Source organism: Puntigrus tetrazona, chromosome 1 (genome assembly GCF_018831695.1).
Source record: "Puntigrus tetrazona isolate hp1 chromosome 1, ASM1883169v1, whole genome shotgun sequence".
Lineage (NCBI taxonomy): Eukaryota > Metazoa > Chordata > Actinopteri > Cypriniformes > Cyprinidae > Puntigrus > Puntigrus tetrazona.
The window spans coordinates 19,764,778-19,835,242 of record NC_056699.1 but is presented as its reverse complement, the minus strand read 5'-3'; the positions used below and the strand labels follow the sequence as shown (position 1 = coordinate 19,835,242).

Sequence of the window (70,465 nt, the reverse complement as noted above, 5' to 3'; positions counted from 1 at the left end):
GATAAGAATACAGAAACAAACAGAAATAGAATTGTTAAACTAGGGCTAAATGACAACTTTCGACATTAAAACTTTTTGCCAAGACAACACTGGGGTGCAGGACATCTTTTAATGACCTCGCTTCTCCAGCCAATGGCTGCACTTGGTAGAACAAAGTTCTAAATATGTCTCTTTTTTTAATTACATGAGAGATGTGTGTACTTTTGTGGTTTTTGCATTTGTGTGTGGTCCTGCTGTTCATCGTGTTACAGTGTCCCCACGAAGATAGTAAATATCACTCTTTTTTCTTTATTTATTTTAATGTATTTTTTTATTTAGAAGTAGAGTAAGTGGAGTATCCCCTTCAAAAAATAAAATAAATAAAAAAATTGCGTTCTGAACCGAATAGGCACTTTAGCACTGTTTTAACCTAAATACATTAATTCATAAATTACATACATAAAACTAAACGCCATGAGATTAATCAGGTTGAATTATATTTTAAAGTAAGTGCAGGTCATCACTTCTTACAATGATAAATATTTATACAATGCTTACTCTTCTACTATAGTTTTTTTTTTTTTTCAGAATGTACATTATAATACACATTACAGTACTATGTTGTGAATAAAGAGTCATACATTTATAAGTTGAGTGTGCAAAACTTCATGGTCTGAATTCAATAAAAGAAAATTTTGACCTAGCATGAATTTAACAGAAATTATACAGTGTATGCCATTATTCCAGAAATTATAGGCAGTTTGGTATGGCATTCAGCCACTGACTAACCAGCACAAAGCTGAGCACGTCTTTCTGAGGGTGTCAGTGGTCAGCCTTTTTCACCTGCTCTAGTGACAGTTATCCTCCATCAGCTTGTTAACCCTTTGTGAGTAGCATTCATTTTCCATGTCCGAGGGACTGCTGTGACCAGAAAGTGTGTATAGGTTCCGTCCCAAAATCCTGTTGCAAATTCCAAAAAGGGCCTTCTTATACTGTTGCCGTAAGAGGGAGTAGACGAAAGGGTCAGACGCAGCTTTGCTGTACACCAAGCACTTGCTCACGATCCCCCAATAACGGTCGATTTTTACTGAAGGAGCCAGTTCGGTCAGTCTAGGACAAAAGAATCATCTATATTAATAAAAAACACATTTAATATGCCACTTTATTGATTGTACGTTGTAAACAAAATACAATACATTTGTGTTTTCTAGCAACTAGGAGAGCAGTCGATTTAATAAAGAGGTATATAATAGAGCCTTCTTGCTGCAAAGTGCACGAAGAGTACGGATGCAAAAGCCTCTAAGTACATCTGATGTTTTTCTTTAGAATTAGCATTTCTTTCTGGCTACTCTGTATAGGTTTCTGTGTAAGCACTTGTACGTCTCAGTGGCTTGAGGCTGGTTTGAAGTGAAAGTGCTTGATGAACACACACTATGTGCGGAGCGCGCACACTCAGTATCATCTCGTTTTTGATCAAGATGGCTTTTAGAGGCTTTTTCATCTGAACACTTTATTTTTTTAAAAGCCATTTGTAAATGCTTTATTGTATTCGGTGCTTTGAGGCGTAGGGATATACATATATTGGGCCTCGAAAATAAACAGAAAAATTCTGAGAAATATTCACTGGAGTAAAAAATGTGAGAACTAGCCCAAACGTCTTGTTTACATATGGAAAGTATGTGTAAATTATTATGTATAATAATGGGACAACTAGCCCTGGTCGTTCATCGTTAGGCCTATACATATAAAACGTACCATTGTTACTTAAAATACCATCTATTCCCATAAATAATAATAATAGCTTATCTGTTATCACCGAACCATGATACAATAATATTTTCTATTAAATGAACTTAAATACATTTACACTACTCATTACATTTTAAATAGAGTAAAAATTAGACAACCTTTCCAACGCAGCTCTTAGTACGATTGATGTTTTATGATATTTCTCGCTCGTCATGTGACATCAAGAGGACACCGAATCAAACAGGTAATTATGCCTAGCCTATTATTATGCATTGTAAAACGTATTGTCATAATGCAATACCGTGTTATGACATAGGGGGCGAAGCACAGGACGAACGAGCCGATGAAAACGCAGATTTTCTTAGTGGCCCTCTGCCTCCTTTTCTTCTGTTCCAATAAGCACCGTTGCTTTACACTAAAAAGTTTCAAAGAACAGGTCACGAACACGCACGCTTGTAACATGCATTGCAATACTGCCATCTTTGCTATGTGAAGTTTTAAACGTATACCTCGGGTGAATGTCGACAAGCAGTAAAAGCGTCTGCACCGTTATGACGTCTATCCTCTTGCAATGGAAGCGCGCCACTTGTAGCACTTTCAGGTACGCAAAGCATAAGACGAACAGCGAGAGGGCGAAGGTGCAAGCGTGGAAGACCGCGGTAAACACCGCGAAGCGCCCGCGGCCCTCAGCATCTTCTGTCAGGTGCACGGTGCAAGACGCGTACGCGGGACTGTAGCCGACCCAGGACAGCAGGAGAGCAGTGAGCGAGAATGCGAGCGAGTGAAGCCAGGCGTAGCTGACCATTAGCGCGGCGTTCTTGAGTCTCATTTTGCTGGGATAAGTCAGAGGGAAAACCACGGCTATCCAGCGGTCTATGCTGAGAGCTGCCATGCTCAACATCGTGTTGGTGGTCAGAAAAGTATCCATGAAGCTCACTGTGTAGCAAAAGTGGTCGCCGAAAGGCTTCTGGTGCTTTGCGACCCCAAGCAAGGTGGAAGGCATGTTGAGGACAGAGATGAGGATGTTGCAGAAGGAGAGGTTCATGATGAAGATCCCCGGCACCTGTGCGCGAACTTGTGCGCTGCAGGTGAAGCACAGTAACACCAGCAAGTTCGCCACGAGCGACACCACTGCAATTACAACGATGAGTAGTTCTAGAAAGATATCCAATAAGTTCATGACTCCGTCCGAAGTCAGCAGCTGATTTGTCGCGAGTTGAGCTCCTTTTGGATCCTCGGTGGCTCATTTTTGCCGCTTTCCATTCTGCTTTGGTTTAAAAAAACCCACCGCCGTTAAGTGTCGGTCATTGTCGATGAGCGCTGGCCGGTGTGCTGAAGAGATTTTTAATTTGATTATCGTAGCATCGTCGTCTACGGAATTAATGTTTGTATTATTTAAATTAGGCACCGTAATACGACGCGCTCGACTGTGTGAGGTGAAGTGAGAGCGCGCGGTTCGGAGCGCGCGCTCATGCGCACTGAATTGTTCTTCTCTGAGCGCTCCCGGCTCACGTGCAGCCAGTTTATTACATGTGACGTGTGCTTGACAAATTGCAGTTTGGCCAGTGGGAGAGATTGTCGATGGAAGATATGAATTCTTTTAAGCTAAAGGAAGTAAAGGAAAAGAATTCACGTTACACGTAGGCTGTCCTCTTCGTCCCAGCAAATACAGAAGCGTCATTATATACACAATAGCGAGAGTAAGAGCATCACAACACCAGTCCATCAGTTAACGTCTCGTGAAGCAAAAAAGACTCCAATGAAAAAGTCCATCCCTTGTTGCCTCACATCAAAATTGCTTGATAAGGTCAGATTTCTCTCCTGATTCAGACGGAAGCAACATTCTTAAATTAAAAGCATTCTACCATGAGTTTGTTTATTACTTCACTTCACCAGGCACACTTTATGGACCGGAGTCATGTGGACTACTAAGGTGCTATTGTGTTGTTTTTATCAGCTGTTTAGACTGTCATTTTGACGGCACCCATTCGCTGCAGAGGATCCACTGGTGAGCAAGTGATGAAATGCAAAATTTCTAAATCCGTTCCGATGAAGAACAGATTTTTTTTTACTATTGTTTTGTTGAACTATTCCTTTTAACAGACTGGAAGTAGAGTGAAAATAAACAACTCAATTTAGACACTGATCAGTGAAAAATTGAGGCATAGCCAACTGTAACTTTATACTACATAACCTCTTGTGACTTAAATAAATAGTACAGTATAGATGGGTACACAACATTTTCCATTTCCTTCTGCATTTCTTTCCTTGGGAGAACAAATGCGAAACACATGTTTATTTTACAAGCGCTTGCAAACACTCACACACACGGCTGCCCTCAGCAGGTAAAGCCAAGGCTATTTCTTCATCATTACCATGGCAACCTCTTAAGTTATTTTGGACTCTTTCTTTTTCTGTCTTTGAGGTTTTTTTCATCTTCTTCTTTAATCACCGAGGACAGTGTTTTGAAACACACCTGCTGCTGTGGTATTTTTTTACGGCTGCCGGTGTGAGACCAAATATTCCCCTTATGGATTTTCTTTCTTTTACAATGCTAAGAAAAAATAGTTTTGTTGTGTTTTAAGATGATTTCAAATAAAGGTCATTCGTATTCGGTGCCAGGTGACTGTGTATTGTTATTATGGCAAAGTGACACCAAGTTTATCACTTCATTTAAGCTTTGGTAACACGACGTGGGTGTAATCATACTGTATATTATATTATGCTGTGACACAGAATACAGCTGTGATTAAACTGGTGGGAAAAAAAACACTACGTTCAGAGGCTCTGCCACACACTGACATAATAAGTTTAGTTATGGGTTTAGTTATTAGCTCTATCGTAGTCATTTATAGTATGTTGATGGAAAACCTCTTCAAAAGTGTCCTGCGGTAAAGAAGGAAACCTTTCTGCGTTTAGACCCTGGGAGGACGTTACGCAATAAAGTGCTGATGGCAGAGCCACTTAAGATGTCAACAGTCAGGGTATACCTGGCCCTTTCTTTCCCTCTCTCTATCTTCGTATATAAAAAGAGAGAGATTACATAACAGGATGTCTAGAAGTCAGGATGAGCTTGTTTATTTTGCATATGGAGGTGTACTGTACCGTACGTACACTGCGAGCCAGAGAACTGAATCACATCCACACAGACAGCTCTAGCCATTTTTCCCCACATAAACAACGTAGGCTAACAAACGAGCTTCTCCAAAAATACATAAATAAATAAATAAATCACAGTTTTTTCTGTCACCGCGAGGAACGCGCGTTTCCATTTTATACCAAGATGATGAAATGTTCTATTCCCTGTCCTTTCTGCATTCGCATTAAGAAAATAGAGTATGTTTAATAAGTCATTATTCCCCCGTGACAAATGATCGATTGGTTCCCATGATGGATAATATGTGAAATCAGTTTTTTCAATCCTTGTGGGAATAATAATGTAGGAAAACGTGACACTCACGCACCATATTGTGATTTATTGCGTCAACAGCAGTAATAAACCCACATTTGGTCTGATCCAGAATCACATCGGCTGCTATATTTATGTCTTTATCAAATTAAGTGGCCTAATAAAATGTCAGAGAATCAACAGATTGTTTGCTGTATCTAACCAAAGTAAACCACGACTTCCAGTATTACACCCCATATTTATCATATAAGGCACGATATGGGACCTTATAATTATGTTTGAATTTACTGTAAACAGACTTTCATTTTCTTTGTGTATTAAAACTGGTAATGTAAATATACATGAAAACGCATATAAGAACAAGAGGAAAAGAAGACTGCGGTTCTGCTATTGCTTCAGTTATGTTAATATGATAAGACAGGTTGAGTATCCACCCCCTCCAGCTTCCCTGAACCACAGGCACACACGCAGCAAGCTGGCTAGCATTTGAAAAAGATCAAACTCTTTTCATCCATGTATAGATGTAAAAGATCAACAGCGGTAATCTGTTTTCCCTCAATAACATTAAAAGATGTTGTGTACAGTGAAGGAATAGTGGATTTTGTATTGTCGTAAATGGCTTAAATTTATGTAAATCATATAAATTAAATGGACATTGCGATTTGAATTTGCAAACACATAAATTGAATGTCTGTCGAGATGTTTTATTATTAAAAAAAGAGGTTTTCAAAACGATGACATAGAGAATCCATTGTGGGTTCCCTGAAGAAGATTTAAGGGATAATTCACCCCAAAATAAAAATTCTGTCATTAATTCCTCAACTTCGTGTCGTTCTAAACCCGTAAGACCTTTGTTCATCTTCAGAGTTTTCTGACCCTGCATAGACAGCAACACAACTGACATGTTCAAGACCCAGAAAGATAGTATAGACATTGTCAAAATAGTCCATGCCGCATTCGACCTTAATGCTGTGAAGCTATGAAAAAACTGTACAAAAAAAAATGTCAACATTTCGAACTTTACATTTTTTCTTTTTCCTGTCAGTCACACATCGAAGACTGATAAGGAAGAGTTTTTTTTTTAACACACAAAAAGTGTTTTGGTAGCTTCATATAATTACAGCTGAGCACTGATGTCACATGGACTATTTTAACAATGTCCTTACTACCTTTCTGGGCCTTGAAAATGGAAGTTGCATTTTGATTTCATTAAAGATATCTTCATTTGTTTTCCAAAATTACACAATTAAGAACCCATTTTTTTCTGTGCAAAGATCATAAAAAAAAATGCAAGAACTCCGTTCCACTGTAATGAACATTTTGTGCAAAAGAAAGTTTACCGTCAGTAAATAACAATTTTAAGAGTGTATGGCTATTATATTTTATGCATGCAGCATTTTCCTTATCAGATGCTGAAATTTGAACATTTAGGTACACAAACCACTTAAAAACAACATGCTTTTTCCTCCGCACTGCAGGCTTTTGTAAATTATTCACTAAAACTGCTGTCGCTGGAAGTTCAGCTGAGTCTAGTACTGGGCTCATTGCGTGAGTTCTTGTTGTTCTTCTGAGTGATGTCACGTGTGTAGGCATGTTTGCTTAATCACATCGATGTGTAATTGCGTTTTAAACATTAATTGTTAATCATAAGTATTAGTTTTAAATCCTTTAACTGTATAATTTCCGGTTTGGAGAAGGGGAATGGGAAACAGGGCTTGCGCCTGTATTGTTCATCACGTGTCATATTTATTAAACGCTCTAAACAGCATCTTTCCCACAGACGATGGCTCTAAATTACCTCGACAGATTCGATATCTAAGACACAGGTAAAAAATACCGGGTCATATAATGCAAAGGAAGAGGCAATAAAAACATTCCATAAATTATTCAAGTTCAATATTAGACAGCTATAGGATATATTCTGTCTCTAACTGATAGTGTATGTGCCGTACGTGTTTTTCTCAGGAAAACTGCTTTGTTTGCATTTCTTATCTTGTTTGCTACATAATGTTGTGTGTGCCGATTAACATCTTGTGTGACTATGGTGGCAGAAAACACCTCCAGATGGTTTATGCCTGAAAGTTGAGGCTGATTGGTATCATCTCAGAGGGTAAGTTAGCAAGGCTATTGTTGATGAAATAACACAAAATAAGATTTAATCGCACTGAGTGAAAGCGGACCCCGGGCCAGGCTAGCCTGGATTGAACCCAAAGCCTGTTGTGAAATACACTACTCCTACACAAAAATCCTATTAATTTTCCAGCTTCTCAAGCACTCTGGGGTTTGAAGGAGTTCACTGCTATGGGCTATAGTTCCCGTTTAATTCCTTTGTTAGCAACTTATTACACAAAAATTACTGGAATTTCGGTTTTGCAATAACCTTGTTTTCCGTTTTGATTTAATGGGCTTTCCAGTGTGTGTGTGTGTGTGTGTGTGTGTGTGTGTGTGTGTGTGTGTGTTCAATTGGATAGGGACATGTTCACTCAAAATCCAACTCATTATGACTTACGAGGGACACTGTATAACACATCCCAAAGTCAAAGGTTTCCTAACGTAATATCTATCGACATCATATAGTAAGATATTATCAACACTTTATTATCTGTCGAAATTAAAGCGCATAAAATGCATTCCTTTTTAACAGCAGAAAGGCATGTTTTATTAGCATCATTTCAGCACAGCTTCCCCACGCTTGCAGTTACTTTAACAACTATATGTATTCACAACAGCAAGTTGTGGTTCATTTTTATTTAATTAGGCTCTTAATTTAATCCGTGTGACTAAACCATTGTTGCTCTGCCTTAAACCATCTCTACTCATTTTTACAAGCCACTTAGCTTAATTTTGCCTTGTTTATAATGGAATAGTGTAAGCCCCCCCAGCGATGTATTTATTACAAACAGCACCTCTGTAATCAGCGCTGGCTCCACAGGATTATCACAGTCCCTCCGAAGCCTCATTTACCGTCCACATACAATAACGCAACGGGTAGGACTATTACTTTTGTTGGTAACCAAGCACTTTTAGTTCCCATCGACTTGCATTGTTTTTTTGTCCATACTGAAACTGCTTCCAACAATCTTCAAATATCTTCTACAGGTTTAGAACAACATAAGGGTAAATAATGACAGAGTTTTCATTTTCTGGATGGGCTATCCCTATAATTGGCAGCATTCAGAAAGCATCATAAAAGTATCAAATGAGCATACTGTATAGAAGTTGATAATCGCTAATAATCTTTCACACCGCCACGGAGAACTACAGAACCAGATGAATCCAATTTGAAAAGAATCATTCATACTGCATCCTTAAAGATTCTTTGGAATGTTCTTCATAAAATGTCATATATTTTGAGACGTATATATGGACCACTTGTCTATGACATTGTTTTTAGAGAACTTGGTACACTTTGTTGCATTTTTTTATTACACTAAAAAAAAGTTCTTTATTGTCAGTCGTTCCAGATCCTTTAACATTTATAGGTTATTTAAAGTGGGAAAATGCCTCTAGTTTATTCAAATGTTTTTCACACTATATGAAAAACTATACTTTCATATTTCGCTATTTGAAAATGTGATTTATGAAAATAAATAGTGCTTCACAGTGCCATGGAAGAACCTTTTTGTCTTAATGGTTCAATAAAGAACCGTTGACATCTGAAAAATCACAAAAGGTTCTTTGTGGAGAAAGACGTTGCTTCAGATTATAAAAAGGTAAGAAAGAGACTGAATGGTTCTTTTTGGAACCAAAGATGATTTTTCTATGGCATCACTGACAAATTTTTTTCCACTTTTTTGGAACCTTTATTTTTAAGAGTGCAGTGGACATAAACAATATTCAATTCACAGTTATAAAAGCAAAAGTTGATCAGTTAACACTAGCTGGTGCACAGTGAACAAAAATGAGTTACCAAAAAATAATTAATCCTGTAAAATAGTGATCATATTGACTAATGCATTAACTAATGTCACTTTTTAGTAAAAATGGTTTATTTCTTGTTTTAAATTCCTTGTTATTATTCAGTTAAACTAAAATCGAATGAAAATAGCTAATGAAAATAAATGAAATTGAGGTATTAATTAAAGCAACGGTTTTATTTATTTTTTTATGATTATTATTTATTTAATGCATGTATTGCTCATTCGATGTGCACACCCACACACACACGCTGCAGCGGTCTGCCCGCGTCCAGCTCTCCACAGCGGTCTGAGTGTGACAGGTACTTCTTATCACCCACAAGCACCTGCTGTTCAGAGAGACGCTGGATCTGTTGCTGCTGACATAAATAAAAAACAAAGCAAGCGCCCTCTTCCTCTTTCCATCTGCTGGCAGATCTGTAGAGTAGAATTAACTGAACGAATGTGAAGAATTCAGTCGGAAAGACATTCCTGGACAAGAACAAAAGGACATAATGCAGAATGACAGAAACATCGAAAGACAGACAGAAATAACTTCAAAGAGGAAAATATGTGGAAAAAGGATGTGAAAAACATATAATACGCTTTCTGGAGGGCCTTTAATCTCGCTAAGAGAAAATGCGTCCGCTATTTGAGATCTTCAAACACTGCAGGTTTTCAGCCAGGAAAATAAAACCCACCCTATTTGCTTGGATTCATCATCTCCATCACCTTTGCTATTTCATTTTTCATAATGGTTTTACATAATATGTGTCCAGATTAGCTTCAAAGGTGATTTACCTTGGCTTAGATTCTCCATTTGTAACAGTGTTTAGTGCGTGTCTCCGTGGAGCTGGGATTCAGTAAGTAATTGCCTGAGCACAATTGTGCAAAAGCACTCTCTGCAGTTCCCTCTCCCCTATCAGTCTGTGTGCAAACTCTCCAGCGAGGCGGGCTGCATAAATGGCCATATGCGCTTACTTCAGCTTCCCGAAATAGAACTCTGAAGGAGTGAGTGATTAAAAGTCTGTTCCTCTGAGGTTATGAGGAAAATTCAACGGTGGACAACAACATAGACATTGGGTCTCATTTACTAACTGTTTGTGCACGTTTTTTTTTTTTTTGTCAAAAATAATATGTTTCATCAATATGTTCACACTAAAATGTATGCTAAATTACAAAAATGCAATTAAAAAAAAAAATCAAAAGTTCAGATTCAGAAAGATCTGTTTGGCTGTAGGAAATGTATATTTTTAAGTGAAAGTAATGATACTTCTAATGCACAAAAAAAGCCTGTTCTTAGGAAATGTAATAAATAAATAAAATGATATAACGGTTTCCACAAAAATATGCAGCAGCTCAATTGTTTTCAACATTGATGACAAAATAAATAACACGTTAAACACGTTCAAACCAAAACAGATGTTTTAAATTGTAATAATAATATTTCAATTTATTATTACTAGTTGATCAAATATCCTGCCTTGGTGAGCTAAAGAGACTTTCGAAAGCATTTAAAAAAAAAAAAATCTTAAGGAAAAATCAGAAAGCACTTACGGACATGTTTTATGCAAATTACTAGTCCGTGGACATGCAGCGCATTCGTCTTTAGAATAAGAAGGAATCATCAACATTACAAGGAACATAACAAATACAATATGTGTGTAGTGTACACACCTGCTGTGTATTCATGCAAAATGATCAGTGAACCAGAGTTTCATCAGAACACCACAGGGTGGCCTCAACTGTTAAAAACAAATAAATAGTGGGCAGTAATGACAAAAGAGAAAAAAACTGCTTTAAAAGGGAGAAACCAAAGATAAAGGGAGCAAAAAATGTCTTTAACTGCCAGCCCTTGGACTATATTTGATGTTCGAGTGTTTACACATAAATCTGGTCTTGAATTAGTTTTCACTTCCTGGATTTTGGTTTGACATTTAATGTTGTTTAATGTTACTCCTAAGAACTACTGTATACAGGTCCGTAATTAACGTTAATTATGCATAATAAATAATGAATTCCAAATGAAGATAATGGTAACCCACTAGTAATGACTCAATGAGTATTACCAAATCCTTCTTAAGGAACTACTAAATACTTGGATCAGTAATCTAAAGTGAAAATCGTCATAACGCCCCAATATCAGTATGTCAGTATGTCATTGTAAGCTTTTGAGACGTATGTAAGGCTTTGGATAGTAATGACTCAAGTGTTACTACATCCTTCTGAAGAAACTACTGGTTATTTGGATCCATATTCTACATCAGTGAACATCAGGGTAAACTACTAGTAACGATTTAAATCCAGCAAAGTGAATTACTTACCAGAACCTTACAAAAACCTCAGAGGTTTACAATGATTTCAGTCATTACTAGAGAGTTATCACAGTCTTCACTTTAGAATACTGATACAAATAATTAGTAAGTATTTGGTAATACTTGAGTCATTTCTAGTGTGTTACCACGACCTTTACTTTAGAATATTATTCATATTAATTATGAACCTGTATACTGTAATTCTTAGTAGTTTTTGGGGAGGTATGAAAGAATGATTTTTACTACTTAACTAATAGTGAATGCCACATTCGACTAAGTACTATTCCTTACTAATTAATTAATCAGAGTTTCTTTATATTCTTTATGCTTACATAAAATCAAAGTCGTTTTAAAACAAGAACTGGTATTGTATTGGTTTTAGGACAATTTTGATGAGATGTTTTGACTGACTACTGTATATTGTTATTGTCACGGATCTGCCCCAATCACAGCGATCTTGTCTCTAGTGTCGTATGTAACCATGGTTCCTCGAAAGAACGAGACGATGACGTTATGGGGAACGCCTACCAGTGTGACGGCTCTGAATCGTGTGAGAAATCAAACCAATGAAATGGTGGGATGTCATAGGCGAGAGACGTCACTGGCCAGGAAGCATAAAAGCATGTGGAATGCCGCTGGCTTTAGCTCCTGTCATGAAGCAAGCACTGGCAGGGATGCTGGAAGTCTGGTTAAGAGATACAGCATCTCGTTCCTTCGAGGAACCATGGTTACATACGTAACCTGGAGACATGTCTTGAAGATACGAGACGCCACGTTGATGACGCTATGGGGAAGTCCTAACCGTAAAATGGACAAACGTATTGGGTCATCCCGCAGCATTGCAAATCTCGGCCGACGGCACCACCAATAACAGGGCCTTGGAGGCCACCACACCTCGTGTTGAGTGAGCTCTGACTCCCAGCCTCGGCGGGAGCCCAGAGGACTCATAAGATAGATTGATGCCATCTACTATCCACCTGCTCAAGGTCTGCTTAATCACAGGAAACTAACTCCCTTCTTGGGGGGACCAAAGCAGACAAGCAGTTGCTCACTTTGAGCAACTATATATGTGCGTGTGTGTGTGTGTTTGTGTGTATAGACACATATCTTTGTTTGTAGGCAATGTCTTCACTATTACAACTGCAAATGACATTCGACGCCTAAAGGAAGCATCACCAGTCCAACATTTAGATGTAGCTCACAAATACAAACTCATTGTCACGATGTGGTTTAGTGTGAAGGAGCACTCGACGAGAATAAAAAAACTTAAACAGTTTTAATCCTCTTCAAACTGACAAAATAACAATATACAGGTAGGCAGGCAGACAGGCAGAAGGTAAACCACACGTATCAACCTCGACGATCGGACAAAGGTAAACTCAAACACACAGGACTTAATTATACAACGTAAATACACAGGCGAAGACGCTAAGACAATTAACTAAAGTAGGTCACACAGAGCACATGGCACACGCCAAAAACAACAACACAAAAAGGAGTCCACGTGTGACACTCATGCACGTACAACTCAGCCTTTCTACTGTAGTTTTGATCGAGATACATCTTTAGTTAATAAAACCATGAAATCACCTTACAGTTAGTCTCCCCATTTGATGCTGCTTAGGAACAGCTGTAACTAATCTCTGAACTGTCAGTGCCAGAGATTAGAATGATTATCTGTTCCTGATTTGTAGATTATCCCTGATTGCAAAGTTTCCTGTGTCTGGGTTTGACCATGTATTGTCTCCTCACTCCTGACTTTTACCACATAATTATTGTACGACTGACATACATAACAGATGGAACAGATTGAAAAACAAGTTTTACATCTATCAAGTATATACTGTGAGAATACAAAATATCATCGATAGCTTGTGGGTTTTTGGGGGTCGACTCAGGACTCATTGAAATGTAGTTGCCATGTGGATGACTTTCTCTGACAGATGGGTCATTTACATATCACAGCCATGAACCCAGCAGATCGACCAAAAGATGCAGTGTTTCTACTCAGTGGTTTCATTTAAAGCTGCAACAACTGACCGGTCAGATGATTTTAACTGCCGTTTTGAAGAGCATTACATGTAATATAATTATATTACAGTCACAGAGGTAGTTTGCGTCAAGCTTCCAAACAAACCAATAAAAGCAAATCTTCTATGTTTGACAATGAGGCAAAAGCTCTCAAAGAGAACGACTGCCATTACAAATTCTGGCAAGTCATCAAGTGAAATGGCACAAAGAATCTCTAAATGCTGCAGTATTATGGCCACAGATGAGCTAGATATGATCAAATTTGCATGCTGGCTCTCAAAAAGGACATTCACTGACATTCAGACTCAGAGGTTCAGAGGAAGACATCATCCCATAAATGTATGCATGTGCATTGAATGTTTGGGTTTTTGAGTGTATACAAAATCATATGATGCAATAAAAAAATATATAACACCTTGAATTAACATCTAAAAGACATCTAAATTTTTTTTTTCTGTGCATAAGCCAGATGTCATAACATGAGTATTAGCACAGCATGTGCAGGAAACAGATAATCTGTACTGGCCAAGTGACAGTGGAGCAGATGACAGTGTGTCTGTGACCGGCGTTTAACCGCATTTGTTTACTATGTGTTCCAGAGGTATGTATCCCCAATGCTTTTTTACAACTTGAAGTACAAAATCCATGCTAAGGTAGGGTGATCATGCATCCTATTTTCTACTAGACATCTCCCGATTGGGATTTCTACATAGTCCAAACTGTCCAGGATTTCTCTACGGTCCTCACACATTGTTTATTTGTATTGCTTTGATAGTTCTCGCACACCGTGACTGATTATGTACAACGCCTGCATGCTATTGGTCAAGCTACCCCTCAGTATGAAAACAATAGGAAAACAAAGCCAAAACCCAGGCATTTTAGGCATCTTAGAAATCCTGGCCGGAATGACCAGAAAAAAAAGAAGATGGATGGTCATGCTTGGAGCCTCTCTAGGAGGGCCCCTCTGGAACAACTCAATCTGTAATTTTACGTTTCTCTGGGTGATGCTCAGTGGTGCAAAAGTTACAGAAAGAGTAGGAAAAAAGATACTTAAATCACTGGATTATAAATGACAGGAACATACAGATGGCTTCTTGCTTGCCTTCCTATTATAATGATCTTTTACACAATAAGTGTGAAAGAAAGAGTTTGTTGGGACATTACAATATATATATATATATATATATATATATATATATATATATATATATATATATATATATATATATATATATATATATATATATATATTTGTGCAACAAACATTTTTAATCACAAATTTAGTGCTGTCTTCCAAATCTCCACTAAATCTCCAAACAAGTTCATATGAGAGACATGGAAGTGCATATGGTAATAAGATTCATTTTCTAATAATATATACTCTACATATTCAAGTAATTTTAAAGTTAAGAAAGTTAGGAATGTGCAGTGATGTCAACACAGAGAGGAGGACTTTTCATTAAATCAACAGATGGATATTTGCAGTATAAAAGAGTGTTTCTTGTTAGTAGATGTAGAGAAGCCTCTGGTGGAAAAACAGCTCTGGTACTCATAACCAACCTGAGAAAGACTATTCTACTAGAATAAACACAAGAAAGTAGATGCAGGACTGTGCCACGTCTCTCAAAGAGCAGGACTTCAGTTATGTCTAAATAAACACCGCCATCTAGTGGTCGGTCAACACTACTGGCTTCAAAAAGGAGAGAAAATATATACAGCTATTGACAGCTTGAGTACATCAGTCAGCTGGAGCCAAGCAGTGTTTACAGTAAATTAAAAAAAAGTAAAACATCTCTCAAAGAATTTCTCATGAAAATATACAGTAACATCAAACAAGTGCACTCAAGCGCTACACGCTCATAAAAGAGAGACATACAAAATGTAAATATATGAATGAAACAGCACTCGAATGAATGAAACAATATGTTCAATAACGGTCAAAGAACTTGCAAATATTCCTTCTTTTTTGGTGTGTTCCTCCAGAGGGTGCTCAGTACCATCTCTCAATGTAATCTGGTATCACAAACTGGACTCGACAGAAAGTAACTCTCTGCCTTCGTTCAAGATTGTAGAAAATGGAGATGTCAAACAACACCTATTTTAACTTTTGCCAAGAAAACGTTACGCCTTTTATTAAAGAAAGATGACTGGAAAGAGTAGGAGGGAGGAGGAGTGTGTGAGGTCGGGAAATGATGCTGTTTGGCCTCAGACTTGTTTTCTCACAGGAGCAATAAAAACCTAACGCACCATAAGCCTGTGTGCTACTGCTGCGCTATGGCTCTGGTTTTAACCCCAGAACCTTGTTAGGTCAAAAGCAGTCTGGTATATTTAAGGAATTTATACTAATACAATAAATCTTGAAAATACAATAACTACCCTTGAAGTCTGCGCCCAAATCCTCAATAATGTCATAATCCCACAGCTCTACCACAACATGAACCAAACCAACAAGACTAAAGTTCAGATCAAGTCCACAGTAAAGTCCTTGAGGTTTCAGACCGCTTTGTCACAGCTTTGGCTTTACTTGTTCCAAAATAAACTAGGACACGTACATGAGAAATTGTGCTGGCAGCCAAAAAGAATACTAAATCACCTTTATAACTATCGACCTTATTCAAGATCGTATTCACTAACATAGTGTACGAAAAATGTAAAGGCAAGTTCAAGCTCTGTGCTCTTAAATGAACTTAGCATTGCCACAATGTGTTCTTCTTGTCCTTAGATGAGCTATTTGCATCATCTTGCTTGATGCTATACTAAGTTATTATATGCACACTGTCTCACAAGGTGATAAAAAGCACATATATTTCAAAATGACTGTAAACATAACCTTCTCTGTGTATAAATATTTGTCATTACTTTTCTAACTAGTAAACAACAAACTGCTTAAGATACACAGCACTTCACTTCTAAACGACCTCAGAACGGAGTAGAGAGGTACTGGTGTATGAGTCAGAGAGTGGACATGTGTTCAGAAGTGACCTACTTTGCCTGTGAACTTGTGAGACTCAAGACAGCATGGGGTATATACGTATACTTACAAATAATAAAATGTAATAACACACAGTGTTTGACGTTTATCATCAAACGAGGGTTAAGCCAAATCGTTACCCTACCCGATCTCATGAGTGTGCGTACAAATAGTACGTAAAATAAAACGAAAACTTGTGGTAGAAATACGACTTGGCGTGTATATGCTAGGAGATGGGTAGGATCAGGATTGTGGGGTAGATGCCTATATATAATATTTTATATATATCATTTCATATTAATATTTCAGACTTAACTGTGTGTCAGATAGTGTCTAGTGTGACCATGTGAAACTCGCACCTTTCTTTTTCCGGTCTACAACCACTGCTAATAAGTTTGAAGAATCAAAACCAAGTGTTCTAATTTGTTTGTGCTGTCTGTGTAGATGAGATGTGTTTGTTTGCACAGATAAGTGTCACATTCCACCAGTGTGCCAATCACACCTACCTGTCTTCAGGACAGCGGTGGAGTCACTGCAGGCCGTGCTAGATGTTTGGGATCATGCCTTGATGAAATAACCCTGCAGAACTGCTCTTGAATGTCTGAGATCACCTTAAAAGGAAAGTAGGTTACGACGTTTGTTGAGAACATCTTATCCAGCAACATTCTTCAAAATGTATTTTAGGAAACTATAAACTGTGAATTATTAGAAACAGAGGAAGTCCTGGATTGCAGCAAGCTATTTCATAACATCTGTCTGTAAGGATTTAGGGTGGTGACGAGAGAGAAAACAGTTCCAGCGACTGAAGCATAAACTCATCCTCAACCAGTCCCACCTCAAAGAGAAACCAATTTCTCTTTTTCTTTTCATATGGCCAACCATGCTAAACACTGCCTCTAATTGTATTGTTTTAATGCAACAAGCTTCATGAGTCTCAGTCTTTATGAGATTCAAGCAAAACAAAGTTGACCATCTAATGCATATTTACACAACAACAATAATACATGGAAAGGCATGGTGTAATGCATTGTTATTTTTCCATTTTTGAGCATAGAGAGATTAACAATAAACCATCTAATCTATTTTTTATTTTTGAATGAATTGGTTGAATGAATGATTAAATTTTCAATATTTGTCATCTAATGGTGTAACAGTCTATAAGCCCCTCCTCCCCCGAGATTGTCATCACTGTGAAATGTGAATGAATAAATAAATATAAACATAAAAATAATACATTTAGCTCCTTTTATTTGTTCCTCTATGTGCAGGATGTTAAAGAAATGAACTAATGTCATGAAGTCTAGACTTCTTCTGCCTGTTTCTTCTCTAGAATACACCGTGTGTTACAGATAATAAGTAAAATAGTTGTGATAATCCCAAACATTTCATTACAATCATCAAAGTCCTTGTAAACTGTAAAACAGTCACTTATCAAAATACATATTAATTTTACAAATATCATGATTTTAAAAAAAAAATTATAAACAAAATATTAGCCATTGCCTTGACAAAAGCTGTGTGCAAAGAACACAGATAAGAATCATATAAATTTTAAATAATACACTTCATTTACCAAAACCATTCAGTAGCCTATGGGTAAAGTGTATCAACAAATTGCTTATTTTATTTTTCTAAATGATCTCTCAGTCAGTCCAGCTCAGTCTCGAAAGAAACATTCAATATAGTATTAGTTTGGTAGGCAATTGTTCTTTTTTCCTCCCATTGTCCTTTGAAACCCAGATGCAAGGACGCGCTCCTCTAACTTCATTCATCTGTAGAAACTCAAGCACACTTAAGTCTCTAGCAATCTTCTTCACTTGTGCTTGTCCTTCTGATCACTTCTCTGGTTCCCCATCTCTGACGTTGTCATTGCATGAGGATATTAGGCTCAATGTTAAACAGTAGGTCATCGTTACCACGCCGTACTTCCAGAAGAAGGGGTATGTCTTCCTGAATGGCCTCCTGTAGTTCTCCAGTGTTGACCAAAGGATGGCCGTTTAGCTTCATTATAACATCACCTGTTTCGAGCCCACCTCTGTGAAAATTAACCAGTGAAAGTGGAATAACACGTGATTATGTTTTAGGTAAATCAGTGCACGATGTTGTCAAAACATAACATCGTGATTAAAATTAAATCTTAAAAAGAATCTGAGATGGACAGAAGTTTGGGTTTTTTTGGCTGAGACATACTTCTGAGCTGGGGAGTCTGGGACAACTTCATGGACAAGAATTCCACTACCGACATCTGGAAAGTCTGGATTATGCCATTTTAGCCCCTGGACTAAGCTGAGGAAAAGAAGAAAACCAGAAAACCTTAGCTCTGAGGAAAAGAAACAGGGATGACTCCTTTTAAGAAAGGCTACTGATTGACTCAAGACATTTAAGCAATGAAATCAGCCCGTTTTGACATTATTTTCTCAATCTGACACTATTAAATGAGATAAAAGCATTGATGTCGAATAACATACTTCTCTGTTAAAGTGACCATCTTGATTCCAATAAATCTTTTCTTTGGGGCTTGAACATCTGGAAGAGAAATTATTTGTTTTAAAATAATTGCACAATTACATGGTGCATTCAAGTTATATCAGAAAGTCTGTATTTACGAGTTGAATGCATGTAAGCTGTTTTGTTGATAAATTGTTTAAATTTATAGCCGCACGTATGAAATATGATAGCGCTGTACAATTACAAAACAGTAAATAACGATTCGGTTTTTCCAAACTTGTATAAATTGAATGACAAGGAAAAACACACCTGATGTGCATTTTTCAGTGTTCTATTGTTTGTAGTATGTAGGTACATCAGCATCTTTCTTCATCCAAAGTGATTTGAAGGCATCTGACGTTACAACCACGATTCCCAACTCATAAATACAAACTTCCCAGGGGGATTTGAACACACCATTACGTAACCCTTAGGTAGAACCCTGGACTGAGTGTTATTCACAAACAATAGCTTAGCACAAACATTTGCACTAAACAAATAAAAGCCTTTTTATTCATTAAGCATTCATTATACTGACTTGCAGTTAGCTAACAGCGGATTACTGGGATAAATTCATGCAAAGCAATTTGATATTAGGTTTGGTAAATTGTTAACTACCCAGTTTAGCTTTCTGGCCTAAACATCCAAATGTATCTTTTTTAGTTCCTCTCACGGTAATTTAACTGCATGGCGGACCAGTTATATATTGATTTTGTTGACGCTTGCAAGATGACTAGCCGCTAGCTAGCAAAGTCAAATTTGCTAGCAATTACCTCACCTGAGGCAGTCTTCATAGCTTGAGATTGTGTGAAGTTTGTCCTGACTACCCTTTGTTTGACTGAAATCAAAGTAAATGACACCAAGGATGTAATAGACGGGGATTTTTCACACATATATTTGTGTCTTGTAGCCATTTTGTTCCAATCGGCAGACCAATATTTAAGGTGACATTCATTAAATCTCTGCTAGCATTTATTCAACAAAAAAAATTAATCAGTGCATTGCCTCTGTGCTTGGTGCTTACCTTTCTGCTCTTTATCATTAGATTCATTAAGGAATTTATTGATTCGGTCTGATGGAATTGCAAAAGAGATCCCTGCAGTGACTTTTAGTGTGTTTATTCCGATCACCTCGCCATCCTAACACGACAGAAAAATATCATGTAAAAATCTAGCACTATTAAATGCATCTAACGAGTGTCTAACAAGATTTAAAACTTCATTCACACTCACCAGATTAACAAGGGGTCCTCCTGAGTTTCCATACTTTGTTGATTAATAAAAAGGGAAAGAGAGAATCAAATATTTGAAACTTATGCTGTAGCCTGCGAACAACATTCTCTTTTGCCTTACATTGATGATAGCGTCAGTTTGGATGTAGTCCATGTCAGAATCCCGGATGCCGAGCTCTTTTCCGTCTCTCTGTGTCGTGCTGACGATGCCTGTTGTGACTGTGTTCTGAAGCGCAAATGGACTGCCAATGGCAACCACAAACTCACCGGGCCTCAGGTCGGCAGACTGACCCAGTGATAACACAGGTAATTTTTTCTGCAGGAGAAATAGCACAAACAATCCATGCGGTAATTTGCCTAAAATATAACTCAGCCAATCTGTGATTTTTTGTTTTTCTTCATTGGCAATTAAGCCGATAGGATAAGTCTTTATGAGACTTTAAATCTTTCATTCAAAAGAAAACACTGAACAAAAAAGTCACTGGCTATATTTGCTATATAACATGAATATTATGAGTAGTGTGGTGCATTTGCCCTTAAAGGTGTATTCACTTTTCAAATAAAGCATGTATTTCGATATTTTTGATCTTGCGCCACTGCGTCACTGACTTTAGCACAGCCTGAGCAAACTGAACTAATTTTATTACTTTCCAAATCATATGTACAGTCTGTCCAGAAGATCAGAAATGAAACAGAATTGGGTGCAGTGTGGAAAGGTCTATGGCTGGAGAGCAAAAGATGAGGAAATGACATGAGCTGCTATAAACAGAAACAAAATATCTGCAAGCAATCCAGACTTTGACGTGGGAACATTCCTCAGTTTTTGTTTCGACAGCAGCCCCTACTCTGAAAATGTTTTCTTTGATACTCGAAATCAGGAATGGGTTATGGAAATACTGCACCATTCTCCATAATCAGGAAACAAAACACCTCTTACAACACAACACCTCTTGAATTTCTCAAACAAATGTGGGTCAACGTGTGCAGCAGGCCACCGTTAACATGTCCAAGTGTGTCTAGACGAGGCGGACTGTGCGATATAAACCATCTGCCTCTGGAGTCATAAACATGGGATTTTTGGGAGTCAAAGTTGTAGTCATTTATGGGTGATTTGTGCTGGGGTTTTAAACTTTAGAAAAAGTTCATAAAAGTTTATAAAAGAAAAAAAAAAATATTATGTTTTGTGTTGGGAAAATCCACTGTAAATACATATGGTGACACCAAAAATTGTTGAATTGTTAAAGATGTTCAGCCTCTTCAGGCTTTATTCCACATTTATGGTAAAATAAAAATAAAGGACACCTTATAAAAAAAGACAATATATAACAATATAAAATGTTCAAAAGAAAGAATATTGAAAATATTGCTCCTGTTATTTATCCTGTTTTAAACACATGAAACCATTAATGCCTCTGAAATGACTCTTACCTTTGGGTTAATTTTGATAGTGGCTATATCAGACTTCTTGTCAATGTCTCTGATGGAGGCCTCGTATGTCTGGCCGCTGTGTAGCTGCACTCGTAGATGCTGACGGCCTGTGACTGGTGCGCTGCTAGCAACCACATGAGCGTTGGTCACAATCAGACCAGACTGTGTCATAATGAATCCAGAACCGCTTGACAGAGGTACATGACGGCCAAACAGGGATGGCTGGACGCAAACAATGAAAACAGTGAACTGAATGATTATGGGAACATTCAATAAATCATCAATCATTGAAAAACTACAAATAATAATTAAAACACAAATATTAATACATTAAACTAAAGTTAATTTGTTTCATCTGGCCAGGGGAGAACTGGTCCCCCAAATGAGCCTGGTTTCTCCCAAGAGTTTTTTTCTCCATTCTGTCACAGATGGAGCTTTGGTTACTTGCCGCCAACTGCCAAAAATGTTGTGGATATGATTGCACAGATACTATTTAAACTAAACTGAGCTACACAATGACGTCTCTGAATTCAATAATGAAATACCTTTATTCTAAAATCGAGTGTTTAATCTTGTCAGCATACATTACTGACTCCAATTTGACACTATTCAGTGCGTCGATACAATCTGTATAGTTAAGAGCGTTATATAAATAAAGATGACTTGACTTGACTAGATTGCTACATTATTAGATTATATTTACAATCTAATCTACAATAAGTACAAACATTATCAAATCAACATCATGAAGACCAGTATTTACTTGAGGAAGAGCTCGACGTGTACCACAGCAGGCGCGATCTTCTCCACCACATCAGCGATAAAGTTGAACTTGTATCTTGGGCTGTTCAGATGTGCTGGATCTATACTAGCAGAAAGAGTGTTTCACGTCAATGACAGTAGCCTACATAATATGCCAGAAGACTACTATGACTAGTAGCTATGAATACTACTAGAATGTGACTGGCATACGCCAGCCTTCTGCATCATATGATCTTTCAGAAATCATTTTAATATGGTAACATTTTTTCCATTTTTTTAATTTGTTTGATATTAAAATAGAAAACAGTTGTTTAACTGTAACTATTAGTGGCCTCCACGGTGCTTATAACTAAATATTCTGTTAGGTTCATGAGCTAGTGACGCTCCCATTGAGAATATTAAAAAGAATACAAGAAATCCATTGTAATAATTTGGGTCTCTGCTCATCAGTGACATTTATTACTTCCTTCAGATTCTGTGGGCTGAACACAGATGTATTCTGCCTAGCCTGTTTCCTCTTTCCCAAAGCATCAGTACAAAAGGGCTAACAGCTGCATTTAGATGGTCTTTATGTTCTCTGACTGCAGTTGACGCTTGAACATCTCACTAAACAATCAAAGTCACACTGATGTTTCTATCTTGTACGCAAATCTTAGCACTTTATCCAGAGCTTAAGTAACTGTCTCAGTGGAGAATGTGAAATTCCAAGAAGTCTCAATCAGACAAAATCAGACATCACACAAGAAGTCAAAACTAGTGGAGATGTTAACAACCGTCCCACAGCTGAGTCACTCTTTAGCCAGTTCGTGTTTCATTCAGAAAGAATGAGGATGTTTATTGCAGCATAGCAGTCAGAAATCTACCCGAACATCCTAAGCTCAAATCTTTTATTCACTTTTATACACAGGAGTTTAAAGGTCTCATATTGTACACTATTTGGAGTTTTATCAAGAGCAAAGGTCTTCAACCTTGCTCCTGGGGACACACTATTTCCAACCTGCTTCAGCACACCATTTTTTTTATTATTATTATTTCCAAGCAGTCTTAAGGAGCTTGATTAAGTGCTTCAGGTGTGTTTGATTGGGGCTGTAGCTAAACTCTACAGGACAGTGGGCTCCCAGGAACAGGTTTAAAAACATATGCCCAAGAATATATATATTTGCAGTACAACAAAAACCATCTCATTATGTTTTTGCAGCTCCTCTGTCAGAAGCTCTGTCAAAAACAGCTTGATTTTGGCCAGACTAATTACTATTCATAAGCCTCTCTTCTGATTGGCCTTTTCTTTTCTGAGTGACGCACGAGCAGGCCAATTCAAAGTCATTCAAAACAACGCAAATTCGACTACATAATCATAGAAACACGGCCTCAAATTAGAAATATAATTGCATACCTGATGCCACTGCCAGACAATAAAAAAATGGTAATAAACAGCTGTAAAAACAGTTGCCAGCTGAAACTGAAATGTATAAATCATCATGACTAGATAGACACGGTGAGTTTGTCTTTACTGTAACTTACACGTTAGATGTGATTCACCTCATAGTAACAATCCTGTCAGATTCTCAAAGTGAGCTACCGGTCGGCCGATCTGGTTTCTTCTAGTTAGCCTTTTCAAGATGTTTCCGTGTTGTTGCTGAGACTGAGTAGATCTGAGGTCACATTTTTACGGAAGTCACAACGGCTTGTGAAAAATCACAGCTACTTTATGCAGTCTGTGTGCAGTTTACTGTGGATTGACTGTTTTGAAACTTATATGGTAGTCACATAGCCCCTAGACCTCACTTATCATGAAAAAAGACAGGAAATTTCATCGGTATGTTATTTAAGTTCTGACACCCCATTGTCTTAGGTGGTTCTCAGTCTCTCACACTCTCTTTTATTATACAATTGGTGACCATTTGCTCAGGATGTAATCATGCTAAATGGTATACAAACAAAATAACTGTTGACTTATCTCTTATCTATAATAATTAAGCCATTTTAGAAGATGAGCATGATCAAGCATATTTTGTTGAGTGGACTCTGGGTCGAGGCAGTAGATTATTATGCTTTGTACATAATTAATAGTTAATAATGTATGTTAATAACCTATGTGACGATTTTTATGTAGCATCCATATATGCCAACTTGCCAACAATATATTTTTTATTTATATATATTAAAACGATAGATAGATAGATAGATAGATAGATAGATAGATAGATAGATAGATAGATAGATAGTTTACCGACCTGGGTTTGATACTGCACATGGACCCTTGTGCGTTTGGGTTATCTCAGGGATCCCCCGCTGTTGCGCTTTACGCGCGGCTGCTCTCATCTTGCACACATTCCCGTAGGTCTTTCCGTCGCTGCCACACACTCTGTGAGTTGTCTTACACTGGCAAACTCCTTTGAAAAGTCGCTTACCGGCTGGGAATTTACACTCTAGCCCGTCGCCGCACGGAGCATCATCCTTCCGCCCGCAAGACGCTCCCTCGCCCAGGCTGCACACCAGACAGCAGTTGCAGAGGTCGGGCACATACCCGCTCGGACAGCTCGGGCTCAGACATTTACTCACATCACACTTGGATGGGCATTTCGGCTCGGCCGCTGCGAACTCGTGCGCAAAGAGCACTGTAGCTGCAAACAGAATTACCCGCATCCCGGCTAGCTGTCTACTTTGTTCAATGAGCTACGACTGTAGCTGATTCTCTGTGAGATTGTTCCATAGAGAGCATCACGCGCTGATGTAGGCTAATGACGTGTATGCGTTTGATATTAAAATTCCTGAGGATAAAACTCTTCCTTGTGCTCTTTATGCTAGACCCTTCTTTTTAATGATAAGGTCCTCGTTCCCTCCGCTCCACTCGACTGCTAATGAAGGCTGTTTAGAGGACACTCATTACTCCATCCAGTGCAAAGCGAGCGCATCAGAACAGAACACCATTTCGCAGATCTAAATTTCATTAAGAGGATGTGATATCGTTGTGTCATTTAAATAATACGCGGCAAATGGTCTAAATATTTTTTTATTTTGACCTGATTTTATAGTGAGCAAAGTTTATCTTATATTTTATACTCTTCGGGTTGCAGCTGTATCAGTGTAGAATAAGTTGTGTTCAGAAGTTGTCAGCCTCACAAAGCCAACATCCATGAAAGTACTGTAATTGCTTTATTGTTTAACCAGGTTTGACTGTAAACATGGACAATGACGAGATTTGTGCTGTGTTGTCTGCTATTATAACTGTTTGATTCAGTAGATCAGTATATTAAAACATGGGCTGCAATACTAGTGTGTTATTCATACATATGGGTCAACGTGGAAAAACCTTCCATATTGGACAAAACGCCAGGGAAACATTTCTTTATTTTTTTTTTTTTAAGGTTTATTAAGGTGTATTACCTTCAATAATACAACAACTGAATATTCACATTGAGCTATCTGTCAGAACATTGGCCAGTTGCGTCTGCCTCTTCTCTCCATAGCGGTTTAATAACAAAGTCAGTTCATTTGTTGATCTTAAGGTAACGTAGCATAGAAAGGGATACAAAAGGGAGAAATTACTCCACCCAGAGGCCAACATTGCACTGCAAATGACTGATCATTTAGATGGCAAATAAATACCTGGTAAACAAAGGATAAATTATTTTGTATAGAGATGAAAAAGCCTTACACAAAACACAGCATGATATTTTTTGCATCATATACCTATAATAATACCCAGCTATTTATTGACATATTGCTCAAGACTTACTCAACTTTTATCAGGGCCATAAGGAGGTCCTAAAGTGCAGATAGTGGGTTTGAGGGCATACTCCGCCAAGAAAGCTTGATTTTCCTGATTTACATGCGTGCATTTTAAAATAGATTATGAATGGGATAATAAGAAAAGTTTCAAACTGCGTATATTGTGTCCTCAACCTACAATGAATGTTTTCATGTTGCTCACTAAACAGTGGTGAGGTTTGATTTCTTTTTATTAGCAAAATAGAGCAAAAACAGGACATTTGGTGTCTAAAACATAAGTCTCTCAATTAACTTTTGTTTATTGAGTTGTTGTATAAAATCTATATCACTTTTGTAATCAAACATTTTTAGAGAAAAATGGCACTCTTTGTGTCATATTGATTAACTATATAAAGTGTTATAAATATTTAACTTTTTTGTCCCCATGTCTTGAATTTATGATTATTCAAATGTATTTTAATAGACTGAATTTAGAAGAACACACTCACACTAGTCTTGAATTCGCATACAGCACACATAAATTGGGCCGATGTCAACTACATGGAAAATGTTGAAAAGGTTACCTTTAACGGCCAAAACCAGATTGGAATCCTATAGGGTTTTTTTTTGATAGGATAAAACGTTATTATACTGTACAAATAATACTGTAGGCTTTGAATGGGATCCAATTGCCCAGCAAGCATGTCTTTGGCTGTTAAGCGCACTTAGTTCTGAACCCCATACATAGACAGTCAACATTAATTGCACTTTTTAATTCACACTCATACAAGAAAATGATGCCTAATTTGATCTGCAACATTCAAAGACAGAAAGAAAGACAGAAAGAAAGAAAGAAAAATGTTGATATGCAGCTAGGCTACAACAATCTGAGTATTATCAGACTATAAAGACTAGGTATACACTCTCAGAAATAAAGATACAAAAGCTGTCATTGGGTAGGTACATTTTTAAAAAGGTACATGTTTGTATTAGTACTTAAATTGTATGCCTAAAGGTACAAAAGGTGTGTAGTTTTTAAAAAGGTATACCACACCAGTGACGGCTATTTCTGAGAGTGTATAGGGTACAGTGGGGGAAATCGCCTCCCTACAGTTTTTCCCAAAATAACTATTTAATAAAGTCAAGACAATTTTTCTTTTGTAACTATGGACATTGTTTACTAGAGTGATATAGAAATGTTCAGCATGAAGCTTGCGCTGGTGACGTACCTGAGAGAAAACGGATTTTGAAGAATCTAAAAACTGCATGTTTGCATGGAAATTTTTTCAACCTTTCTTCACAATATAAGTGGCTTTTTAAGAAGATACTTTTATATGGGATATAATTTGAACTGACATCCGAAAATGTTCAACTAAAAAATCTGAAGACTCTTTTTACAATATTGCTGACAAATTGTGCTATATGATCAAAAATTGAACTGCTTCTCTCAGCCTTCCATCTTGCCTGCTGCTCATGACGTTTATTCAGTTCTTCTCGTTCAAGCTCTGACTTCAGAGCTTCTATCTCTCTCCGTCTCTGCTCCTCTGTCTCCTTCAAGATACGTTTCATCTCTTCCTCGATCGCTCTCTCAGCCCTTTCAAGCATCTCACTGGTGTAGTATTGTCCTCCATTTCCAGTGACCATTTTATCAATCTGGTCCAGCAGCTGATTGACCTGTTCAGGGTTTTGTTCTTTATTATTGAACACATGGTATCGTCCGCTGCATGCTTTGATGAAACTGAGCAGTTCTGGGTTGTCCCGCACAAATGTGTGAATGTTTTTGCCCTCCAGTCGATCTCCATGAGTGAACAGAGCCATGATGTAAGCAGAGGATTCCTCACCAAAAACAGCTTGAATGATCCTTACAGCTTCTGCCTCTTCATCTGTGAATCTGCCCAGCTGAATCACAACCAAGAAGACATGTGGACCAGGAGCAGAGAGAGGGATGCAGAGTTTAATTCTCTTGACCACTTCATCTGTAGTTAAGCTGGTGTCAAACAGACCTGGAGAGTCAATGACGGACACTTTTCTGCCGTTTATTATTGCATGAAACTTGTCACACTCCCCAGTCACAGAAGAGGACGATATCTCTGATTTAAAAACCTTTTTTCTCAAAATAGTGTTTCCTGTTGCGCTTTTCCCCACTCCTGTTTTTCCAACCAAAAGAATCCGGAGCTCTTCACCTGGATGATGCACTGAACATTGACAAGAATGAAAGAATGACTGGTATTACATTTAATTTACATTATAATTACTTAATCATATATACATATACATATATATATATATATATATACATACATACATACATACATACATACATATATATAATATTTGAGCCACTAGTTGACAAAAAATACTTACCTATATCAACTGAATCATGAACTGAAACATGATGTTGATTATTTTGTTGCCTGGACATCTAGAAATTTTTAATGCAACATTAAACATTTTATCAGATTTTTTCTCATTTATAGAATTTATACAATGTGAATTTTAAAAAAGCAGTTATTTTTGATGGAAAAGTATATCGTCCTTTCCACATGCTGTGCAATACAGTATGAAATTGAATAATGGCTATATAAAATGTCAAATGCTAAGCTGTTCAAACAGATTTTTAAATGTCCATTATATTTTTTTTTTAAATGCGTATATTTTCAGTGTTTTCTTGTATTATAACCAGATAAGAATTTTCAAACACATACCTGCAACACTACTGCAGCAGCGACCCCTATTATGAAAGGCACCACCAGTTTAATGAAGGTTGTTGGTAACTGTCTCTGAAGGTTTCTGTTGTCCATCATAACTATTGAGAAAGTATAGTCAAAACTATTGTTCTTGTAATGCAGTCCCAAAAAAGAGACCGCCACACCGTTTCCACAACATACAGAAAGATGCCAATGCATATAACATTGATAAAGACAGACAAATATATAAAAGGAGTGAAATAATGAAAAAAAATTGAAATATTTTTTTCTTAGCCCCTCCCTTATTACTCACATGACATATGTACAAATATGAATTACAAATTAAAAAAAAAAAAAGATCTACATTAAACCCCAGACTGTATCAAAACTCTGCCCATGGTTCCTTTACCTCAAGTTTATATTTTTGTCTCTATCTCTGTGATCTGACTTAAAAACCCCAGCTACTGGCTAATAACAGAGAAAAACATTATTCCAGAAAAAAATCTATCATGTCAATATAAATAAAATTCTTTATTATAACAAAAAGCAAGTTAAAACATACCTGTGACGAGGTGATAGTTTGGTTGCCTGTGTGTGCAGAGTTTCGTTTATCTCTTCCTCTTTAAGTTTCATTTAAAAGGAAACTTCCCACCCCTTTTTCAAACAATGACAACGCAGACCTGCTTGCCAGACTTTCTTTCTTTCAAATATGTTGTTGGTGGTAGTTGACTAACAACAGCAACAGTAATTAGAGATGCAAAATAAAAAGCTTAAAAAAAAAAAAAATAATAATAATAATAATAATAATAATAGCAAAACAAACATACTTAAGGACAGCGGTTACCGCATTAAAACAATCAAATGATTCAAATTAAGTTTGTCTGCGTTTAGATAGTTAAATAAATAAATTGCGCATATCTAAAAAAAAAAAAAAAAGAACGATTAAACAAACGGTCAGAATATAATACAGACATAGCTAACAGATGAACCACTTATGCGCTCTAGTTATTATGTGTGTGTTTGACTTGAAGACTTGAAGCAGCACTGCACAGAACAATCAGTGCTTGACATCAAAGTTTGTCATGGAGAAATAAATAAATAAATAAATATATATAATGGTGGGAGGAGCCAACGACAGACAGTGGGCGTGGCGTCTCGGACAGGCTTTTTATCTCCTCCGCTCCTCCGGTCGGCGGTCAGAAGGGATGAACAGCTCGGCATCCTGGCCCGTCAGTGGTACACGTGTGCAGTCATCGCCTGGACTACGGTGTCCGACAGCGCGCTTTCTCTGGCCGCGTGGCGAGTCCCTTCACGCGCCCTGGACCCACGAGGACACCAGCGTGCATGCACGGAGGAAAAGACCGGTCTCTCGAGGAGATGTGCTCGTTATTTAACGGCGGTGCAGACGAGGCTCGATACACTTCAGGTGTGCCTCGTCACACGCCGCCAGACTTGACCAATACCACGACCCTCCTCTCAGACACGCCCACTCCCGTCGGGAGCCTGGTGAAGGGCGGCGACTAAAGGACGGGGTGATGATGACAATAAAGGGGAGGGGCAGCCGACTCGTGACAATATATAATAAAGACATTTCCTGCATGGCTGGAAAATTTGGATATATAGTCAGAGAACACCACCTTGAGGCACTCTGATGTAAGAACTTTAGATTAGTTATATTTTTATTTTATTGTGTAAACTGATATAATTAAAAAATTATGCAATGCTGAAATAGCATTATAACATATTCACCAACTATGTCTCCAACATTATGTTTACTGGTGCATCTTCAATTATGACCATATTTTAAAGATTTATTTTCCATCTCTGATTTGAAATTCCCCATTAGATACTAAGTTCAATCAATCACTCAATCAAATATATAAATTAGTTATTACTGTTGGTTTGCTGCTTTGTGGTACTATGGTGTTTCTGTGTGCTTGGTTTTGTTCCTCTATTCTGTTTCAGAAACTATATGGATTTCATGAGTTTGCACGTACATAAAATTAGAGCAAGCAGATAGTAAACGTTTACATGCTATACCTGTCTGAGGAGAGGGATCAGAGCCCGATGCCATGTTTATCAAACTAAATGCCATCCAGGAGAAGGAATTAATAAGATTTAAAGACCAGAACATCTTTCTCACTCTCCCACCTCTGAAATCCTTCCTCTTATTTGCTTTGCTTCTTTGCTCAACCTCCTCCAAAGTTCCCATTTGGCTTCATTGCTTCCTCGTCTCTTCTCCAGTTCTTTGTCTGCTTCATCCTACTTGTTCCAGCCATCTCCCCGAGGAACAAGATGGACAAAATGATCCTGAATGAGGTTTTCAGTGAATATCGTGTGTTATGTGTCATGACAAAGACAGATTACCCAGTCATATGTACAAGGTTTATGTATGGACAGAAACAGTAACTCAGTACTAATTCGGCATTTGTGTTTTTAAGGATTCTTGGTGTGGGACCTTTGGACCAGAAGCATTGACATCAATAGTAATTAACTCCTTTGAATACATCATGATTGTGAATCTACCGGGCGATTTAAAACTTCTACTAGATCTTACTCGAATGCACCTTAAATCCTACATCTTGTGTTAGACTAATGTATTTTTTTTTCTCCAGATCTGATGTTCTATATTAGACCATATTATCACCGTATTATTTTAGATTACTAAAAGTAATACCATTATTGCAGTACTACTTGATAATATAGCATAATGAGAGATTTGCATTTATAAAATAAAAATTTAAAATAATTTTTTAATATATATATATATTTTTTACAGAAACCAATCAGAAACACCAATTACATACAGGATTTTCAATGCAGCACAAGAGTTAAGAAAATAAAGCATTTTAAAAAAAGCATTGATTCCCATTCATGCAATATTTTGAACAGAACGAGAACAAAAATGCCAAAATATACTCTGAGGATGTGATTAGTCACTTTTGCCTTGATTCAGCACAAAGAGCAGCACAGGTACAGGATTTAGCTGTCATCAAAAAAGCTTCACATTAGTCTCATAACTCCAGGATAAAGCAAATTAATAGACATCTAAACTTGCCCATTAAGTTATTTTGGAGCAACTTTCAACCTCATTTAATGACCAACATTATTCTTGACAAGAAGTCACTATACTCAACAAGAAGGCTGTTGACTGCTAAATAGATCAACCAAGGATAAACTGTTTTAAAGCCCCCAAAGAAACTGGAAATTAAATCAAATCTCACCTTGCTGTTTGTTTCATTATAAGAGGTACAGATTATGTTGTCTGAAGTAGCCTTGACCTTGTCCACCAAACCAAGAGTGTGAGATGTCTATAAAAATCCAAGCGGCAATTGAACCACACTTTGCCACAAGATCACCGACCTGTTATTTTCAAAGTTCATACTGTTATTTACTGAAACAAACACACGTTCATTCATCAGTCAGCAGATGCAGGTCCATTTCTTCTTGGTCTCCTCCGCCGTTATGACTTTTGCTGGTAAATTAAAGCTCTCAGATCTGCACTGTAACACTAATTCATTCACACTCTCCCTTCTCTGGCTCTTCAGCCTCTGCGCCAGGGTCACAAAGACGCTGTCTACAAGGTCCCCCTTGCGACCTTTGGCTGAAGTAATATAAAAAGACATTCCGTGGACTTCAGCCAAATGTCGAGCCTGATCGAACAACACAGAAGCAGTGGCTGAAGTGACCAGATCGGCCTTGTTACAAACGAGAGCACGGGGTATATCCAGACCGAGAGAGTGCTGACGGCATTCGTCCATCCACATGGGAAGATTGCAGAAACTAGCAGGGTTGGTGACATCGAAGACGAAGACAATTCCGTGCACATTGCGATAGTAGTGCTGCACCATGCTTTTACGAAATCGCTCTTGACCAGCCGTATCCCACAGCTGTACCTGAGGAAAGAAAAAAAAATTAAGAAATGTGTTTGTGTTGTACACACATACTTTTTTTAATGTATACAATTTAACTCTTGCAATGCTGAATTATTTCAGCTACAGAAACACTGAAAACTGAAACAGACCTGACCTGAGGGTATTTAAATAAAACTTATTAGGGTTTTAAATTAATGTGACCCACAATACACAGAATGAATCAAAGTTATCGCTTTTTCTTTTATGGCAAATAATCATAAGATTAAAAATCATGTTCCATTTAATGATTTTGCAAATTTCCTACTGTAAATATATCAAAACTTTGATATAATATGCATTTCTGAAAACTTTATTTAGGCTATTTTTAAAGGTGATTTTCTCAATATTTAATTATTTATTCATTCGCATCTTCAGATTCCATATTTTCAAATAGGTGTCTAAGCCAAATATTTTTCTTACATCAATAAAAAGCGTATTTATTCAGTTTGCAGATAATGTGTAAATTTCAATTTCAAAAAACGTGCCTGGTTTTGTGGTCCATGGTGACATAAAAGTGAATACTTTACGTCGTAAGATGAACACATTTATATGCATACAAACATGACTAAGATATTCACAAAGACAGAGCAACAACACAGACTTTGCAGAAGCAGAAAATGTCAACGTCCTGGTCAAGTCTAGACAACGTTTCCTCAGATTGAGCATGACCTAGTGTAAACGGTTAAACAGCTGGTATTAAGTGCGTAGGACTAGTAAAGTCTAATTCCTCATTTTGAAGCTAAAAAAAAGATCTTAACAACACCGTGAAATCCCACGTTTAGCTCTTGTTCCGCAATGGAATTCACAATCAATAAATCGACCTACTAAAACTAAAGCAGAAGTACAAACAAAATGTACGTCTGTTATTGAACAGACAACACATCCGATAAATCCCATTCGGTTTACGGATAAAATCAACCATTTATATAGAGAAATGCATTTATTTAAACGATGGATTGCCCGAAGGTGTGAATGTGTGTATTTAAGATTCGGTTCGTGTGGTGAAAAAGTTAACCAGCATGTAGAAAACTTTTCAGTCAAGACATCTGAGAATAATTGCGTAATTATTGCGTGACAAAAAAGCGCTTAATCATCCTTTTCCTTTTAAACGAGTTGTTCGAAACCGCCGATTCGTGATAAATCACCGACAGCGTTTTTTCAGATTTCAGTGCACTGCCTAAATTAGCTTTATGCATTTTGTAACACGCTGAAAATATAAACGCGTTTCCGAATAAACAAGGGCACCGTAAAGCACTTACTTTGATTCTCTCGCCTTCTAAATCAATGAGTTTCTCCCGAAAATCCACCCCGATCGTAGCCTCTGTTCTGCTGGGAAACTGTCCGGTGCAGAAGCGATGAGTAAGACAAGTTTTACCGACACCGGCATCTCCAATCACAATGATCTTACAGGTACGACGACAGCGCACCGGGTCACCGTTAGATGAAGTGGAGCTCTCTAAAGACGAATCCATTTACAAAGATCTGAGCGCAACGGAGCACTCCTCACATACCCATGACTGAGGGCAACTGATTACAAGAACTTCCCCTTCAGTATGAAAAAACCTGGACTCATCAAAGCCCGGCCTCGTAAGATGTCAAAGCAGGTAGTTAAAAGTAAACGTTAGCTTTTTTTATTTTAATTTTTTTGGTAAATAATTATACTACATTTATTTTACGCACAAATTCCATGTATGCAATTGTGCATATAATAAATAGTTTTTAAAAAGGGGAAGGCATCCAGCTTGGACAGAAACCAAAGCAGCCCACAGTTATTTCATATCCCTCTTCGGTTGCTAGAACGGTTTCTAATGTAAAATTGGGAAAAGTGAGGCAAACTATGCTTATACAACGCTTTTAAAAACCCAACAAAAGTTTTCTATAAGAGGGGAAAAAACATTGATGTGCATGTACTGCTGCCAAATGTGTGCTCTCACTGTTTGATTTTTTTTATTACAAAGAAAATCTATCATACAACAAACTTTTCTTTGAACACTGTAACCAATTTGGATCAAACAGAGTGGTAGAATGAGGTAAAATGAAGGAGAAAGGAGGAAAAAGAATTTCTTATGTCAACTTCACAGGCTCTTGATCACAGTTTACTGTCGTTTGTTAGATACAGCCTCTTCCATCTCCAAGATATGCAATGAGGAACCTCTACACATGCTGTTTCCCTATTGTGACATCACTTCCTGTCCACACCCAGTCTCTCCCCTAAACCGCGTTCAATGATTCAGCTGCCTTTTCACACCAACTCAAAACAGATCTTTTGCACAACAAGTCACGCGTCCTTTTAAGCTTTTATTTTTCATATAAATTACTCTTTAAAACAGGGGAAAGATGGGTTTGAGTGCGCTTCTCTTGCTTGGTTTGTTGACTATGGGATTTGCTCTCGCCATTGCACAAAGTTTGCATTCAGACACTGTATTTCAAAATGGGATGCATGTTTGACTAGTTTTCAGTTAGAGAGTAGTCACCAGCAAGGTTAAAAAAGTAAAATGGGCATTTCATTCTCCCCCTCCCCACATACCCCTCCTCTTCTTCCTCCACTCCAAAACACAGTCATTGTCTGTCAGTCCTAACTGCAATTTCTGGGGGTGTAGAAGATCGCAGGAAGTTCCTCACAGAATCGCAATAGTCAGTGGCAACCGTCTCGGGTGTTTGACAGTGGCGGTGCCGCACCGCTTCCCATTCCACCTCCTCCTTCAGTCTTTCACCCTCTTCAGATATTCACATATCATTGGCCAGCTCCTCGGTTTCTGTGGAGACATCTCCATTGACCGCAATCTTCATGTTTTCCTCGTAGCCTGGGGGCATGAAGGCCAGCGTATAGGGGTATATCTTATGACACTCTGCTCGGTATAACTCAGCGGTTTCCTTAGCCTCTCCAAGGCTACCGTCATGCAGGCTTTCCAAAACATCTGTACAGATCTGCAAAAATAAAGTAAAATATTGTAATACACCAGGGTTTCAGAACTGCAGGGGGTTCATAAATTGATAAACTAATAATTAAACAATGTTTTATTAAAATGAGAAATGCCTGTTTCCTGATAACTAAATCACCCTCACCCTCAATACTCAATACTTTTATTTATATCCACAAATGCTCATCTTTCAATAGCTTGACCTCGCGCATTATATAGCCATGTTGGAAAGGTCACGTTATGCAGGCAGAAGTACTGACCATATGTTTGCAGAGCTAGTGCAAGATAAGTATTTGTAGTTAGAAACAATGTATTTTTTATTCTTTTATGAAAATGACAGATGGTTAAGCTAAATAAGACCCTTAATCCTTGGCTGGGATCATGTAGAGACCTTCGAAGCTGCATTATAATGGCAACCTCATTGGCAGCATTGAAGTCCATATGCTGGAAAATTATCTGGAATATTTGTGGAGGTAAACTAATCCTTTAAAGTCATGTAGCCCAAGGTGTACCTGAATGTTTCTGTTGTTCAGTGACTCATCGAGCGCAATAGCAAGTTCCACAGCTTTCTTCTGTGTTGAAGGATCCAAGCAGAACATCATTTTGGCAGCTATAAAAGGAAGAAACAGGTGAAATTTAAAACTGACGAAAAACAAAAAGCTGGGTGCATATAAAGTATATGCGCACCTGCTACTCGATGAGGGATGGAATTGAAGTGCTTGGTGAGGAAGGCCTGGTTGAAGCTCTTAGCATTACTTTCCCCAAACAGCCTGGGGATTTCCTGCTTCAGAACCATGCTGACCGATACTGCTAGGTTTTTACTATCGGACACTGAGGTGAAAATTTGTCAAAAGCAACAAATAAGACATTGTAACCAATTGATAAATAAAATATATATAAAAATTAACTAAACGAAGAGCATGAGGCAATATGGGTTCACTTACCTCCTTTAAAGAAGCGCACTAAACACTGGTGAAGCCATGGGTGGTCTGGGTCTATTGCATAGGCCCTCTTCACTGACTGTAGCATTAGCAGAAACTTCTCTGTGAGGAAATTGAGGACAAAGAAAATTAAAATGATGCATCTTCATGTCGCAGTTTCTTTTATACATCCAAGAGAAACTATCCTTTATAACTGTCATCTATGTAAAGCATATACCTTTCCTAAAGTAGATCTCAAAGGCCAGCAGGTGTGTATCAATCTTATTCTTCACCAGGTTTTTCAAGGGTGTCAAAAACTTTACAGCTTCATCTAATGGGTTCTCAACCTTAAAAACGAAAGAGACCGAATCATTTTTGTTCAAGCAAAATAAAAGTCTTCGAATTTCCCTTTGGGTTCCTACTAAAGAGACAAATTGTTTAAAATCCTTTAAAATGCAGAATTTCCCACTTTCTCTTAAAACAAACACACACCCTGGCGAGTTTCTCTGGTATAAGTTCCTCTTTAGGTCCACCGATCTCTTCGTCATCATCTTCTTTTTTCTTTTTCTGGTTCTTTAACTGTTTCTCTTTCTCTGCATTCTTTTTTTCCTCCTCCAGCTGTGCTTTCTTCTGTGCTCTACGTTGCTTATTCCTTAACTTCTTCAGTTCTTTGTCAGTCAGGTTCCCTGTTTGGAAAATACAAGCAACATTAAGCACACAAGAAACATTCACAGGCGTATGTATGGAATTCAGTACGTATTCGGTGTTTATTAAAATCTGAATACAGAGTCTCATAATAGTTTAGTTTTAGTTTCCACCAAGGAAGTTAATTGAGTCTTTTTTGCCTCACTTTTCAGAGTTTTTCTCTACCTCTACAAGGAAAAAGCGATGGTTAAAAGTCACAAATCTCTTTCCTTAAGATGTCATATTACCAGTATCAGCCTGTAGTTCCTTGCTGTCATCCGTTAGCGGGTTGTCATGCAGGTTGAGGTAGATTTGGATGGCGGTTTGTGAGGCTTTGAAGTAGAATGGGTGCATACGCAACACATCCTCCAGTTTAAGCAGGTCCACATAGGAGCGCAGCGTCATCTTCCGCATGCAATACGTATGGAAGTCAAACTGGTCATCCGTTATCTCTACAAAGTGCTGTAATGAACAAATGCGAGGAGGAAGTAGTCAGATGAAGAGGTAAAAGCAACACACAAATGCCACAATATAATGACAAAGCAAAGACGACTGACCCTTTCAATCTCGTGGCATTTTTTAAGCGCTTCTCCATATTTCTTCACGGATTTATAGGCCAGAGCACATTCAGTCTGGAACCACATGCACTGCATCTCATTCAGATTCTCCACCGCAGATGCTCCCTCCTGAGAGAGAGGAACAAAGTGGTTACGCAAAAAGCATCAATGATAAGATTATGTACTCTCAAGGTACGCACACACTTCCCTTACCCTTGTGAATTTGGCGCACATTTCCTCAGCCTCCTTGACAAGGCCTGCTTTAAGCAGGTACTTGGCGCATTTGGAGTTAATGAAACGGTCTGCTGTGTCCAGGGCCTGAGCCTCGTCCATCCAACGAGCTGCTTCCCGGATGTTCCCAGCATGCTGAATGAGGAAATACAAACGAGACCCGATGGAGCAAGGATATGACAATCAAATCGGCGAACCGAGCTAATTATTCAAATGTTCTTTTAATTGCCCACAGTGTTCAGAGTCATTGCAATCGTCGCTTTAATTAGAATACAGCAATTTAAATAAATATGCAAAACAGTAATTGTTTTGTACCTTGTATATCTTGGCTTTAATGAGGAAGAGCTCAATCAGAGTAGGTGTGCTCTCAATGGCAGCGTTGATATAATCGAGAGCCATGGTGTGCTGGCCGATCTGATCATAGTGCTGAGCCAGGAAATACTGCACCCAGAGTAACGTAGTAGGAGGCTCCTCTTTGCCATCATCTATATGTAAACATCAAAAGAACCAATCAGGCAATGCTAATCCACCAATACACATTAGGCTGCTCACCAAAGCATTTAAAGTATAATAATAATTTCTCCATTACGTCCACTTACAATATTTGCTTCTTTGCACTAATGTAATATTTTCCATCTTTTGCTTCTTACATTTAAACAGCCTGATGTTTCGGCACTGTGCCTTTTAAACCTTATATCTTTCTTTAATAGATAATAATAATTAAATTATGAAGTTTATTTTATTATTATTAATAGATAATTACATTTTGTTAAATTAACATAACTGTCATTTTAGAACCTTCTGAAGGATATACAGAGCAGAATGTGTTAAACACTGCCAGGAACAACAAATGCTCTGGCAAAATGACATTTTATTTTATTTTCTAAATAAATTTGGTCATAAAATGTCCAAATACTTTTCTTAAACAATGTAAAGAAAGCATACCATTTGGGCTGAACATTCGACAGCTCCGTAATGACGTTTCGAAACCAACAACTAATTCTTCAATTATTGAGACCTGCAATCAAAAAAAAAAAAATTAAAAAGTGAAAGAAACCCAAAAACATTTCCATTTAAAGCCCAGTCAGCATGTCCTGTGTGGTTAGATTCTGTCCTTACCTTCTCTTTGTCCTGATAGAGAGATCTGAGTGTGGTGAAGACTGGAGGACAGCCCTTACTGAAGTTCATTCTTAAATATCTATCCAGACACTCCTTAAACTTATCGCCTGATCAATACAGAAACAAATTCATTCAACATGCGCAGAACTTGCAGAGCAAATCAAATGGTTTTAGAGCAGAGGAAGAACCGCCTACCGGACAGGAAGCTGAGTGGTAATCGACGAGGTACGAGACCTTTAGGGTACTTCTCCCAGGCCTCCTCATAGATCTTCAGCTTCTCTTCTGTACTTGCTGAAAAAAACAACAACACCAGAATTATTGTGTTTCATTAAACTGTTACTAATATGTGTAAAATGGGAGAAAAAGCATGCAGATAAATCATGGTTTTCATGTGTACCAGGCTTGAGGGCTTTTTCTAGGCCATGATAGTAAGACCAGTTTTCAGGATTTCTCTCCTGTAGTCGTCTGTACACATCTGCCGCCTCCCCAAACCGTTCCAGACTCAACAGCAGCTCCCCTACACAGAGAAAATAAAGAGAATTTTCCACAGGGCACCACAAACAGGAAGTCAATCTGCTGCGCAAGCAAAACGTGAATAGGAAACGCAAATGGACAAAATAAGCAAAAGAGCAGGAAAAAAAAAAAAGAGCAAAGGATAAACGTGGAAGAAAAAGAGACACATTGATGTACCTTTGGTTTCCTCCACGGCCAGCTTATCACAGATCTGTTTCTCGTAGGTGGTGAGATGCTCCAGAGCTTCTCTCAAGAGTCCCGCCTCCCTCAAGACCTGATTCTGATACAGCAGCAGCTCACTGTACTCATAATCCACCTTGTCAGGGGACGTCTATTAAAAAAATAAAATCAAACATTCGTAAACATCAAAAACAAACACTGTAAGGATTTGTTACGTAAACTAATCCCACTATATAACGGTTAGGAATGTTTCATTTAGCTTGCCAACTTGTAGTTTCCCTTTGTGCTAGAAACCAATGAGAGGAAATAAGCGTCTTATCTTGGACGCCACAACAAATGCGTGCCATTGTGTTGGCTGTTGACCTGGAGTGGCAGGTTGACATCTTCACAATACCTCATTAGCCACTCCTGTTACTTCTTTCAAATCTATTCCAAGCTAATAGTGATGTAAAAAGTACAGGTATTTTTACATGCTCTGAGAACAGTGCTTGTGGTTGGATTCAATGCACATGTGAGTAAAATTCCCCTCGACTTTCCTATCCAATCCCCTGTCATGTAATAAACCCAAACCACAAAAAGACGAATGTATTTTTTTAAAAACATTATGAAAGTGAAAACATTGTTTTACTTTAACTTATTTCAAGGTATCATAATAGAGTAATTACCTTATTATTATTATTAATATTAATAATAATAATATTGTTATTATTATGTACTCAGTAGTAGCCATTGTACTTACATGAAATAAAATATACTTATGTAACTAGGTTATGGAACAGACTGTAACTACAGTTTGTAATAATGGAGATGTAACAGGCAGCTACTGTCATATGTAACAAACCTGAGTCTGTTACACAGCTACTTACACTTAAAATACAATCTTGATACATTTTATTTTAAGTAGCTTGTGTAATATTCTGCCATTTTAATGTAAATAGAAAGGCATTTAATGTTTTTAAGCTGTTTACTAATGGGTTAAATCAAAGTAAGGTGCAGCTAGATAACATATGTACAGTATAAATACACATGAAGTACATTTAAGTAGAATCTTGATACGCTTTATTTTAGATAGCTTATGTCTGTGAAACGCAGCACTTTCGTTTTTGCCCACATTTTCCATGAGCTGATCTCTATTTCTATGTACACAAGGCCTATTTGTCTCAAACATTGTTCACAAATCTGTCTAAATCTGTGTTAGTAAGAACTTCTCCTTTGCCGAACATTATGCTGCAACATGAGATGTCGTGGATGAATGGGCCTCAGGATCTCATCATGGTATCTATGTACGTTTAAAATGCCATCAATAAAATGCACCCGTGTTTTTTGTCCATAACATATGCCTGGGGCCTGTTTCAGAAAGGAGGTTAAGTAAAAACCCAGAGTATTAAACTAGTTGGTTGAACGTAAAACACAATGTCTGCCATCTGCCCTGTACAGTGAAAAACGTGACTCATCTATGAAGAGAACACCTCTCCAAAGTGCCAGACACCCATCGATTGAGTCTTTTTCCACTCAAGTCATTTACGACGATGAACCACAGTCAGGTCGAATCCCCGATAAGGATGACGAGCATTCAGATGAGCTTCCTCGAGAAGGTTTCTGACACTTTGTGCAGGATTTCTTTGGATATGCAAACCAATTGTTGCAGTAGCTGTCCGGGTGGCTGGACTCGTGATCTTTGAGGTGAAGATGCTGAATCTTTTGAAAACGTGCATGAACGCATGCCAATTGCTCGCTCCCTCAAAACTACACAAAACTGATAAAAATGCACATTTTAGAGCGGCCCTTTAATGTGGCCAGCCTAAGTCACACCTGTGCAATAATCATACTGTCTAATCAGCATCTTGACATGCCACACCTGTGAGGTGAATGGATTATCCCGGCAAAGGAGAAGTGCTCACCATCACAGATTTAGACACATTTGCAAACAGTATTTGCAAGAAATAGGCCTTGTGTACATATAAAAGTCTTAGATGATTTCAGCTCATGAAAAACAAAAACAGCAAAACGTGACAATCTTTTGGTTACATAAGTAGCAGTGTAACAGATTCGATCTATTACAAATGTGTAACAGTAGCAGCCTATTACATCTACATAACTGTAATTGGAATAATATAATTAAACTTAGTTACATGAAAAGTACATTTTATTTAATGTAAGTACAATGGTTACTGAGTACTTTTACCCTGTATTAAAGACACCTTAAAATAAAGTGTTACCAAAACTAAAAATTAGAAAGGTTTCCTTGGTTTATGAAAAACGAAATATCAAATAAAATCCTAAACACTAAAAGCAAAAAAAAAAAAAAAAAGAGATAGATAGATGTAAATGCATCAATTATTATAACCATTATGACAACCAAAACTAAAAAAGTTTAAATAAAAATCTGAAATATTTTAAAAATTAAAAAATGTGCATAAACAATACTTTTTCTGCCAGGATCTTTCACAAGCCATGTTGTTATAATCTTCACTTTTCACACGTTGGAGTTTAAAATCTTTTCTTCATTGGCACTGGCATAAACTACTAACATGCGTGTATTGTGACAAACCTACAAGATGAAGAACTTGAACCTTTCTGTGTCTTGTCATGTCTTCATTTACCTGTTGTGTTTTTCTAAACTCCTCAATGATTTTGGCAGCCATCTCATAGTCCTCTAAGAGGTGATATGCAATGGCGTAGCCAATCCATGACGCTCGCTGCGCTGGCCGCAACTGCAGCAGCTGATACCGGGTCTCCTATAAGACAGCAGGAAGTCAGAATGAGGGATTCTTCTGGTCTTAGGTTTTTAAAAGGTTCGACTTTTAAAAAGCTTTAAGTTCCTGCTGAATGCAGAGGTGAAATTAGATCCCTTTCAAAACAATGTAACAAAGTAGCGTCTAAAACTTCAAAAAACAACAGTGAATCCATATTGTACAAAGCCCACATATGAAAGCCTTTCATTTCAGTGGTAAAAGTAGGTATCCGAGTAGCCTGAGGGTATGAAACATTAAACACCCACTTTATCAAACCGCAGAAGACAAAGAAATAAAAGACATGAGAGGAGGAGAGAGAGAAGCAAGCTCAAGAGACAGGAAATGGACGTTGCTGAGTCACGGCTGCTGTATTTGGCTCAACATATACATCCTAAGTATTTGACCTCAACATTGTGCAATAATATGGGGCTATTAATTACATTAATGGAATGGGATGTTGATTCACACGACTTTCATAATTTGATGTCAACCTTAAAAGACAAGTAAGCATTCAGTAATAAATACAGCAGAATAAATATAAAAACACACACTGATTTAAGATTTTCAGCTGAGTTTGCAAGAAATAGTCAGGTACAGAAATACTACCAAAAAGTATTTAAGTAAAATAACACTATTGATGCATTTTCGCGTCATTTGTGCATCTGACCGTTTAACAAAACAAACCTCTATCCAGTATTTATGAGCTGTCGGAAGGCAGCTTAGAAAACATAATGCAAGTACAAAATTGCTGTTGCTTTTAAAAAGCATTAATGTTTTAAGAACTATTCAGAACAGAACCCAAATTAAACGAATAAAATGTAACCCATACACCTACTCACCCTGTAACCCTCCAGGTCTCTCATCTGGATCTGCAGGAGCGAGAGATCTCGAAGGATCTGCAAGTTGTCTTTGTCCCATTTCAGTGCGTTTCTGTAGCACTTGATAGCCTCATCATACTTCTTGTCAGACCTCTGGAGCAAACCGTACACATGCCAGCCTGAAAACGTCACGTTAAGGAGAGCAGGGGAACTTCACAAGAGACACTACGGAGCCGATGACAGCACGATATAAGACAGCTATATGATTTTACTTATGCTGTAAAAGAAGTGATTGTGAGCAAAAAAAGCATTAATAAAATAGTGAGTATTAAGCTGACTTCAGTCTATGCACCCAGAAACATGTTCAAATAAGCTTGAGCATTTCAAAAACGGTGTCTCGTGAATAAGCAACCAATAAAAGAAAGGAGTAATTTATTACATGTACATTTCTTTCATGTGAAATTCAAACCCCTAGGATGTGAAGCATTTGTCTGGCAGCGAGGAAACACTACACTGTGTGTTTGGCTCTCTAAACAGTTCATGGTGTCACTGCACATCATAGTCAGACACAGGGCAGGAATCTTGGCCGGGGTCCATCACCCCCACCGGCAGCGACAGGCTTCAAATCCAGACAAATACTCAAGTGTTAATTCTGCTGCTGTGAACATGAAGAAATAAACCCATTGCAACTGCTTCAACACAGGGACCATTATCACACAACCATGAATAAATTGTAGTGCTAATCGCGAATAATCGCATCCAAAACATATGTTTTTACATAACGTGTGCGTGTACTGTGTATATTTCTTATGCATTATTTAATAAATAAGTGTGCGCATGTGTGTGTGTGGATGAGGTTAACTGTTTGACAGCATAAATACATTTTAAACTGAAAGCTTTCAAATGCTCGCCTGTCTCTATATTCAAGGATACAGACGTGGCTCTTCAGGTCATTTCGGAGACCTCTGCGGACAAGTTCGTAGGCTTCTTCTTTCTTCCCAAGGCAGTTCAGGGTCAGGCCTTTCATCGCCAGCGTCTCTGCAAAAATCATAACCTTTCACAGTATACGAACACCTGCACGTTTCACACAGGAACATTTTATGTCATAGAAAACACCATTTCATATCACTGATCTTGAACACCTCGATCATATCACCGCAGTCTAAAACTTGTCTAACTTGTCTAAAAACAGTCTAATACATGTCTTTATGTAGTCCTAACGTCATTCTGCCCAATCTTGTCAAAGGACATAAATATGTTTGAGTGAATATTACTTGAAATATGTCAATTCATTTTGATTTGTGTCAATGTCATATTACTCACACATGAAATGGGAATGTATTTGTAGGTCATGAGCACTTCAAAGTGAGGTTCTTACCTCCATGCTCGGAGAACTTGGGATTGGAGAGAATCTGTTTGCAGAATTTCAGTCCATTTCTGTACTGCTTGTGTTCATAACATCTCTGAGGACATATGAGAAAAAAAACATCAACAAAAACAAGAGAGAAAACAAAAGGGAAAAAAAGAGAGGAAGAGAAAAAAAAGTAATCTCTGCCAGTGTTAAAACACGCTGTGTAACAGAAAAAATAAATTTTAAAAAATCCATGTAAAGACAAAATGTAATGATCTCATAAACATAATACATTCACATATTGAAAGACAAAAACATCACATCTGAACTGAAGAAATGTGTCGTTTTAAGTAAAAAAAATAATAAATTAAGTAATTTTGAGCATTCTGGCATGTCTCAAAACTTTGGATAGGTGCAACCTAAGGTTAGAAAAGTAGGTGTTACTAAAAACAAACAGCTGATAATCAGAACTGCAGTGGTAACTGGTGAAGATAAAATAAAGATTTGATTCTCTACAGAAAAAAATGCGACTCTTTCCCCCCCACCCCTCGATGAATCTTCTGATTTTTACACACACACACAGGCTCACATTGTCCCCTGCAAACTCTGTAAATGATGGTAATTTACTCTGAGCAGTTCTATTTGGAGCAGCTTCTGTTTCCTCCTTATTACACAGGCCTCTGCTCAGCCAGCAGGTGGTGAGATCACTAACATCACCTCATTCTGTCAGCAAATCTGGAATCTGCTCTTCCACATTCAGCACAGCACCGCTGAACCAGTGACTTCAGATCAATTCTGACCACCTTATATACCGCAAGCTTAAAAACAGCAGCTTTGGAAACTATTAGGACAAAGTTATGATATGATTTCAGACGCTAACAACTTCCAGCTGAGTTGACAATAGAACAATGAACTCAAAATGTTAATGTACACCACCTACTCCAGCTTCAAGAAACTTCAAACGATATAGCTTCTCTTGAAAGGCTTCGTATTTTAAGCTTGTGTTAAATAGATTATTTGAAGACATGAATTATGATGCTACACATCTAAAATTCAAATAAAATTCTAAAACAATGAGGAAGCAAAGCATGTTACATTTTGATTAAACAAGTTTTTTTCTTTGAAGTAACATGCAGATTAATTTGTGAAATAACATCAGGAAGATATATTAAGTAACTAAACAGCCTGTTTTAACTTCCTGACAACTTTAATATATTGTAATCCTACCTGCGTTGAGTAATACCGAGGTAATATTATCACCTTTTTATATATATATATATATATTTGTTGAATGAGCATTCATGGTTATATTGTATACGTTCCATCTCATGCTCAAATGTTTAAGCATTTTTCATTAATTGTATGTCAGCTCTGTTACACGTTACTACACAATAAAAAAAGTTTTGAAATGTATTGGACAACAATGAAAGCACTGTAAACTTGTGCAGATAATCAATTTTGTGGCTATTTCTGTCATTATTTACAGCTTCAGTAAATTAGATGTAAACTAAATGTTTTTATTTTACCCTAAAAAAAAAAAGATGTATTAAACAGTTTTAGTTAAGAATAACAACACTGACTCAAGATACATTTCATGAAGCCAGATATACTAATGGCACAGAAAATAAGGGTGAACTGAACTCAAAATGTAGTGTAACTGTCCTTTTTATTCTCTGGCAGCAAAAAGCAGCTCTGCAGACCCACGTTTGAATGATCTTAAGTTCCTCATTTCTGACCAAGAGGTCAAGGATTTGTTGGGCAGCATAGTCCCATTAGTGCCTGCCAGTTAATAATGACACAACTACACCTTCAGTCCGCCATCATCAAAAACCTTTATACAATATTACCATGTTAACAGATTTTCTCAGACTCAAAAGCAAATATTTACATTTACGCATTTGGCAAACGTTTTTATCCAAAGAGACTTCAGGCCAATTCACGTTGCACTGACAGATGCGGAAAACAGCAACAGACGCTTTATCGAGTTGCTGCCGGTCAGCATTTGATTTTGCCGATCAATTACATCCATGTATTTTGGGTCTTGGGACGTCTGAGAACATACGCACTAATCCGGTGTAGTGTGATTTGCCCTTTACGGTGCGTTCAAGGTATACATATCACTATAAGCGCAACTGCCAAGTAGCTGCCAAAGTAAAAGCTGGACATACAGGAGTTCAGATTTAAGCCCTAAAACAAACCAGATGCTTGATCTAATTCACAATATAAAGCAAGATGTACAACAATCCACCAAAGCTGACTAATGCCGTAGAAATAGCAAAATCCAACTTGTGCAGAGATCCGAGTTCAAAAAGAGTTGTTCAAACGTACTCATTTATTAAAATGTTGAATTACTATTAATTAAATTGCGTGAGTTGTAATGAATGTTGGCATTGGCCTTTAAAACCCATAATGGTTGAACAAACCTTTAAAGTTCAGCTAAATCATTCAGTGGATTCATGATGATATACAGATATATACAGATCAGATGTACTCATCGAGCCTAAACATTCAATATAATACATAAAGAGGTTGAATCGCTTAAAAAAAAAAAAAAAAAAATAATATATAATATATATATATATATATATATATATATATATATATATATATATATATATATATATATTCATTTTCAGCTCAAATAAATATCAGTTTCACAAATTTAGCAATTGGGAGGGGAAAAAAACACTGGTTTGGACTACAATTGAATAGTAAAAAACAAACCTAAAAACACCAGGCTATATGCATCCTTCTGCAACTATTTTTTCCCTTTTCTTTTGGTTGACTTTGTGCTTTGAAGGCCCATCTTGCTGTCAGCATCAACTCTCATGCAGTCTAGCAACACATGCCCATCTCAAATTAGTGTCCACATCCAAATGTAATACATTTAAAGGTATGCGATCAGAAAAGCCACGCAAAGCCGTTCAAACCAGTCTTATGAAACATGGATAAAGCTGGCAAGTGCAGCTAACACAAAAATCACAGTTCATTTGTTTTAAAAGCAATCGCTGTCAAAATCCTTTATCGCGTCAGCAGTTTAAATGATTGCATGTAGTGAAAAGAGCGCACGATCCGACGGCGAATCAGCTCCGTGAATAAACACCCGTCGAGTGTTTGTAGTTTTTAAGTTGAGCATCACTGAACTTCCAGGGTTTCCTTCGGCAGAAACACCGCACAAACACGTCCACGTCTTCATCTTTCCCCAAACAACCCCGGAAAGCTCACGAAATCAGAACTCGACTAAAAATGCAGTTTTTGCACAAATACTCCGAGGATCTTTAAAAGTGATATACTGGATGAACAGGCCACGGACTGCTTTCAGCTACTCGCGAGCAACATTCAGCCTCCAAACGGAGCATCTTGGCCGCACGAGCGCATATGTTAGTATTAATGGCTTATAAATATCACGTAAAACACGACCGCAAGTCTCGTCTGCTTTTATCCAACCGCTGACAGTCTCTTTCCAACAGCTTTGTGTCTGTGTGCAAGCTACATCAACACACTGACAGCTAGCTGCTAACGGGCTAAAAGCTAACCTCCATTTGACAGAAAGTGACTCTTGATCGCTCAGTCGTGCAAGCGTTACAAAGTGCAACATTGAGCGAGCGTTAACGGCTCTCGGTCACACTCGTGACGGCAGCCCGCGGGCTTTGTTGGTACATGGATGTTGTTGCACTGAAGTATTAGCACTCACCAGGATCCTCTTGAACAGAGCGTTTTCTTTGGGAGGCAGAGTGACTGTCGGCATCCTTTACACTCTCTCTCTATCAGCACATGAGAAACGAGTGCAGCTGTGTACGGCGGCGTCTTCCACGGTTTTTACCCCCTTGTTCTCTGAGTCCTCGCTCGGCTCGATTTAGTGCCCGTGTCGGACTAACTAACCCAGCCCTCACGTGGTGACAGAAAAGCCCCCTTTGAGCCCAAAATGGCCGATGCGGCGCTTCTCCTCCGGGTCAAGCTGCTCCGCTGCTCGTCTCCGCCGGCAGGGGGCGCATCATTTATAGGTCAAAGAGTTTACTGTGAATACGTGAACACTAATAACGTAAACATCCACCATAGAAAATAGACATTTCAATTATTCAATGAAAAAATAATAACGATTGTTTACATTGTATGTAAGCAATAATTAGAAAAAAACAAGGTGCTATATAATAATATAACAAATATGTACTTCGATGTTTTGTAATATAATGATATTATAGAATATACACAAAATAGTGCTGTTTTTTGTCCAATAATTTTAATAGGCTAATTGCAGAACAGTGTGATACATAGCGTATTTATTTTACTCTGTATGACATTTCATTTGAATCCAATATCGTTTCCCTGCCTTCTAACGATAGAGAAATTGATTTATCCTTTTGATACAATACATGTATTTTTTACGGTGTTTTTTATGTTGATACAATTTCTGTAGCACACTTTTCTGGCGTTAGTTATTTAATTTTAAAAAAAGAACCTACCTGGTGTTTTTATGTTTAACATTCTTCAGTCAGGTGCATCTTTATGGTAGGCTGTACGTCTAGGAATATCGCACAAATTTGAATGCAGTGCTTATAAAATGGGTGTAATAAGACGGACCTTTTTAAACAAGAGATACATAAGTGGATTCTATTTTCTATTTTGTAAAAAAAAACATACAGGAAAAATCTGTTTTAATTCTAGTAGTCATAGGGCCGGGTGTCAATGATTAAATTAATAAGACCTTTATTTTGATGAGTGAAGCGGGTTTTATCATAAGAGGAGTAGTTGACAGCATCTATAAAATTCTCGGATTTGGCACACCGTGCTAGAATAGTAATCTTACTATTTCTACCATATAACGACATGATAAAACCTGTATGCTGTTCGAATTCTTCAAATGAAATTATAAATGAATGAGACTTTTCTTTTGGCGTGATGTGTGAAAGTGGGTTTTATCATACAGTGCAGTGGCAAATAAATAGTTGCGTAAATATATGAGACTTTTATTTTGACAGATGTTGCGGAAGTGGATTTTATCGCAGAGGGGCGGTTGTAAGTGGCATCCTGCGCTTCTGATAACACTGGCTATCGCTCTCATTCATAGCGGACTCTTCGCGCCGAAACACTGAATGACAAACCCATCCGCTTAAGCCACAGTTGACCGAAATATTGCCAATATTCATTGAGCTGGAGGTGAGTGAACGAACACATTTTTTTGATAAACACTATAAACGTTGAACATGCAGACAGCCATCATCATCATCATCATCTTCTTCATCATCATCGTCATCACCCAGCTAACGGTATCGCAGCTAGCCATAGGGCGTTATTATAATGTCACACATTGGTATACATTTTTGTAAATAGTACTACTTAAAAATATATATAAAATTTATGATTATTTTAAGAAACCCAAAACAGCGGAGAGCTGCACGAAATTGTGATTAAATGTAAAATATGCTGAATATTTTTAAAGAATGAGATATTACTCGCTTTTTTTCTGCTGGCATTACGTCTGCTATTTGCTGTTCTGTTCAACTGCCAGTATTTAATGAAAACAAGTTTTGCGAATAGAAAGAGCTAGTGAATATTAAGCTTCTCTTCTGATGGCAGATGTGGCGATCAATATCGGGGTCAACGTGTCGTAAGATAATACGTTACGCCCCAGAGTAAAAAACGAAATAAATAAAATATAGCTTTTTTAAAGTACGTGTTTTTTTTTAAATTGAGGTGGGTTTTTTTCTTTTTCTGTAGATGAAGTTGTGGTGGGGCTGGACGTGTCTCTTGTTGCTCTCCATCTCCATGGTAACATGGGCCCAGAAAGAAGAGCTGGATGATGAAGAGGAGGCTCAAGTGGAAGATGGAGATGTGGACATGGAGACAGACAGCGGGGAAAGCACTGAAGCAGACGCCAATGTGTCTTTTGAGGTAAGTCACCATCCCGAATAACAAGCAAAATGCAAACCAAAAGCGAAATGCGTATCAGTGATCATCCATGATCAGTGTTCAGTCTAAATAGCTTGGACACTGTGCTATATCATGTCATTTGTAAATATTCATTATTTGACGTGCATAGGTAACATACAAGACCCCAGTTCCAACAGGAGAAGTGTACTTCACTGCGACATTTGATGATGAGTCTTTGAGCAGGTTTGTGAATCTTACCAGGTTTTCATGGCACAAATTATTCTCAAAGCAAATATGCATGGATCACAAACCACAAATTATTCCAAAAATTGAGGTCTTGTAATTCATGCATGTTTTCTTTGAGATTACCTTTATTTAAACGTACTTCTAAACATTGACAGTAGTTACATTTAGCTCATATACACATGTAAAAATACAGCGTCTCTGTGGGTAAACAGGCCAAAAATATTGATTGTTGATTGTATATTAAATATGGATAGCACTCCACAGATTGTTGCCCAATCAGTAATGACTTATTTATCACATTTGTATATTTTAAATATATTCTATTCACATTGCATGTTTTTTTCCTTAGTATTTCTCTAATTTTTGTTAGCTTTTTCATGTTTTTTTTTTTTTTTTTTCAGCTGGCAGGTGTCAAAAACAATGAAAGAGGATGCTGATGAAGATATTGCAAAATATGACGGTTCGTTTTTTACCATGATATCCATTTAAAAAAAATTTTGAGCATTTTTCTGAAGCCTTAAACGCTTTTATCTTTTAAAAAAACATGTTTGTATGTGTTTTCCATGCCTGTAGGTAAATGGGAGGTTGAGCCCCTGAAGGAAAACAAGGTGCCTGGTGATCTGGGGTTGGTCCTGAAATCTCGTGCTAAGCACCATGCCATCTCTGCTCTGCTTAACAGACCCTTTGTGTTTAAGGACAAACCCCTTATTGTCCAGTGAGTGGGCTTCTTTGATGCATTTTCTGTGATATTTGAAAAATAAAGCTCGTGCATTCTAACAAAAACCACTTTATGCAGATATGAGGTCAACTTTCAAAACGGAATTGACTGCGGCGGTGCTTACATCAAGCTATTGTCAGACTCAGAAGATTTAGACCTGGTATGTTCACTGACCGCTTTATAAGAACAGAAAAAGTTTGTAAAAACATAACAGAAAAAATGTAAATAGGTTTTACACAAATTGAAACGGTAAGTATTGGATTTGAATATAAAATTGCTATTGTAATGGCAATAACAAGTGGTTTGCATATTTTAGAGATGATGTGTATGTTTTTGGTTTCACAGGAGCAGTTTCATGACCGGACACCATACAGCATTATGTTTGGGCCGGACAAATGCGGAGAGGACTACAAACTGCACTTCATCTTCAGACATAAAAACCCTCTTAATAAAGATGTGGAGGAAAAACATGCCAAACGACCAGACGTTGATCTAAAGAAGATCTACATCGATAAAAAGACTCACCTTTTTACTCTGGGTGTGTACACTTACTTGTATTTCTATAATGGAGAGCATGTGGAAACTCTTTAAATTGTTGTTATTATATAGATGTAATAAATGTTATAATAATCTAATTATTCAATTGCAATAACTGGTGTTGAAATCTAAAAATGATTTCAATATCCATATTATATATGATATGTGACAATCACATGAAGCCGTCTTTTGTTGTTTGTGCCTGCATGCAGTATTTTTTAATTTTTTTATTGAATAATTCAACGATAAATCATATATATTTGTACTCCCTTCTCCGTTTCTCAGTTTTAAATCCGGACAATAGCTATGAGCTGTTTATAGACCAGTCCAGTGTTAGCAGAGGAAGTCTGTTGACAGATGTCGTCCCGCCTGTGAACCCTCCAAAAGAGATCGACGATCCCAAAGACTCCAAGCCAGAGGACTGGGATGAGAGAGCCAAAATCCCTGACCCGGAAGCAGTCAAACCTGAAGACTGGTGAGATCTATGAATAAGACAGAATGGACCTGGCAGTTTGGTCTTTTTATTTGCATTACTTATTTGCAAACTACTTTGTTGTACCTATTACCTTCGCTGTTATGTGTTTCATTTCATAGTCATAGTTACAAACATGGTATTCATATGAGTACAGAACCATGTGAATTTATGAAGCCACATTATCTTTAAAAATAGCAGCAGTGCTATGTCAAAAAGACCACCGTTTTATCTATCTAGGGACGAGGAGGCCCCAGCTAAGGTGCCTGATCCTGATGCAGTGAAGCCTGATGGCTGGTTGGATGATGAGCCAGAGTTTGTGCCTGACCCCACTGCAGAAAAGCCCGAGGACTGGTGAGAAATAAAGTCCTTCATTTAATCCAGAGTCTTGTGGCAGTGCACAACAAAGAGCCTCTAATGAGAATCAATTTATTTGCCACTTTAAATATTCATAAGAACATTTTTTGCATGGAAGTACCGTAATGATGTGTGAACTCTAGACTGGGATTCTGCTTTGGGAGGTTTAGGTCTTTTTATGGACAGTGGACTCCCAAAGCTTTTTTATATTCAGTGCGTTGCTCGGTTCACAGCAAAGAAAGAAATGAACTTTTTCATTTGCTGGGTAAAACAGTGAAGAAAAAAAATATGAAAATATTTTATATAAGAAAAATATTTGGGCTCGGAATAGCAAGGGTTAAACTGAATTTAAATTTTTATGTGAAATTATTCTTTTGGAATACAGACCAGACACTGACGTAAAAATACACTTTGGCCTTTTTTGTTAAACTGATAAAACTAAGAGAATTAATAATGAGGCAAATTGGGTTATTATAAAGTAATTCATTTGAACTACTTGTGAATAGTATGTTATTTTAATAGGCTAAATGACTGTCCTAACTACAACCTATAGACAAACTTGAGTCCAAGCCATGTTTTACCATGTCCTAGTGTATCCCTGAGGATGGAAACTTTGACTTTTACTAATTTCATTTTCTAGAAGTGAATTTTCACAAATTGAACAATATGAACGTTTACAGTATGCACACATTCATTCCTAATTCTATGCACAGAATGCTAAAAACTGCTCAAATTATGTTTTTGGTATTGTCACACCACAATTAATTTATCATATTCGCAATTCTAAATGTCAATATTTGACAAATGTTGAAGAGTTTCTTGGATATTACTATTGGTTGTTTTTATTGTGAGGCAATTGTCAAATATGATATTGCACTCTTACGGTTAAAATAGAATCATTGTCCTGGAATTCATGCTCGACCTTTATGAACAGAAAAATTCCCTGAGGCAGCTCAAATAAGAAAGTCTGTTATCTTTGGTGCTGCAAATTTTGTACAACGCCAAGTACATTATTATTATGCAATTATTCCATGGATTATATTATATGCCTCAGTCTAGCCCCTTTTATCTGATAGTATTGTTAGACAGTCATCTGTAGTACACTATGTAATACCCTATGCTTTCATTTTAGCTTTATTTCATCCTTTTATAGCGGCCTGTCAGTAAGATTATCTTCTCTCTGTCTCCTCTCTCTCTCTCTCTCTCTCTCTCTCTCTCTCTCTCTCTCTCTCTCTCTCTCTCTTCTCTCTCTCTCTCTCTCTCTCTCTCTCTCTCTCTCTCTCTCTCTCTCTCTCTCTCTCTCTCTCTCTCTCTCGCTCTCTCTCTCTCTCTCTCTCTCTCTCTCTCTCTCTCTCTCTCTCTCTCTCTCTCTCTCTCTCTCTCTCAGGGATGAAGAAATGGATGGAGAATGGGAGGCTCCTCAGGTGCCAAATCCAGCATGTTCAGCTGCTCCTGGCTGTGGTGAATGGAAGCCGCCCATGATCAACAATCCTCAGTATAAGGGCAAATGGAAAGCTCCTCTCGTAGACAACCCCAACTACCAGGTATGAACATCTGGAGTCTGGAAATGCTGCCCACATTTTGTTCAATACAATAAAATTTCACACTCAGCCTGAAATTTGACTTTAATGAGTTGGATACAATGACCAAAGATGTTTAAATATCACAAACAGCAACGTGTTCATTTACAGGGTGTGTGGAGTCCACGGAAGGTCGCAAACCCTGACTACTTCGAGGATCTTCACCCATTTAGGATGGAGTCATTTAGTGCTGTAGGTTTGGAGCTGTGGTCTATGACCTCTGACATTTACTTCGACAATTTCATTATTACCTCGGAAAAGGAAGTGGCGGACCGCTGGGCTGCAGACAGCTGGGGACTCAAAAAACTGGTGGCTAGTGCCAATGAGGTATGCCTCTGCTTCTCGCCCACATTTTTCTCTGGGCGTTATTGCTCATTGGGCTTTAGTTTGGTTGACATATTCAGACCGTTTCTTTCTATCTTAGCCTGGAGTGTTGAGTCAGCTGGCACTGGCTGCGGAAGAGAGGCCCTGGCTGTGGGTGGTTTACATCCTTACCGTTGGTTTGCCTGTTGGACTGGCTGTGCTCTTCTGCTGGCCAAAGGTACGTCCTGACCCCGCAGAGGAGATCCCACTGAATGCAGAATAAAAGATTTGATCTAGCAGGCCTGATGTATAGCTATATTTAGGCCGTCAGTGTTTTGCTGTGAATCATTTAGATGTGTGGGTACAGCGTAATAATTCATTACATAATCTGTTTTCATCACAACAGAAAGATTCTGTCCTGAATAACCACAATCAAAGCAGATAACAAGAGAAGCAGAATAAAACAAACACGCTGCCTACACACATGCACAATTAACTGTACACATTTGCATTGCATTTCCGTTTTACATGTATTCGTTTAACAGACTCTTTTATTCAAAGTTACTTACAAATGAGGATCGCAAAAGTTCATCCTGAGAACTGCTGGAACAGTGCACCAAAATACTGCACGCATCTCAAGTACTGTGTGAAGTTTAAAGAAAAACCTTTGTTTTGTTTTTTTTCGTATCATTTGCTGCCAAACAAGAACTGGCAATTACATTTTTTCTACAGCTAAGCATTTTAAGGTTGAAGTGCTATATTAACCAATCAGCATTTAAGATGGAAATCTAATGATTTTGTAGTAAGTCTTTAGAAAAGAGCTACTGTGTTCATGGCTGTACCCACCGTTGAGGTCCCAGAGGTCCAAAAATAATTGCCTAATAATAGCTGTACCTTGGGCAAAGATATTGTAAAGCACAGAGTGTTATATCAGTGCTTCAAGACAGCATTACTCTTACTTTTTATAGAAATCAAGTGTAAAGTCTAACATGTTGCTTTGGCCAGAAAGTGAGATAAGTAAGTAATCACTGTATATTTGACACTCGTGTTACGTTAGACGTTTTAAACCAAAAACAGTACAATGCAATCAGTACAGTTACCAGCATATTAAGCATAAGATTAACAACAAATTCTTGTGCATATTATATGCGTGAATTTAAAGAACTTAGTTACGTTCTCCTTTTAGCCTTTCTGTGAATTCACTTATCATGTGGTAAAATGTGTGGTTTTGAAAAGTGTGTAGGATGTGGTTAGCATTTGGCTTTTTTAAGAAAAGGTGTCTACGGTTTTTGTGTACTGTTATGTTCATGGCTGGTCTGTTCTGTTCTGTGGAATTCACCTAAAAATGTAAACTTTGTTATTATTTACATATTTACGTTTTGCCTTTGCATGTATTTTTTTGTTCACTGCCAAAGATAAAATAATTTATCTAGACATCCTAAAATGCACATATGTAGATCAGGGAAATGATCTTTTTTCCCCACAAACTTTTGGACCTCTGTATATAGTCATGACCGTCATCCTCGATCTCAGTAGTTGACCAATGTGAGAATCCTGTCTCAAATGCAGTGTTTGTTGTGTTGTGTGTTTGCTGTGCGACGAGATCCACTTATACAGACCTCATTACAGCTAGCTATTTTCTAAACATAACACGGTTGATAAATCTGGTTTACCTTGCTAACCCCATTTGATATATTGCTAAAGATTAGGGTGTTTAGGATTAGCTTGCAAGTACAAAATCCTCTTAATGTGTATTTATCATTGGTAGCATAGCAACAGGCAATCAGCGACCTGCCCTGAAGCGTTCTGCAGGTTTGTCACAGATATGAACAGGGTGGTGCACGTCTCTGTCCTTTTGGCCAACTCCTTCTTGAATATTCTCAGCTCACGCACTTGTATATGCATTGCAGAAGTCGGACGATGACTACGTATACAAGAAAATCGATCAGCCCAAAGCCGAAGCAGAGGAGGTAGCAGAAGAAGAAGAGGAGGAGGAAGACGAGGCAGAGAAAGGAAAAGATGAAGATGAAGCGAAAGAAGAGGAAGATACCGAAGCTACTGGTTTGTAAAATAGTTTAATGGTTTGCTATTTAAGTCATTTTTTGCACAGTTATACATGGTTCCTTTCTTTTCCGATTCCCTTTTCAGGTAATGAGAATGGCGAAGGGATGGACAACGACATTGGAAAAGATGGTGGAGAGTCAGAGGAGGAGGAAGAGGAGGAGGAGGAGGAGGAGGAGGAAGAAGAGGCCAGTAAGCCAAATGACACGCCCTCAGAGGATGAAGTAAGCAAGGTCACATTAGATCTTAGAGGTGTAACGGTACATGGATTTTTATAATAAATATTATGAATAAGTCGGAGTGATTGAATTCTAAAGAAACACCATGTGATTGTGCCATGTTTCAGTTTGCGCTGATTACGTAGATCCACTGACTGGTTGTTAGACTGACAGTTTTGGGTCTTTGCAGATGAAGGACGCCGATGAAGGAATTCAGAGCACAGGAGAAGAACCTAAAGCTGTGAGAAAGAGAAGAGTACGGAAGGACTGAAAATCCGCATTTTCCCCATGTTTCTTCCTCCCTTCTCTCGTTCCTTTGCCTCTTTTTGCTGCATGCTTTTGGCAATATGCCCTTCAGCATGCAAAAAAACGGCAAACCTAGCCGCTCTCCTGAAGAGGTCATTCTTCATCCAACTGAACCTCGCCTCCCCTCTTTCAGTCTTCCGCTTAGTTCTTATCGGTTACAGTTGGGATTTAGATACAAGAGTCAGACCTGCTGAGTTTTAGCTCTACGTTTTTTCCTTTTTTCGATTACGATTCAAGTAGTACTGGGCCAGTGTTTCCCTACTAGTAAGTCTGAATACTGTGAAGGGAAATGGATATTTTAGAAAGACGAGCTAGTTTATGATCACCTCAACGTTTTTAAGTTATTAAAAAAGGGTTCAGTTCTTTTGTGAGTTTTTAAGTTATGAGCTTTTTAACATGATCAAATCACTCTGATCGTATTTATTGTTTGTATCTTGTTTGAAAAATGATGCAATTGAGTTTAGATATAGGACCTTTTAATCTTGCATTCTACTGTCATTACCAATGTTAGCAGGCTCTGGAGGAGAGCTCCGTCAAACCAGGAGCCGTCTTCACCAAACATCTAGGTCAGTGAAGTGCTAGGAATGCAAATCAGTATTGCTTTTTTGGCATCGAAGAAAGTCGTTACGCACAAGTCAGAGCTGATCTCAGCTCCGCGTCATCACTGACACTCTAACAGCAGACCCAGACACAAGCACACTGAAAACAGACTGACCACCATGTATGAAACCATTCAGCTTCGGAAGGTTGTTTTTCAAGTGATGAACAGTTTTATTTTTCTGCTTTTTTTTTTTTTGGTTGTGTGTTCAGCCTTACAAGGACAGCCTTTTGTTTACATGTTTGCAAACTGTTCATTGCTCTTGGAAATAAATATTTACTATAAATTTCTGTGCACCATTGACATGACTTCACCGGGAACATTAGTTTGTGCAAAGGCATTTTATTAAAGGCGTAATTGTAACAAAATAAAATGTACACTTTCAGAACAGGCAGTACTTTACATCAGGTGCTTGCAAACATAAATTACACAAATCAAATTTTTCACAAAAATATTAAAAAAATTGAGTATGTAGCGTTGTGGCAGATGCTTCAATGTCACGTCAATAATTCATAGTAAGTGAAATCTCACATCAGCAAACTCTGAGCAAAGAGCAGAGCATCTGTCCTCATAAATGCCGCTCAAGCAGACACTTTAGAGCAATCAGATCAATATCACTCACAGACTCAACCTCGCTTCAGTCTTTGAAAGCAGTAAACACTAAAATCCATTTATTTCATCCATTTTAAGTCCCTCAATCCAAAGGACATGACCACGAAGAGCAAACTCTCCAACACAATGCTGCAGTTTGCACTGCGAGCCGGTTTCAATCGATTGATCCTGCTTAAAAGACATTGGGTTTGTGCGCTAGTCGGACCTTTTAAGATAAATCCAAGTATGAAAGTGAGTAAATGTCATTTGGTGAGTCAAAGGCCTTTTATAATGTAATACACGAGGAGGTACTTTGCTTAAACCAGTGGGTCAGGAAATTGCATACTTTCTGCAACAGCTGAGCAACTGTCATTAAGATAATTGCCAGTAACCTTGGTTTAAACAGGACAAATCACATGCCAAGTGAGGGAGGACTACTTTAGGTTATCCATCCTTAGCCTTCTACATCATGCACTTCCGTTATGAGATGTCATGCACTTTCAAGAGAACGTATCCGTGTTCAATCTTGCTGTACGTTGTTAATGCTAGCAGTGGAAAGCCAAAAGCTGAAATTCAGCATAACTATTTTTAAGAGAACCTGACTTTGGCTACTGTTTAAAAAGGTCGTGAAGTCGATGAGAGGGTCTGAGATTGATTATGTACCTGCTAAATGAGTTATACAGGAGTGGTATTACACCAGCTCTGTACTTATCTGATCACAGACTACGTCATGCATCCTGTAATATCTTGTAACACAGTTAGCTGACAGGAAAGGCAGCAGCTCAGTCCATTCAAGTATTACCCAAACCATGCTGAGAGATGCATTGGTAAATTGTACAACGAAATAAATACAAAACAAACAGCGGCTTATATGTATGAGCTTGAATGCCGGAAAGAGTAGACGATAGATGAAGTAGAAGTGATCCACATGTTATTTCCGTTTGCTTTTGGTGTCGGTGGTCTGAAACACGCTGGACGCAGACATGAGGTTCTCGATGTACTGACCGAGAACCTGGTTCTCCGATTTAAGCTTAAGGTTCTCCTCTTTCACCGCGTCCACACGCGCAGAGAGATCTAATGGAAACAGACAAAATACATTAGAGTGCTTTTTCCGGCAGCCATTTAGAGAGCCTGAGTGGATCAGAGGAAAATGGTTAGAGGAAAAACAGAAACATGACGGGGTGTATATTCTGTTACAAAACAAAACAGTGACGGTTAACCACTAATACAGCTGTACACTCAAAGACTTTTAAACCTTCAAGTGTGTGCTGAAGCTCCAACACTTGGTTTATGAGTCTCGTCTTCTCCTCTTGCTCAACTTGATTCTCCATATCTCCTGAAAAAACACAAGCACGTCTGAAATTGCTCCGAAAGCAACTTAAACTGAAGAAACAAGCATTTTTAACAACATTATATAATATATTGTTCAAATGTGTGTGCGATTTACCATCAATTTCACAGTTCATGGTGCTAACGTTACACTGGTCCTCTGGTCTGAAGCGCAGGGCTCTCTGTTCTCCGTCAGCTGAGGGAGATATTATCAGTGTGATATAAAATATACTTGCAATACAAACAGGTAATTATGTTTTTGGACATGTACAAAGGTCATTTCACGATACCACGCGAAATACAGAGGTAACTAAGCATTGTCGAGCTCTCAGCGCGTCAAGATACAGTTAGCTATAAGCTAACACAACAAACCATCGCCTAGCATAAAGAAATATAGCTCACAGAAAGCTAAGATCACTGTTATTTACATTACATGCCTAAAACGGAATTATATTGCTGTCAGTACTCGAGGAATGACATTTTAACTTTGTTTTATGAAGTTTTAATTCATGCCACCTCCACTTCTCGTGCATTATAGGCCGCTTTAGCAGCCTGGTTGCTGAAAGACATGTTAGAAGCAGGTTTAAATGACCCGGCAAAACAAAACTAAGTTAAATAATCAGCAACTAATGCAATTAATAAATACGCAATTAAATACAAAAAAATGTATAAGCCACTACAGAAAATAAACAAGGTCGCATGTGATAAAGTACGTTAACATAAGGAAACGCACACCGATACCGTCACGCAGTCCTACCTGATACAAGTCTAAATCAATCCGCGTTATTAAAGATGTTCAAAATTATTAAGCCTCCAAAGCTGATGTCAAGGTAATGATACAGAACATCCGTTACCTCATCGCTTCTCTGTTTCTCTCTCACACACGCTCTCGATACCGAAAAGTACCGACAGAGGGAGACAAAGCTCTCTGTAAATACGAGGCTACGCACAAAGCAATGCTGGTTACCGCATACTATTTTTTAAAAGAATAGTATATGAAAAGGAATGCAACATTTCTCCTCATTAGAATAATATTTGTTAAAACTGAACTTTCGTATAATAACCTCGTAGAATCATTCTGATACTAATTCTAAATAGTTCTGGTCAAATCTGTCACTTAAACTAAAACACAATAAAAACAAACAGCCAAACATTCAAATATTAGGAATCAACCACATGATGAAAGATTCTAATGAACTGTATTCTTAGAACTAGTGTATTTCTCATAAATGTCAGGATGGGCATCATATGTGTTAGCGGTGCATCACTTTATAGTAATACTTAAGGCTTTGTGGTTTATAATAGCATGTGATAACATGTTCATCTATTGGGGTATTCTGTCACAAAGGGTCAACATGTGTTATACCGTTTATGGTTTGCTGGTTAAAAATGGTTGTAATGTTCAAAAGTAACAAATTGAACAACCAGCTCCAGCCTCACCAACATCTTTTTTCCTCCTAAGAACAGAAGTCATAAAGGTTTGGAAACTACATTAGGGTGAGTAAATGATGACCGATTTTACATTTTTTGGTGAACTATCCCTTTAAAAATGACCGCTCCGAGTAGACATGAGTCATCTGAAATATGCAGCCTTTGTTCTACTTACTGACTGCTCTAGCAGTAGCTATTCACACATGCTTATACTGTATATGTGAGCTGGTCTCTGCACAGTCCCTGTACACAAGCACACACCTACTCCCTCTTATGGAGGTTTCTGACATGTGTTGACACAATGCCTCTCCATTCATTCCTGTATTTGGACAAGAAAACCACATGCTGCACAGCACTCAAGCATTTAGATGCTTAAGTAACTTGTAGCCTACTGTGGAAAGAATATACTTAATGCATGATTCAAAAAAATTAAGTGAAATAATTCTGGTACTTAATATTAGTTGTCTTTAGGTATTTATGTAAATAATAATAATAACTGGGTCTATGCACTTACTTGTGCGGCTGGTGAGGTGGGGTAGGGTAAGATTCGGCCAGGTTTGGTGGTACGGTTAGCTTTAATGTTTGGCTATGATCAACCATGCAATAATAGATGCAACTGCACAAATGTATCCTATGTTATTAAATGTGTTATTATTTGTAAAATACATGTACGGCGTAAAAACATGTGAGTGCACTGTATTAAATTATTCATATAAATGCAGTTTTAAAGGCAATATGAAGTGGGCAATGTATGTTACATACATTCATTTTTGAATCCAGGGCAGATTTTGTTTTCTTTTTCCCCAGAAAGACTGTTGAGGTTATTGTGGACTAAAACATACTGACATTTCTCATAAAGGGAACAACAACTTTTCAAATATTTATTTCTTTATTTTATTTATATATAAATGTTGGGTAAATGTGTTTTCAACTTGCTTTTCTGACTTATTGTGTTGTTCCTTATCAAAAAAATGAGTGGCTTACAAAAATAGTTTGAGTTTATATATATATATATATATATATATATATATATATATATATATATATATATATATATATATATATATATATATATATATATATATAGTGCGTATTTGAGTGCGTATGTGTGTGTGTGCATTTATTGCATTTATACTTTTTATTAACTTTTTTATCAAGTAGGTGTTTTTAAAATTTTTTGGGAATTGATTGATATATGCTCTATGTATTTGATTAAAATGAACGTCGCTTTCCGAAATCTACCAAAAATACAGCCTTTTTTCACACAATGTGAAACTGCAACAAGCTCAGATCAGTGAGGCCTATGGCCAAAAACGTCAAAAAAGCAAAATAAAGCCTGCGCTAACGCAAAGCAAACAAGTTGACCAAACGTTTGAGCCCAAGGTTTGGTGTTAATATACTCTAATGAGAGTGCATAATGTCTATCTGTGTGCTTCTATTCATGTACATTTCCCAGTGCTATCCCTGACAAAGAAAACTGGTTTCAGATCAGCTTTAAAACAAGACAAGGCAAGTCTTACCTGAATCATCAGCTAGCGAAATGTTAGTAAAGGTCCCATCATCCTCATCAACGTCTCCCTCCATAACCGAGAGCCTTTGCAAATGCGAGTGTAGCTTGCGAGCAAAACAACGGTTAAATGCCTTTGAAAAGGTCCTGTTGTCTTTATCTAGCTCTTTCTTCCTGAAAGGCTGTGTGTAGTTCGTCCGGCCTTACCCTCTCAATTATTCACCATCACCACGGTTACCAACCAGACCTGTGTGGTAACTCAGGTGACAAAGCTGAAGCAGACTTTAGGGCGACGCCTGCTGAGAGATCCAAAGTTCACTGCTTCACTTTCTCAGATTACAGTGAGATCCCCCCCAGCGCCACCTTCTAACCCAACTGCGCACACCTTTAACTTTCTCGCCCCATCTGTCTCATTTCATCTGTGCTGCAGTGTGACACATTAACTAAAGGAAGTGTCTGATGGCCTCACACAAACAAAACCACATGGCAGTGCTTAACTACGCCGACTTAATTGGTTTGCACTTTGATCAGAGTTGTAAAAAGCCTTAAGTATTACTACAAGCTACTGAAACGACTTGCCGTGATGCATTGATTGGCACTCTAGGTGCTTTCGTTCTTGTTTCATTTTAAGCTGCAGGCATAAGAAATGTTGACAGGCTTGCTTCTGATTCTAAAAGAGTTGAACTCAAACATCTGCAGAAACGGTTCTTATGCAAAGGCTGCATTTTTCATACCATAGCATGTCGATTCCTTATTCGTCTCAGTTCAGTGTATCTTCATGAAACGACAACAGACGTGGACTTCTAATGAAAAACAAATATTTCATGGGATCTTTAAAAGAATAGTTTAGTCCGAAATTTAAATTTGCTGAAAATGTACTCAACCACAAGCCATTCCAGATGTAGATGAGTTTGTTAGTGCGTGGGATAGATTCATGATTCGATGGATCATCTGCAGTGAATGGGTGCCGTCACAACGATGAAACAGTCTGATAAAAACAAGCAATCCGTACGATGCTCGTCCATCAATTATTGTGTTGTAAAATGTTGTGTTTGTAATAAACAAACCTATCATTAAGATATTTTTAACTTGGAATTCCATTGCCTTTGACTAAAATGCTGGTCCTTTGTCAATAAAGTTATTTTGTCTATATGCACAAACCAAGTACAGTTCACAAGCGAAAACAATCCAGAAAGGTTATCAACAAATATGATTCTGATATGAGAGGACAACAGGGGGTGGACTTTTTCCCTGGAGGAATCAATTCTTACTTTTTTTACGAACACGTAACTTTTTGCTTCACAAGACATTGACTGATAGACTGGAGTCATTTGGATTACCCGTGTATTGGTATGATGGTTTTATTATCTGTTTGGACTCCCCCATGCACTGCAGAGGAACCAATAGTGAACAAGTAATGTAAGCTAAATTATTATAATGCTAAATCTATTAACAAACGACATCTTTAAACATTACAATTGGAATATTGCAGTGGTGGGCCATCAGGGCCAGCGAAGTCTTTTCAAAATCACTGATTTAGTGCTATTTTTTTTCCCACGAATGTGTATTAAATGATCTCCAATAGAATGTTCTATTAATTTCATAATTTTTCTCTTCGTTGCGCTGCTTCCCGTAATGCATGTTCATATTACTGCTTTTATCCAATCATATTTCAGCAATCGTGTTGCAAGGGTCATGGAAATCTTTGAAAGGCCTTCAGAATCAGCAGCGCAGGCTTTTACATTTTTAAATCGATAGCGATGAAAACGTTGGATTAACCAATCAGATTTTGAGTTGGCAGGGAGCCATCTAGCAGGTCTACGATAACGTCAGCATTTTCCCGTCCTTTGATTGGATGGTGAGAGAGGGTACGAGTTACAGCTAACGAACAGCTAAATCGTATTTGTTTTGCGGTCTTGTTGAATTATATTAACCGAGTTTCTAGCTTTATTAGCATTTCTGTGTGATATTTATGGTTTCTATTACCGTGGCATTATTATTATTATTATACTGAAGACTGGAATATTGTTACATTTAAAAACGCGCATCGTACTTTTGATTAATATAATAGTTATGGCATTAAATGTTATAATATTACTATTGTTAGTAAAGAACATCTGCACAGAATCACATCGTCTTCTTCCGGGTTGGTTAAGAGTAATGAAGTCTGTCTTTTGGCAACAAAGCTTTGATAATCGTCTGACAAGTATGTGTGAAGTGCCACCTAGTGGTTAAAATAAAGCCTGTCATAAATTACTCAGGAATTGACAGTGTTTTCATCGTCTCCGTTGGTCTCTAGCTGTGCTCACGAAACACAGATGTAATGCTTGTCAAAGTTAATACACATACTTATGCATTATAGCTTCCTGTTAATTAGGTTAAATGTTTGTTTGCGCTTTTAATTCTGGAGGTAGTGTTAATCTTAGCAACACCAATTATCACACAACAACATGACTCCCATCTATTCGTCCTTAAAGTGACTGCATCGTCATTTTTATTAATACAAAACTCATTGATGTGATTCATTTAGATTGTACCTTTGAAGGTAACTCAACGACACATAACTGCAAATGTGCCAAGCTTATTCGAGTTTATATGTTGCTATTTCATACTGTAATATTTTTTGCCCAGATCTATGAATCAGTTCTTTTTTTGGAGGTTAGGGGTTTTATATGACAGCCGTACACTTCTGTGGAGGCCTGAGCATTTACAAGAAAGCATTTACACGGCAGTGTTAATGAAAGATTAACAAGCCTAATCAAAAGACATGAATGGACTTTTTTACTGAAGGAAATGTTGTTATGAATTCATATCGAAAAGAACAATTCAGAGTTAACATACTGTAATGCTGGATTTGTTTTTTTTTTTTACAAATACGCAACTTCACAAGACGCTAAACGATGAATTGCAGTCGTGTGATGTTTTTATCAGCTGTTTGAACTCATTCCGACGGCACCCATTCACCGCAGAGAATCTATTGGTGAGCAAGTGACGCAATGCTAAATTTCTCCAAATCAGTTTCCATGAAGAAACAAGCAGACATTTTCATTCCTTTAAAATGTGCAAAAAAAAAGGTTTAAGCTCAAGTCAAATTTAATTTGAGACATATGTTGGTATTTACAGCATAAATGTCTCTTCATATGGAAAGTGAATGAATGAAAAGGAAGGAGTAAGGAAATGATGAAGAGATGATGTGGGTGAAATGGTGAAGTCAGGAAAATAAAAGAGATGGAGGGAAGGAACAAAATGATATATTGACAGGAGATAAGAATTTGACAGATAGAAAATGGCCCAATAAGTGACAGAGGGGCAGATTGAAGCATAAACACTAATGGAGATGTATAGGCAGTCTCTCGTTCTCTCTCTCATTGCTTTCTGACTGCAAAGTTAACAGATGCCCACGGCTGGCAGTGGCTCTCTTGATGCTTGTAAAGGAGGCTCGACCCATCTGTACTGTGCATAAGCACAAGCAACAATCAATCCTGCACAGACCAAAATCAGCTTTGGGTTTAGGAACACCAGCAGAGAAATGAGAATTAATGTTATTTTTTGACTGGTGCAAGAGCAGTAATTAACCGTGTTACCGAACGCGTGCTGTGACGAGATCTCTCCCTGTACAACCAGAAACCTAAATGTAATGCCGAGAACAAAAAAATTGCATTTATATAAGAGTTCAAAAAACAAGAATGACTTGCATTCATTCAACATACCTTTTTAAAGTTCCGATAAAAGTACATGTCAAGAACATGCGATGTCTAGTGAGCCGCTCACTTATATATAATAATAAATTTAGCCTGAGTGATTCAATGACTTACTTTTTAAAGCAGTAACCTCCTCACTTCTCGATCTCCCGGTTCATTTAGAGAATTGAGATGTCTTACAAGATGGCTGAGCTCGATCGGTTTCCGGGTCACAGGATGGAGGACGGATGAGCGAGGAAACGAGGAGGTATATTGAGAAGCACCCCAAGGCGCTGGGCCGATACCTTTAGGGTCCATTTCGGTACCTTAAAGGTACCAAAGCTGCTCTTGACAGCTTTTGTACCTTTATTTCTGAGAGTGTGTTTTAATAATATCATGCAGTGGAGTACACACCTGAATGTGGTTTTCCGTTTTCTATTTTTCACACCAATTCCTCTTCCTCTTTCTTTTACGTGCCAAGCAGATTTTTCGCCACTATCAACAGAAATCCCGTTGCTGGTGACTATACAAATGACAATATGCTAACATAGCTTGTCCAGACCATAGGACACACCGGGGAGTGAAGGTGCCCCTGTGCCCACGTTTTAGTGAGCCAAGCCAGGGGAAGAGGAGGCGGCACTGAACCTGGCTCCAGTGCTTTGAGGCGTGACATCCAGCCGAGGTTCAGTCTGCCTGCACTGCAAAATGATGCAGTACAACTAAACCCCAGACACAGAAGACGTGTTCCAAATCACTTCCCGTCTGTGTAGCGCATGAAATCCCGCCTTATAATATGCTTAACAACAATGGAATCGCAAATCTGTGAGCGGTCTCGCTTTTTAATGAAATAATGGAGAAAAAGACAACAAATGCGAAGATAGTTTGTAACGCTGGTCACTTAATTTCTAGCACGTTGATTGGTCGTCTAAACGTGTTTAGATGCTCATGCTGAGCGTCTCATATGTATATGAATGTGTAAGAGAGAATTTGGGAGGGCTTCAGGAAGGGGAGTGCGAGGCGTTGTTGCGGCGACACTCTACAGGAAGAAGCTGTCGTCGTGGTGGAGTGCCAGGGCCATCTCCGCAGATGGTCTCTATGACATTATCACGTCATCTTCCTCGCCTGACAGAAACAAAAAAACAACCACTTTTGTAAGATCCGATGGAGTCTTTCTAATGATCTGTAGTTTGAACCTCCAAATGCTCGTTTCAAATTGTCAGCCATCACAGACTGTAAAGCAAATCCTGCTAATAATAGAAAAAGAATCATCAGTGCTAACAAGGAACCCCTTGGATACCCATGCCCCATTTAGCAGGGTACAGAGATGACTCGCATTTGTTGTTGTAAGGAAAATCACCTTAGTCTTAGTCTAACTTTTACATTTTACGCATTCATGACACCGCGTTGGTTTTGGTTATCCTGGTAAATACTGAGCTGTATGGACAAGAACATTTCTTAGCCAGGGAGTCAGGCCTCGAGATGACTCAAAATTATTTAAAGTAGACAAAACAGGCATAAGTAAAATAAATAAATAAAGACATGGGCTTCCCGCTGTCTTAAAAAGCCTGGATATAAATAGGACTAATTTTTAAAATGTTACATCTAGACCTGGAAAATAAAGTATATTTATAGAATCTTTTATTTAAAAAATCATAAAGAAGCTCTAAAATATTTTTATCAGGTAAATATTGTGAGTAAAAAATGTTTTTAAGGGGAGACACTGCAGTCAAATGATTTTTCATGCACCTTTCAAATTTGAGATTTTGGGCTTTTTGGTTTATTTTTTGTGGTGAAAAGAAAACATCCAAAAATGATGCTTTTATTTATTTGTGGCGATAGATTTCAATTACAATACAAATTTTTAAATGCCATTTCCTCAAAATAGTTTTTTCCCCCTTTAAGCCATAATTATGCGTTTCAGTAGCATGTGCGCACACCAAACTTTACATTTTTATTCCTTTCTATATCCTGAAGGTTTTTACAGAAGGATTTTTCATATATATAATTTACTTGATCAAATACAACATTTTATTCCCCCCAAATATTGTGTTTTCTGTCCATTCCAAGCATTTTTTAATTATGGAGTGACAGAAATGAGATATCCAGAATTCCCTCTTTTGACTCTAATATGTAAATAACAATAATAATAATAATAATAAATACATAAACAAGAATTTTGAAACTGACATCATCCAGTATTTAGATTTTAATACTAGAAATGTATATGCATAATTCATTAAATAAAGCTAATATTTTAGAAAACTGTTATGGCAAAAAAGTTTGCCATTATAAATTTGCCTAGAAAATATTGGGCCTTTGAATATTGCTATGAACAACAGGGGGCCTTGGAGTCAAACAGGTTGGGAATCACAGCCCTATATCCTGGCTATATTATGATTTCTGTTCTGCAGACCCCTAGTGGTCTGTGAAGGTTTTTCTTATAAGTATTCCATATATTTCAAAATGGCTTCATTTGAATAATAATTAACAATACAATTACTTGATAATGTTTAATAATGTAGAAGGCTGAAATCCTCCTGATCTGTTTCTCAATGAGAAACAGGTCTTCACATTCTGACTGAAATACCAGCACTGCTGTTGTCTTTTATATGTCCTCTCAATACATTTCGAAGAGGACCAACAAGAGAACAGTTTAGCCCAATCTTATCAACCCTCCCTCTAATCAGTGAAAGACGATTAACATTTTGAATGACTTTCTTGGAAGTCTACCTTTCCTTAATCTGCAACCTGTAGTTTCACATTCCATAGTTCAGCTCCACTTCCTGTTTCGCTCTTCCACACTGCCAGCTCATAACTCTAGTCCAATTCATTCTTCTCACCTCTTCACCCATCCATCTTTCTGTCTAACGTCCCAATTTCTCCAGTTGATCCGGTTTATCATACCATGCTTTAACTTAATTTAACAAACATACAGGCAGATAGATAGATAGATAGATAGATAGATAGATAGATAGATAGATAGATAGATAGATAGATAGATAGATAGATAGATAGATAGATGGCATGACTTATTTAGTCAAAACTTTCATTGGCAGACGCTAAAAGAAGGTGTAAAACATAAATTCTATTACAGTAGAACATTATAGTTCTTCATAACATACAGATGCATTTTTTTTAACCAGAGCATAATGCTGTAAATCTCCCAAAACACACACAGAAGCTGACTCAAGAGTGGATTTCATTACATCATTTCATAATGGACACAAAACATGTACACACACTCAACTGCATGCTTAAAACCAAGTAGGTCTAGAGACTATACGATCTTATCTTATAAGTGGCCTTTATTTAATCTTCAATTGATTTGTCCTTGTATACGTTCATCTGAGCGGGATTCACAGATCAAAAACAATTCTGCTATAACGCCTGATGTGAATATTGTATTTACTGTATAAAATAGATCAAAAGTGGTACTTACTAAATGTGAACATAACTACTTTGAGTGGGAGAATTTAATCTGATCTCTCTCTCTCTCTCTCTGTGTGTGTGTGTGTGTGTGTGTGTGTGTGTGTGTCAGTATACTGACTGCAACTTCGTATGTCCTGAAACGCTCAGCTAATTACCAGGGTTTTCACAGGCTAACATTGTTTAATGCTAGCACACGGGCTTTCTTTTGGGTCTGTGAGTTTAAATAATAATAATAATAAAGTAAAACAATAGTTTTAAATATCAGTGTTTTGTGTCTCTAAATACGACAAAAATAGATGTGCACATAGATTATGCATGAACATATTGTGAGTTCATGAATAGGTGTTTGTGTGTCTTTCTTACCTGTCTATCTGCTGTGTAATTCATTTTACTAATGGAATTGGCTTTAAAATATTTAACAGATCTCAGTTGGTCTAGGTGCGTGTGATAATGCATGTGGGTTTAGTTGCATTTTCGATCATGGATCAGGTCTTCCTTGAGTTTGAGTGATCACAGAATATATGGGTTATGTTTAGTAATGATATTAAAACCATAACCCAACTCACTTGCCTGTGACTCCATTTCATGTTTTAGAAAGACCTGAAGTCTTTTGTAAAGTGCTAGTGTTATGT

At 37.7% G+C, this 70,465-nt stretch overlaps 7 protein-coding genes across 12 annotated transcripts; 1 reads left to right on the top strand and 6 right to left on the bottom strand.

The window, feature by feature from the left end:
* Positions 1-291: 291 nt before the first annotated feature.
* gpr78a (G protein-coupled receptor 78a) lies at positions 292-3,258 on the bottom strand. 2 transcript variants are annotated; one of them, XM_043249773.1, is made up of 3 exons: positions 2,238-3,250; positions 2,030-2,143; positions 292-1,089 (listed from the first exon to the last, which is right to left on the bottom strand). In XM_043249773.1, exons 1-3 carry the CDS (start codon positions 2,906-2,908, stop codon positions 828-830), a joined length of 1,047 nt encoding a protein of 348 aa, XP_043105708.1. In that variant the 5' UTR covers positions 2,909-3,250; the 3' UTR covers positions 292-827. The 2 variants fall into 2 exon arrangements, with proteins under 2 accessions (XP_043105708.1, XP_043105709.1); XM_043249774.1 differs by lacking the exon at positions 2,030-2,143 and having other exon boundaries at positions 2,238-3,258.
* Positions 3,259-17,581: 14,323 nt separating this feature from the next.
* On the bottom strand, positions 17,582-25,126 carry htra3a (HtrA serine peptidase 3a). Its single transcript, XM_043251254.1, is given in 11 exon segments — positions 17,582-18,385; positions 18,541-18,636; positions 18,819-18,876; positions 19,616-19,675; positions 19,862-19,976; positions 20,070-20,102; positions 20,190-20,384; positions 21,497-21,711; positions 21,714-21,718; positions 22,260-22,359; positions 24,493-25,126. Coding segments are annotated over 11 exon segments (1,458 nt in total). The 5' UTR covers positions 24,905-25,126; the 3' UTR covers positions 17,582-18,216.
* Positions 25,127-26,202: 1,076 nt separating this feature from the next.
* Positions 26,203-29,350, bottom strand: LOC122353552 (GTPase IMAP family member 9). 2 transcript variants are annotated; one of them, XM_043251329.1, is made up of 4 exons: positions 29,219-29,350; positions 28,675-28,775; positions 28,334-28,391; positions 26,203-28,164 (listed from the first exon to the last, which is right to left on the bottom strand). In XM_043251329.1, the coding sequence occupies exons 2-4, from the start codon at positions 28,771-28,773 to the stop codon at positions 27,338-27,340; spliced, it is 984 nt and encodes a 327-aa protein (XP_043107264.1). In that variant the 5' UTR covers positions 28,774-28,775; positions 29,219-29,350; the 3' UTR covers positions 26,203-27,337. The 2 variants fall into 2 exon arrangements, with proteins under 2 accessions (XP_043107264.1, XP_043107272.1); XM_043251337.1 differs by lacking the exon at positions 29,219-29,350 and adding an exon at positions 29,066-29,124.
* A 2,039-nt stretch (positions 29,351-31,389) lies between these two features.
* On the bottom strand, positions 31,390-35,089 carry LOC122353562 (ras-related protein Rab-33B). Its single transcript, XM_043251350.1, has 2 exons — positions 33,830-35,089; positions 31,390-32,552 (listed from the first exon to the last, which is right to left on the bottom strand). Exons 1-2 carry the CDS (start codon positions 34,040-34,042, stop codon positions 32,079-32,081), a joined length of 687 nt encoding a protein of 228 aa, XP_043107285.1. The 5' UTR covers positions 34,043-35,089; the 3' UTR covers positions 31,390-32,078.
* Positions 35,090-35,097: 8 nt separating this feature from the next.
* On the bottom strand, positions 35,098-48,533 carry naa15b (N-alpha-acetyltransferase 15, NatA auxiliary subunit b). Its single transcript, XM_043251229.1, has 20 exons — positions 48,294-48,533; positions 44,627-44,711; positions 44,182-44,286; positions 43,270-43,427; positions 42,299-42,433; positions 39,693-39,846; positions 39,400-39,519; positions 39,198-39,293; positions 39,003-39,109; positions 38,829-38,901; positions 38,199-38,368; positions 37,866-38,018; positions 37,653-37,781; positions 37,344-37,557; positions 36,904-37,097; positions 36,650-36,758; positions 36,436-36,534; positions 36,179-36,322; positions 36,004-36,101; positions 35,098-35,498 (listed from the first exon to the last, which is right to left on the bottom strand). Exons 1-20 carry the CDS (start codon positions 48,345-48,347, stop codon positions 35,298-35,300), a joined length of 2,598 nt encoding a protein of 865 aa, XP_043107164.1. The 5' UTR covers positions 48,348-48,533; the 3' UTR covers positions 35,098-35,297.
* Positions 48,534-49,595: 1,062 nt separating this feature from the next.
* clgn (calmegin) lies at positions 49,596-58,152 on the top strand. The gene is made up of 15 exons (XM_043251231.1): positions 49,596-49,756; positions 50,318-50,491; positions 50,640-50,713; positions 51,118-51,176; positions 51,290-51,431; positions 51,513-51,594; positions 51,780-51,972; positions 52,257-52,446; positions 52,684-52,797; positions 54,188-54,344; positions 54,492-54,707; positions 54,805-54,921; positions 56,594-56,744; positions 56,832-56,968; positions 57,153-58,152. Exons 2-15 carry the CDS (start codon positions 50,318-50,320, stop codon positions 57,231-57,233), a joined length of 1,887 nt encoding a protein of 628 aa, XP_043107166.1. The 5' UTR covers positions 49,596-49,756; the 3' UTR covers positions 57,234-58,152.
* A 40-nt stretch (positions 58,153-58,192) lies between these two features.
* Positions 58,193-62,959, bottom strand: scoca (short coiled-coil protein a). 4 transcript variants are annotated; one of them, XM_043251365.1, is made up of 4 exons: positions 62,738-62,959; positions 59,905-59,982; positions 59,713-59,793; positions 58,193-59,531 (listed from the first exon to the last, which is right to left on the bottom strand). In XM_043251365.1, exons 1-4 carry the CDS (start codon positions 62,799-62,801, stop codon positions 59,389-59,391), a joined length of 366 nt encoding a protein of 121 aa, XP_043107300.1. In that variant the 5' UTR covers positions 62,802-62,959; the 3' UTR covers positions 58,193-59,388. The 4 variants fall into 4 exon arrangements, with proteins under 4 accessions (XP_043107300.1, XP_043107317.1, XP_043107308.1 ...); XM_043251382.1 differs by lacking the exon at positions 62,738-62,959 and adding an exon at positions 60,641-60,708; XM_043251373.1 differs by lacking the exon at positions 62,738-62,959 and adding an exon at positions 60,544-60,694.
* Positions 62,960-70,465: the final 7,506 nt, after the last annotated feature.

Excerpts from the sequence above, each read along its gene's own strand:
- gpr78a (XM_043249773.1), bottom strand. The coding sequence starts at position 2,908 with ATGAACTTATTGGATATCTTTCTAGAACTACTCATCGTTGTAATTGCA. Across the intron at positions 2,144-2,237 it reads CTTGTCGACATTCACCCGAG|TGTAAAGCAACGGTGCTTAT; the intron begins GTATACGTTTAA and ends GAAACTTTTTAG. Across the intron at positions 1,090-2,029 it reads GCCCCCTATGTCATAACACG|ACTGACCGAACTGGCTCCTT; the intron begins GTATTGCATTAT and ends CTTTTGTCCTAG.
- LOC122353552 (XM_043251329.1), bottom strand. The coding sequence starts at position 28,773 with ATGATGGACAACAGAAACCTTCAGAGACAGTTACCAACAACCTTCATT. Across the intron at positions 28,392-28,674 it reads CTGCTGCAGTAGTGTTGCAG|ATGTCCAGGCAACAAAATAA; the intron begins GTATGTGTTTGA and ends AAAAATTTCTAG. Across the intron at positions 28,165-28,333 it reads TCATGATTCAGTTGATATAG|TGCATCATCCAGGTGAAGAG; the intron begins GTAAGTATTTTT and ends GTCAATGTTCAG.
- LOC122353562 (XM_043251350.1), bottom strand. The coding sequence starts at position 34,042 with ATGGATTCGTCTTTAGAGAGCTCCACTTCATCTAACGGTGACCCGGTG. Across the intron at positions 32,553-33,829 it reads TAGAAGGCGAGAGAATCAAA|GTACAGCTGTGGGATACGGC; the intron begins GTAAGTGCTTTA and ends TTCTTTCCTCAG.
- naa15b (XM_043251229.1), bottom strand. The coding sequence starts at position 48,347 with ATGCCGACAGTCACTCTGCCTCCCAAAGAAAACGCTCTGTTCAAGAGG. Across the intron at positions 39,294-39,399 it reads AGAAAAAGCCCTCAAGCCTG|CAAGTACAGAAGAGAAGCTG; the intron begins GTACACATGAAA and ends TGTTTTTTTCAG. Across the intron at positions 39,110-39,197 it reads ACCACTCAGCTTCCTGTCCG|GCGATAAGTTTAAGGAGTGT; the intron begins GTAGGCGGTTCT and ends TGTATTGATCAG.
- clgn (XM_043251231.1), top strand. The coding sequence starts at position 50,318 with ATGAAGTTGTGGTGGGGCTGGACGTGTCTCTTGTTGCTCTCCATCTCC. Across the intron at positions 51,177-51,289 it reads AGATATTGCAAAATATGACG|GTAAATGGGAGGTTGAGCCC; the intron begins GTTCGTTTTTTA and ends CCATGCCTGTAG. Across the intron at positions 56,969-57,152 it reads ACACGCCCTCAGAGGATGAA|ATGAAGGACGCCGATGAAGG; the intron begins GTAAGCAAGGTC and ends GGGTCTTTGCAG.
- scoca (XM_043251365.1), bottom strand. The coding sequence starts at position 62,801 with ATGGAGGGAGACGTTGATGAGGATGATGGGACCTTTACTAACATTTCG. Across the intron at positions 59,983-62,737 it reads TTCGCTAGCTGATGATTCAG|CTGACGGAGAACAGAGAGCC; the intron begins GTAAGACTTGCC and ends TATCTCCCTCAG. Across the intron at positions 59,532-59,712 it reads GCTTCAGCACACACTTGAAG|ATCTCTCTGCGCGTGTGGAC; the intron begins GTTTAAAAGTCT and ends TGTTTCCATTAG.